Source organism: Oryzias latipes, chromosome 24 (genome assembly GCF_053564925.1).
Source record: "Oryzias latipes strain Hd-rR chromosome 24, Olatipes_Hd-rR_3.1".
In the NCBI taxonomy this organism is placed as follows: Eukaryota; Metazoa; Chordata; class Actinopteri; order Beloniformes; family Adrianichthyidae; genus Oryzias; species Oryzias latipes.
In genome coordinates this window covers 9,497,013-9,569,101 of record NC_136260.1, presented here as the reverse complement: position 1 = coordinate 9,569,101, position 72,089 = coordinate 9,497,013, and the positions used below count along the sequence as shown (strand labels likewise).

The 72,089-nt window shown below is 40.3% G+C and overlaps 2 protein-coding genes across 2 annotated transcripts; one reads left to right on the top strand and one right to left on the bottom strand.

The window, feature by feature from the left end:
- Positions 1–26,366: 26,366 nt before the first annotated feature.
- LOC101168911 (inactive serine protease 35) lies at positions 26,367–28,824 on the bottom strand. Its single transcript, XM_011491851.3, has 2 exons — positions 28,634–28,824; positions 26,367–28,124 (listed from the first exon to the last, which is right to left on the bottom strand). Exon 2 carries the CDS (start codon positions 28,121–28,123, stop codon positions 26,714–26,716), a length of 1,410 nt encoding a protein of 469 aa, XP_011490153.1. The 5' UTR covers position 28,124; positions 28,634–28,824; the 3' UTR covers positions 26,367–26,713.
- Positions 28,825–41,633: 12,809 nt separating this feature from the next.
- LOC101158158 (terminal nucleotidyltransferase 5A-like) lies at positions 41,634–45,719 on the top strand. Its single transcript, XM_004083727.5, has 2 exons — positions 41,634–42,620; positions 43,210–45,719. Exons 1-2 carry the CDS (start codon positions 42,195–42,197, stop codon positions 44,023–44,025), a joined length of 1,242 nt encoding a protein of 413 aa, XP_004083775.1. The 5' UTR covers positions 41,634–42,194; the 3' UTR covers positions 44,026–45,719.
- The last annotated feature ends 26,370 nt before the right edge of the window (positions 45,720–72,089 follow it).

The following is a 72,089-nucleotide window of genomic DNA, read 5'->3' as shown; positions in this document are numbered from 1 at the left end:
TGGTTCGGGGGCCACATTTAACCCGTCTGATCTCAAGTGGGCCGGACCAGTAACATAAAAGCAAAATAACAGCTTAGTTTTTTTACTCAGTTGAAAAAAATGCCTCAATCAACATAGTAGCCTAATCACTTGGGGCCAATGGATCTCAAATAAAATTAATTTTATTTATTATTCAAATTAATACAGACTGAATATTTTACATCTGACACTGAAACAATGCAGAAACTTTTCTTTATGGTAAGTCTCTTAGTGGTGCTGAATGTCATATTCTTTGAGCACTGCGATGTTGATGACATACAAAGCATTTGGGTTTTGCATTCAGCTTTGTGAAAGAAAGAAAAAAACTTTTTTCCTGGAAGGCTCTTCACTCCACTTCACGTTTGACAACATTTTGGTCATTAGGGTGTCGCTAATGATCATCCTTATAGCAAGATAACAGCGGTAAGGCTCATAGGGAACCAAGGTGCATCCTACCCAGACGCAGAGCTGTTGTGTTTCGATTTTGGCACATGCAGATATTTGCTGTTTCAACTGTTTTTCCTTTCGTTTGCTCCCCCTAGTGGCGGAATTGCACATTTCGGTTATTTCTTTAAAAAATCCTAACTCGCCACAGGAATGGACTAGAAACTTGCTTTCTTTTTTAATCATCCTTATGATTTTTACTCTTCATGTGTGGGCCGGACTAAACCACCTGGCGGGCCGGATAAGGCCCGCGGGCCGGATGTTTGACACCCCTGCCCTACAGGGAACCCATGAGGAATGCCATTGCAACCCGTTACAACCAGAACCACTCCAGAACACGCTCTGTCGATTGAGGAATATAACATATTAAACACATCATCTTACGTATTTACAAATAGATTTTACAACAGATACTAGATATTTTTTAACATACTTACACGTTTCAGTGGTTTTCCTTGCGCAACCGGCTCCCATTTTCGAATAATTTAAATGCATTGCATTGTGGCTCATACGCATTACATTCTGGTCAATATTCGCCAATCTTTTTTTTTTTATTTTTATTAAACTTTTCAAAGACATAAATACAAACTCCGGCAGAAATATTCGCCAATCGAGTGTGCATCTATCCACACTGGTTTTTTTTCGTAGAGACTTCTGGGAAATTTCTAGTGCAGGCTGCCGATACACATCACCATAGCAACGCTTTTGACTGCCGTTAAATCTCGCGATAATCACCCAACTTCCGTTTCTACTGAAATGCCTTCCGTTTCTATCGAAATTTACAGTAGTATATGTGTGAGGATTTTGGTAGTGTGTGAGAGCATTTTCGATAGTGTGTGTGAGAGCATTTTCGATAGTGTGTGTGAGAGCATTTTCACATGTGTATGTGAGAGATTTCACATGTGTGTGAATGAATATATTTTCAGTTGTATGTATACAAGCATTTCACTAGTGTGTGAGAGATTTGATATGTGTTTATGAATGCTAATTCTGAATAATGTCCTACACGGCACTTCATATTCTACCACCAAGTTACTTACAACTTACTTACAAAGAATCACATTTGATGCACCGTTAATGTTTCTATGTCTCAAATGTTTTTGAAAAACAAATTTACTTTGATGTCATGTGTTGAGCTTTGTTAAAAATAAGCTTTAGTTGCTTTAATATTCCTTATTTTTTATTATTTATTATATTCCATGAATATTTTTTACTGGGATCATTATTTTTTGCAATGCTTTATTAGTTCACCGTGTATAACTTTATGGTGATGTATTAGCACAACTGCCCTAAACTTTAAAGATGTTGCAAACAAAGCATTGTGGGAAATTATTAATTTTGATTCCATTAGGGGTCACTCTCTTTTCAAAAGATTTACTTTATTGTGAAGTTAAAAATATATATAAGCATGCAAATGGGTTACAGAACATGAAATATGTATATGTTGCAATAAAAGCATTTTCTGTCATATTTAACATCAAACAGCAATACTGTGACTGTATTTTAAGGGAAAAGATACAGTTATATATTTTGTTGATTCACAGAGGATAGAAGATAATCCACCCAAAAATCATTCATGATAACGTTTATATTTTCCTTCTTTCGACTCCTTGGTTTAATTGCTTTGACAGAAACTTGAATCTCCATGAATCCAGAAGCAGACATATTTGGACATATTTTAGAGGTGTAATCCTGACTCCCACATTGTAATCCCTATTCTTACCTTCCTCCACCTGCACCCACTGATGGCCTGAAAACACCCCAATCACCCTCCTCTGCCACTTTGCTTTCCTTCCATTTCCTCCCTCTTCTTGTCTTAGCTATTTCTAATTGAATTTTGCTACACATTTACTAAAGAACTTTTTGAAAATGAAATGTCAAATACCATTTTCTTTATCATTTTATTTAAGTGACAGAGTGAGCGGTGTTTAAGAAAAATAAAAAGCATTTTGTAGGATTGTGTTTTCGTTTTTTCATTTTGGGTCAGCAAAGGCAGCTTCCTTTTGAAAATGAAAAAGCATTTCTGTTATTAACTTTTATTTTTTAATAATGTTACAGAAATGACAAGGACCACAGAATGGCAAGGACTCAGATGCAGAGTTCTTGGGAAAAACTTTTAATCTTGAGAACCTGAGATAGGCATAGGTTTTGGTAAGCAACTACACATGACAATCAGGCACAGGACAGAGGGAGACACCGACCATAAATACATATGAGGAGGGACAGCACAGGTGGGAACGATCAGGGATGATTAGGTAGACAGCTGTGGGGAAAACAGACATGGACAGGAAAGGTGGAAGGAACTTTCAAAAGAAAACAGGAAGCGACACACGAGGACACAAATGTCAGACAGGAACTTGACGAAACATGACAAGAAATGCTTCAATATAGAACACTCTTTTTGTGTATAAGTTATTCATATACACTGTAAACGTAAACAAATTAAAGTATACAGATGTACTTAGCACACATTTATTTTGACCCTCAGTAACCTTTTCTGGTATTTTTACAACTTCAACTTCTGGTGTTTTAATCATCCACTCCAGTAAGCATTCACTTATTTGTAAATGTGAGAGACGGGTGAACCACTGAGGTTAACACCCTTAACTTCCACAAATTCTGTCATTTTTAATTTTAAAACAGTGAGATGAGTCATTTTTCTGGAGAAAACTGAAGAGGATTTTATCTTGGTCCAGCTATTTTTGTTCTGTCAGGAAATGATGTGGTATCTGAGATGAAAGGAGGCTTTGCAAATAAACTATAACATTTAGACTTTTACCCAAAACAAGGCTAGTTAGTTTCATGAACAGGTTTACTTGTGAACATCACAACACATGAATATCTTTTTTCATATGTTCATTAACACAATGAATAAGGAAAACAACCTAACATATTTTATTTTGCTGGTGCGGTTACACGGAACTCACAAAAATGAGACAGGAACAAAGGAAATATTTTTTGGTTTTTAAGTCAGAAACAGGAAGCTGCAAAGTCACACCTGCTGTCTTGACGAGTGACCACTGATCAGAACAAGACTAACACACTGAATCTTAATATTTGCCAAAGGTCGGATCGCAGGACTGCTAAGGATCTGGTAGGTTGTTTCCCTCCATTTAGTGGTTGATATTTATTCAAAGAAGGCAGCATTTTTCTGCAACTCACAGACAACCACACTGTTAATCAGTATTCTTATGTATTTTCTGGGTTCTTTTTCATTTTTCGATGCGCTCAGTGCTGCAGTTGCTTTCTTACAGGACCTTTTAAATTTTTTTTTCATTTTTTAAATTTACACTGTATTTTGCATTTTGGGAACAGCTGCATGAATCCACTCTTGTATGCATTTATCTCTCATTGATTATATTGCAAAAATACTTTACAAAGATCTGAGCTCCAGGTTGTTGCACACTTAACATGACAAGTGGAGAGTCTTATGTCTTAGTCTCAACTGTTTTCACGGGTGGATACACGGTTTCTGTGGGTAAAAAACCTGTAGGCAGGTGACCCACACAATCATTTAAGTTTGCAGACTGTTCAGAGAACCCGTAGTGTGAGAATGTTCCTGCATATCTTAATCTATGGGCATGTTGCCGGTGACAATCTGTTACAAACACAAAGTAAAGGGTACGAGTAAGTAGGGGTGAGACGTAGGCATGTTAAAGGGACTTTTCAGTTTTTTTAAACCCTTCGTAACAGGTACAATTTTTCATGTATATATGCACCTTATGTTGTCCTTACAAATACATCTTAATACATTTACCCCACACAAGACAATGATAGAATCCATTTTTATGATGTCCCTTACGGTGGCTGCACGAACCACAAGGGGAAAAAAAAACATTAAAAAGGAAAAGAAAAATGAGAAATTTGTTTTATCAATTTGAAAGTAAACACTGGTGTCGCTTTTTCATGTTTTAATTGGAAAATTATTAGGTTTTGGAAATCATTTTTAGATATTTGCCATCAATACGTAACTATGCCATGCTTTATGAATGTGTGTATAGATGTATATTTGTTTGACTTCTTTAAAAGCGTTGTTTTTTGATAGCCTGATAAACCAATTTCAAGTCAACTATGTTGATACTGAAACAGACGAGAAATTAAAAGAGCTTTTATATCAGTTCCATTCATGAAAGGTAATAAAATGTAGTAATCCAGACTGTAAATATTTTAATCTCTCTTATGAAAATGATTTTTTTTAAATTCCCTTTGACATCAATTGCTTGATTTTTTTTCTTCTTTTCTGTATACTTTGATGTGAAATTTATATATTCATGTCAAAAATAGTATCAGTTTTTTATGATTTAATGCCATCAGAATGGACAAAAATCTCCTTTTTTTAGGTCTAAAGAACCTGTAGCTTAAAAGGTAATCAGATTACAAGAATTCAAAACGCTTTTCCTTCTTTTGCTTCAATTTTAATGCTGATGATTCTTTATTTTGGGATAAATGCCTGTAGCACAAAATATAGTGGACACTGTTTCCAGCCAATCCTAAATTTAAAGTCATTCCTTTATTTCCGGGCAACTTTGTTCTTGTAACTGTAAACAGACTTCTGTCCATCAGGCATGTTTGTGGTCAAATCTTTTTTTGGTTTGTCCCACTTCAGAAATGATCATTGACTTTAGGTCAGATATATTATCATAGTGTGAAACTTCTAAATTCCTGATTATTTTGTGTCTCTTAGGTCCATCATTTGTTTAGTGTTGGGCGTCATGGAGCAACTCAACTTGACTGCAGTAACTTCAAACATCTCCTCCTCTTCTGAACTTCTCCCTTCTCCTTCCATGGACTCCAGAGGTGTGCGGGGTGCAGTGATTCTGTCTCTCTTCTTTCTCCTGGGAGTCCCTGGAAACATTGCTGTCATCATTCTGAGGCCAAATTTTCAGCAGCTGTCCAGCATGACCCAGAGTTTGATGCTGAATCTGGCCGTGTCAGACCTGCTCTGTCTGCTGACTCTCCCACTGTGGATTTACAGTCTGCTCTACAGCTGGATCTTTGGTCTGCTGGCCTGTAAAATCCTAGCATATCTCTTAAGTTGCAGTCTTTTTGGAAGTGTGCTGATTACAGTTTTGTTGAGCTTTCAGCGTTACATGCTCGTAGTGCACCAGCAGTTTTACAATCAGAAAAAAATAAGATTGCTGTTTGTTTTGTTTTGGCTGGTAGTAATGATTCTCTCCATCCCTGCTTTGGTGGTTCATCAGTTGACCCCTGATCAGGAGTGGGTACGCTGCAGACAACACTTCTCCTCCAGAACCCAGAAGTTAGCTGTGCTGCTGACAGAGACTCTGGTAGGATTTGCTTCATGTTTTATTGTAGCATTTTCATACATTCAGCTTTACAGGAAGGTGAATCGAGCAGCATTTTTTAACAACCCTCAGACATCCAGACTGGTTACCAGTATCATTATAGTGTTTTTTGTTCTGTGGATTCCATACCACGCTGTAAATGTAATGAGAGTTGGAGCTACTGCTTTACACGATGAGAGACTTGAAAAACGTCTCACAAAGTTGCGGGACTTTGCTGTAGGACTGACATTTATAAACAGCTGTCTGAATCCACTCCTGTATGGATTCACTTCTCACATTTGTAAATGTCTGAACCAATGAGGTGGATGTTTCTAACTTCCACTAACTTTGTCACTGCTGATTTGAAAACGGTGAGAAGTACTTTGTCTGGATGCAACTGAAGAGGATTTTTTCCATCAGGTTATATTCACTTTGTCCCAGAAAGCTGGATACGATGTTGTAACTGAGCTTATTCATCTAAACCGTGTCATTCAACCAAAGTTCTAGTAGTTGGTTTAACTGTTTTTTGTTTTGTTTTATTTAAATAGTACTACTTGCAAACATCATTTGCATTTAGCCTGCAACAAAAGATTAATGAGGTACAAAGGTAAAGGAAATAATCCTAACATATTTTACATTCATGGCATTATTAGATTTGACACACAAATATGATTCAAGAATAAAGAAAATGTTATTCCTAGAATTAAGTATTGAGCAGAATGTTCCACAGTCAGACTTTCTCACATGAACAGTCACTGAGAGTTGGAAACGTTTTTTAATATAATTTTTTAGTCACATTGTGTAAATAAAAAATAAAAAAAGTGAATGTTCACTGTATGTCTGTTCTGTTTATAAGTGTGTATTTGGTTATAAATCTTCATTAAATGAATCCATCAGTGTAGGATGAAGCTTAAAGTGTTTGGATGATGCAAAAGGTAAGGCTGTATGTTCTTTATGACAAAATTGTTAGGAGTCTTTTTTGCTTTTTGAATAAATCATTGAATTTCTTTTGTTGTTCCTTTTTTTTGTTCTTATTTTATTGCACACTAATAATATTTACCCACTTTTTTTTTGATCAATCAGAAGACAGTCAGGACCAGCACCTTAATATGCATTTCGAATTTAATCTTTTTCGTTTTTATCTCAGTTTTGGGCCCTGACAGCTTTTTCTGATATGGGTAAAAACAGTCTAGGCTCAAAGATAAATGTAGTTTTCTGGAGTTTTTTTTGAACAAGTCGTCGGCGGTGATTGGCCGAGGATGTTCGTGAGGGCCATATGATGGGCCCTTTTCCAGGGCTCCGTTTCCCATTTTTGGGTCAGCCCCCAGGGGTGGCCTCTCAGAAGTGTTAATGTTTGAAGCGTCTTATAGTAGACCTGTCTATGCCTCGCCATTCCTGCATTCAGCAGCCTAATTCCTCGTGACCCTTTCTCTGTTTTTCTGTTTTGCACTTTTTTAACTTGTTCTGTCAAACAGCCGGGCAAACAGATGAGAGCTGAAGGCCTCTTGTGTTGGACATATTTTACTTTAACAACAGAGGTTATGAATGTTCTGACAAACCAGAGGTATGTCTGAATAAACCCCTTTTGTAATCGAGGTCAAACTTTATTAATTTTAATCATATTTTAAAATCTTGTGTGTTGGACCGTACGGAAAAGGAAAGGAGGGAAGAAGAGAGAGGGATGTTAGAAAAGGGGGGATAGAAGGGTGATTATAGAAGGGAGGGGGGGGGGTAAAACCATGAAGCAGCATAAAGCAACAAGTTTCTGGATGGGTATAATCATTACGGTGAGGTTCAGATGCAATACATGTCCATAAGAGCGGGCCTGTCCACACACACACTCAAATGCCACAAACATACCTGTTGGCTCCAAAAACGTACACAATACAAATAATGTTCCCACATGCATACCTATGCATTTGAACCAACTAGTGTGAAATATTTCATTCAATCATGCAAAGTATTTGTGCAAAGGTGATCTAACATCTGTGCTTGAATAATTGTTCATGTTCTTCTAAAATGGATGATGGCATGTAAAAAGAAGGAGGGACAGTGCCCAGTCATCCCCGCACCAAGACCCCCACCACAGCAGCAGCTAGAATCCCCCCAACGGCCCGCACGGCAGCGAATAGAGAAAAACCGCGATCACATCCTCCACCCAGACCAGGGCAGGACTGCCGTGTGTGTGCATGTATGTGTGTTTGAATTGGAGTGTATATTTTGAGGGTTAAAGGGTGTGTGTACTAAGGGGGTGCAGTTAAATTGGTGGGTGGGACACTGAGAGGACATCTCCTGCTTGCTGGCAGTGATGTTCAAGCACCCCCCCTACCAAGGGTCCTACATGTCTAAGGTGCAATTAAAACCATACGGCAACCATGGGAGGGGGTGTCACCTAGAGCGACCCCTTTATACTATGAGCAACTTTTATCCCTGGCCGTAGAAATAATATTGCTGACGCTCTCTAGCTTCAAATTCCTAGAGTTAATTTTGTGTCTGCAAGCCAATCCTCACAGTCTGCCCTTCTTTTCAAGTAGATCACACTCGACTAAAAGCATCTCCCAGAGACTTGTTGTTGTCCGCCTCTAGATACATGAGGCTCAACCCAGCTAAAATACTATTTAAAATTATGATCCCTCATGGATCGCCTATGGTTTTATCTTTGCAAGTATCCAGTCATCCCTTTTGCCAGCGCTTTTGTTGTTCACCTATTTGAGAACCGCCGATATCAAATCCAGCTGAGCTGCAGTCCAGTTCTGCTTGAGATGTCGAACTTCCTCATTTGAGAATCTCCTTGGACACCCTTTTATTCGCCTGCTCCTCAATGACCTTCTAAAGGTTCGTCCCTCCGGGAATGACAAAAGGTTACCGCTGCTCCACTAGATTATGTGTTCCCTACGTGGCTCTGTATTCAAACCGAAGTGGCCCTATGGTCAATGGTGCTGGGTCACACATAGCAGTTCTGCTAAGTAAGTGTAACAGGATGAGTTAATTGGGCTCCCAGGTGTAGGCACTCCAGTCCTGGTGCTGCTAATTAGCACCAGGCCACCTATATGCCGGGACTGAGCTGGCTTCTGCTCATTCCTGCCTGAGACTGCCTCCCTGGGTTCCTGCACCTGGAAGTGCAGTGCTGTGGATGTCACCACTCTAGGTCATACAGCTGGTGGGCGTGTGACTGGGCTGGAGGCGAAATGGGAACGGAGCGCATTGCTCCGGTTCCTTGTGATATCCCCCACTGACTGGTATGTGTGTGATGTGTGCCTCTTCACCCTGCATGTCCTCTGGTTGCAGAGGTAATGCCCTGCTGCCTGTTTTTTGGTTTGCCTCCACAGGGTGTTTGGTGGAACCCGCTGCTGCTGTACAGAGTTTTGGTCCTTTTGGTGGAAGTGTCCGTAGGTGTTCTCTACACGGCCTCCTCCCCCCCCCCATCCGCTTGGGTGGTCCAACGAGGGAGACGCTAACGGCGGCGTCTGCTCCCCCCTCCCACTTCGTCTACGGCCAACCACGTGGCTCCTGGGAGTTGGAGGCCGGTAGTGACGTGTGTGTGTGTACACCTGCCGCTTCCTGACCACCTGTAACAAAAGGACTCGGGTACACAAACTGGGACTTCACTGGTTTGCTGTGTTTTGCTTGTTTACACCTATACCCCTGCATGTTACTGTTGTTTGTTCTGTTCCAGTGTTGATGGTGTACCTGTGCTGTCAACAGGTGGGCTTGAGGCCCTTAATGTTATTTGTTTTACTCTGTTTTAATTATTTATATGAGGCTCTTACTCTTATCTGGTTTTACCCTGTTTTTTAATTATTGATATTAAAACTATTTTTTAAGCCAGAACCACGTCTCCACCTGGTTGAGTCCTCAGTTTTGTTTGGTGTGCCTAACCGTTCGTGTTGCCACAATTGCTTGAATTAAACCACTTCAAATCAAAAAAATGTGTGAAACTACTAAACCTGTGATGCTTTCACAAACTCTCTTACTGCTGAGTCACTTTTTCGTAGAAAACAGTAGAGGCTCTTCTTGGTCAGGGTATCTTTGCTCTGAAACAGAAAGCTGCAGATGATGTGGTAGCTGATGTTTTTCAAATAAACTCTGACATTTAGTTAGTTCAACATGCTTTTTTTAATTGTTCTACCTGCTAACATCTTTGTTCATCTGTACAGCAACAGGGTAAATAAGGTAAACAACCCTTACATCTATTACTGCATATCACTGCTTTTGTTACACTCGATTCACAGAAATAGGAAGAATTGAAATGTTCCTGTTAGAATGTGGTCAGAAACAGGAAACTGCACAGTGAGAACTGCCGACCACTGAACAGAACAAAACTAAGAAACTGAGTCTTAATACTTGACAAAAGCTCAGTGGATGAGCTAATAAACCTGCTGCATTTGGAACCAGCCGTCTGCCTGTTCTTGTGACAGAATAGTTTGCCTAACATGGATGCAGGATCAGGAGTTCCTGGTTTGACTGACCCCGTGGGGTTTGCTACTTTTTGCTGAAGCACGGTCGCTAGCTCTAATGTCTGAACTCCGGGACTGAAGCTATTATACCCGTTAAGCACCCTGCCTGTCAGCATCACATCCACTACGACGTCCCCTATCGCAGCGCGCCTAGCGCAGCTCCCCCCATGCACAGGGACTGAGAATGGCCCTTTCGGACAAATGCAATGGTGCAGTGTAATCTATTACTGCACCAACAATTAAGCCTCTATCCCCTGAAAGATGCTAAAGTGTTGGGCTTCTCTTTACCTTATGTGGGTGGTATCATACACAAGTTTGGGTCCTCTACCAGAGGCCTGGCGCTTGAGGGTCCTGCGCAGTCTCTTAGCTGTTCCTAGCTCTGCGCTTTTCTGGACTAGGATGTCTTTGGTCTTTTCAGGGATCTGCTATAGCCACTCCTCCAGCTTGGGGGTTACTGCCCTGAGTGCTCCAATTACCACCGGCACCACTGTTACCTTTACCTTCCAGGCTTTCTCCGGTTCTTCTATGAGTCCCTTGTGTTTTTCCAGTTTCTCATGTTCCTTCTTCCTCATGTTCCCATTGCTTGGCACTGCCACATCCACCACAATGGCTTTCCTCGGTTCTTTATCACCATACAATACTTGCTAGTGTCGTAAGTAGTTTTTGTCATGAACTACTGCTATCAGGCATTATTTTTAAAAATAACTAATGTTTTAAATAATGTTTAAAATAATGTTTTAAGAATGATACAATTATTTTAAAGCCTAAACATATTCATATTTTAAATCTGTATCATAATCTGGGTTGATATATTCCATGAATTATACATTTTAGTCTTTAAAGATTATTATTTTTAGCCAATGCAGACACTTGTGGCTTGTACATTTTCATGAGATGATGCACAAAATAATGCAAGATTCGTTTAAAAAGACGTACAGTCTACTGTTGGATCAGTGACATTTATAAACAGCTGTCTGAATCCACTCCAGTATGCAATCACTTCTCATAAATGTGAGAATTAAATGCATACTGAAGTGGGTTCAGACAGCTGTTTATAAATGTCACAATTTGTCACCTTCTTAAAATAATTGCCTAAGTCATTTTTTTGACAAAAATGTATAAATTCTTTAGCATAAATCTTCTCCTCATGATGCTGGCCATCTCTGGTAAAATCGCCTACATCCTCAGTGAAACAGAAACTGTCATTCTACTCATAAGTATAATTGCCCATGTCAAGAGTGTGATTCAGGCAATTTTATTTTTTTATGATTTGGCTGGGGGAATGGTATGTTGTTCTGCCATATCTAAAGGCAACTTGCAAAACTGGGAATCCTAAATGTAGCTTTATGAAATAGACCGCAAAATAATGTATCTCAGGGTAACCACACATTTTTGAAAAGTCACATGGCCAGTCGTACGTCACCACTTTGGTCACAATAATTAACATAAAACAAACAAAGTTGCAGAGGGATCCTGCTGCAATTCAGTTTTTTTTACCAACTGAAGCTCAAAGATGGAAAAAAGTGTTAAAGTGTGCAAAGTGAGCTTCTCTTGGTCATCCTGAAAAAAACTTTTGGAAAAGGACTATTAATAGGGATTTATTTGACTCATGTGTCTCCAAGAAGATGAAGCGAGGCAAGGGAAGTCTCAGGACAAGAATTCTACCAATGAAGAGAACTCTCTTTGGACAATGGACTTGCAAGCTGTGCTACTCTGTCCAAAAACCCAAGCCAGCAGTCCATATTGCAAAACTAAACTGCAGGTCTAAACCTTTACCCTTTTCAACTTGGGTTCAAAGAAAGCTACTGCTGCATTTGGGACAAATCGGAAGGTGACGTGTGTAGTGAGGTGTTTGCTCATCTTTAGTATTGTCGTTTTGAATGTCTGATCCATGGCTATCCAGAACTTAAGGAGATCATAGTGTGAAGTGATGATTGCCGTTATCAGAATCCGAATGCAAACTCTGACCTTGCAAGGAAATATGGGGTACTAATAGCTCAGAAATACCTTGTTGCAGGTCTTAATGAAATGTAACAGCATTCATTCTACTATTAAACAAATAATAGTTAGCAGATATTTTCACCCCAAGAGACTGTGTCATAATACTTCAGATTGCAAGTATAAGGCCCTTAACATGTGAAAATGCTTAAGCACTATGGGTTCCTGAAACTTCATAGATTTTTCTTCTTCAGCATCAGACCAGGCAAAAAAGCTTGATATCCAACTGTGCATTATTTGCAGGCTCTTCAGATAAGCAGTGGTTCAAGGTCCATTCAGACTGTCCCTCTCAAGAAGAAAGTTCCAGAACCTCCAGTCCAGAAGTCCATCACTCCTTTTACAATATCCCACACTGATAGGCATTAGACATGAACCCTACAAAGAAGAGCTGAAAAGATAAGTGAAGACATGCACATTCCTCCTGAGCATTATGCTTTGTTAGTGTGTTAGTAATGTTTTATTCCTAATAGAATAGAACATACCAAAATCACAGACATGTTCAAAAATTTGCCTAAGTCATTAAATTCTCCCATGTTCCATGTTTGAGTGACTTTGTTTTTAGTATGTCAACAGGCATCTGTTGTCAAAGCTATTTCAATTAAAATTGTTAGTAACTATGGTATATTCAAAAAACTGTTAAGTTTTTTGCATTTCTTGAAAAATCTAAAAAAAAAATGACTTAGGCAATTATTTAAAGAAGGTGTTAATTTGTAATTGTGAGAAACCACTGATGTCAATGCTCTTAACTACCACAAACACGGACACTGCTGCTTTTAAAACAGTGAGATGAGTCATTTATCTAGAGAAAACTGAGGAGGATTTTATCTTGGTCCAGTTATATTTGTCCTGTGAGGAAATTATGTGGTTTCTGAGATGATGTAGTTAAGGAGGTGTTGCACATAAAATTTAACATTTAGACTTTTAACCAAAACAAGGTTAGTGGTTCCATGGATAAATTTACCTGTGAACATCTTTTTTCAAATGTGCATCAACAAGATATTAAAAAAAAAAGAAAATAACCGTATCATCTTTTATTTTGCTGGCATTGTTACACAGAACTCACAAGAATTGTCACGGTGCCTGTGTCAGCCACCTCCCCCTCCCAGCGCTCCTACTCCTTCTCTGCTGATTGGAACCAGCTGTCCTGCATCTCCTCATCTCCTGCCTGCCTTCTTAAGGGTTCTCCTCTCCAGTATCCAGCGCCAGTTTGTTATACCCTCTCCGGTGCTTATGTCTGGCCTTTTAGTATCTGCTAATCAAGTTAAGTTACTTTACTTACCTCGCCTTGTGCTCACCTTCAGGTTCTTCCACCACTGGTCACGCTGGTTCCTCTGTTCAGAGCCTCTCTCCACACTCCAAGCTGATTCCGCCGTCCTCGGCGCCCACGCCTCATCTCAAGCTGGTCCCACTGTCCTCGGCGTCCATGCTTCGCCTCAAGCAACTCCGCCGCGTTCTGCGTCCACGCCTCACGTCACTCCACCATCCTTGGCGTCCACGCCTCGCCTCAAGCCGCTCCGTCGTCCTCTGCGTCCACGCCTCAAGCCGCTCCGTCGTCCTCTGCGTCCACGCCACGCTCCTCAGGATCCACGGTTCACCGTGCTCCTAGAACTTCAGATCTTCCCCCCGAAGATTACTCCAACTCAGTTCTCCAAGAAACTCTGCAAAATCCCCCTGGAGAAAATAAATCTCTTGCAAACTATTCTTGGTCGTGAGTTTTTTCTGGGTTTCAGCAACTGGATTTGTCTCGTCTATGACGATCACGACAAGAATGAGACAAAAACAAAGGAAATGTTGTTTTCTTAAGTCAGGAACAGCAAGCTTTTGATGAGTGACCACTGATCAGAACAAAACAAGTCTTAATATTTGACAGACGTTCAGTGGATCACAGTGCTGCTAAGGACCTGATAGGTTTTTTTACTATTTTTGGTGGTAGCATTTTGATTCACTTGCCTCCAGAAGAAGGTAAAGCATGCAGGCAGCATTTTTCCACAACTCACAGACAACCACGCTGTAAATCAATATTCTTTTGTACTTTCTGGGTTCTTTTTCATTTTTCGGTGCGGTCAGTGTTGCTGTGCTGTCTTACACATCGAGTAGCTTTTAAATTTTTCATTTAAATGTAATTAACATTGCATTTTGTGAACAGCTGCATGAATCCAGTCTTGTATGCATATATCTCTTATTGATTATGTTGCAAAAATACTTTACAAAGATCTGAGCTCCAGGTTGTTGCACACTTAACATGACAAGTGAAGAGTCTTATGCCTTATTCTCAACTATTTTACAGGTGGAAACAAGGTTTCTGTGGGTAAAAAACCTGTACGCAAGTGACCCACACAATCATTTAAGTTTGCAGACTGTTCAAAAACCCATAGTGCGAGAATGTTCCTGCACATTTTAATCTATGGGCATTTTGCCGGTGACAACCTGTTACAAACACAAAGTTAAGGGTGAGACGCAGGCATGTCAAAGGGATTTTTCAGTTTTTTAAACCCCTCGTAACAGGTACAATATTTCATGAATATTTGCAACTTATACTGTCCTTACAAATACATCTTAATACATTTATTTTACAAAGACTATTTACAAATCTGCTGTGTTCTGATAATGGAAAACGTGGCTGATTTATAAATACTTAAATTACAAACACTTTGGTGTTGATTTAATGTATTTGTTCATAAATAAACCCCCAAGTTATTTGTTCTTGCCAATATTTATTTTTTGTTTTTGTGCCGCTGAACGATTAACGGGCTCTTGCGAGGAGGCATTTTTTTCTGTAGTTTTCTTACAGCTTACTGTAAATGGCTTTGAATATGAATCTGTCCGTGGTTCTGGCAATAATTCAACCGTTTTTCGTGAGATCATTTTATATCGTCTCCCGTCCCGCAGGAAAAAAAACACGCATTGGTATTGATATTATTAAAGAGATTCATGTCCCTCCTCCAGCCTCATCTTGTCATGCATTCCTCTTTAGTGTAATGTGCAACTTAATTATTAAATATATTCTCACAAATCCTGTTCGGTTAAAAGTGTGCGTGTTCGCGTGCAGACAGACGGCCTGAAGCGCGCTGAACCAGCTGGTAAAGATGCAGGTCAAAGTCATTTGAATTTATGGAGGAAAAGTAACATTAATGGTTCAATAGAGCTGAAAATCTATAAATTAATTTTTCCCTGACGGAAGAATACTTTTTTTTTTAGCTTCAGCCTTTTCCCGTTTTTGCTGTTTTGCACCTCAGTGGGGCATCGGCACGCAGATCTGAACACCATGCGTGTCTCACGATGAACTTCGTTTGAGGTTCTTTTCTGCTTCATCAATTGACATCATGTCCCTGCCAGGAAACCTGCTCCTTCCTTCCTCATCCAGCGCAGTGTTGCCAGATAGAGTCACAGATCTTTCATCCTTCTGCTGCCCCGACTATCGTGTCAACCTACGATGACCGTAGCACTGGGAGTGCAGGGAAAAACAACTCTCAGCTACAGAGGATATGAACAGGTGAACAGGTAGAGAGGAAAAGCAGGTAAAGAGGCGGAGGAGGGGCTTTGGCTTTAAACTCTGTTAGAGAGATGAAAACACGGGCGTCAGATTCAGACGCAGCTTTCACTGCAGGAGTTGAAGCAGAGACTTTCTCTGTGATGATTTTATGAACTCACAGATGGAAACATGATTACTAAGTAGAACTTTTCAAAATAATAAACCTGATCTCACCACATTCTTCGCGTCTAGCATGCATTAATGCACACATCGCTCCATGTAGCGATCAGACCATAACCTCTAGCTGGTAGCTCCGCCCACACGTGACCGCAGTATCAGGCTTTAAAGAACACAATTTCTAAGAGGCGGGGCGTTGCACACCCCCAACAACAGGTTAGATGACAGTGGCCATTAGGCGCCTCTACCTGGTGCCTTCACGGAGCCTCAGTACCTAAGACTCCAACAGCCGCACAGCCTAACGTAGTCCGCTAATATATATTCATGAGATATTCATGGCAACACTAATCCCGCGGGTTTTCTTTCTGCCGCCCGCCCGCAGCACAATTCAAACCGCCTAATCCCGCGAGATTTGCAGCCCTCTACATCGATCCACACTGGGTTTTTTGTAGAGACTTCTGGGAAATTTCTAGTTCAGGCTGCCGATACACATCAACATAGCAACGCTTTTGACTCTCGTTAAATCTCGCGATAATCAGCCAACTTCCGTTTCTACTGAAATGCCTTCCGTTTCTATCGAAATTTTCAGTAGTATGTGTGAGAGGATTTTGGTAGTGTGTGTGAGAGCATTTTCAGTAGTGTGTGTGAGAGCATTTTCAGTAGTGTGTGTGAGAGCATTTTCAGTAGTGTGTGTGAGAGCATTTTCAGTGGTGTGTGTGAGAGCATTTTCACATGTGTATGTGAACATTTCACATGTGAGAGATTTCACATGTGTATGTGAATGAATATATTTTCAGTTGTATGTATACAAGCATTTCACTAGTGTGTGTGAGAGATATGTGTTTATGAATGCTAATTCTGAATAATGTCCTACTCGGCAGCTCATAATTTTATCTTGGTCCAGCTATTTTTGTTCTGTCAGGAAATGATGTGGTATCTGAGATGAAAGGAGGCTTTGAAAATAAACTATAACATTTAGAGTTTTACCCAAAAAAAAGCTAGTTGGTTCCATGAATAAGTTTACTTGTGAACATCACAACCCATCAATATATTTTCCATATGTTCATCAACACAATAAATAAGGAAAACAACCCTAACATCTTTTATTTTGCTGGTGGGGTTACACGGAACTCACAAAAATGAGACAGGAACAAAGGAAATGTTTTTTTGTTTTTTTTTGGATTTAAGTCAGAAACAGGAAGCTGCACAGTCACACCTGCTGTCTTGACGAGTGACCACTGATCAGAACGAAACTAACACACTGAGTCTTCATATTTTCCAAAGGTCGGATTGCAGGACTGCTGAGGACCTGGTAGGTTGTTTCCCTCCATTTAGTGGTTGATATTTATTCAAAGAAGGCAGCATTTTTCTGCAACTCACAGACAACCACACTGTTAATCAGTATTCTTTTTACTTTCTGGGTTCTTTATTATTTTTCAATTCGCTCAGTGCTGCAGTTGCTGTCTTACACAGCTAGGACCTTTTAAAGTTTTCATTTAAATGTAATTTACATTGTATTTTGCATTTTTACATTGCATTTTGTGAACAGCTGCATGAATCCATTCTTGTATGCATTTATGTCTTCTTGATTATGTTGCAAAAATACTTCACAATGATCTGAGCTCCAGGTTGTTGCACACTTAACATGACAAGTGAAGAGTCTTATGCCTTAGTCTCAACTGTTTTCACGGGTGGATACAAGGTTTCTGTGGGTAAAAAACCTGTACGCAGGTGACCCACACAATCATTTAAGTTGCAGAATGTTCAGAAAACCCATAGTCCAAAAATGTTCCTGCACATTTTAATCTATGAGACTGTTGCCGCTGACAACCTGTTACAAACACAAAGTAAAGTAAGTAAAGTAAATCTTTATTTATGTAGCATTTTTTTACTGAGAGTGACTCACAAAGTGCTTCACGATTTTAAAACAATATAAAATCAGTAGCGATACCCCATAGAACACACACAGGCATAGAAGTACACAAACAAACAGGCAGAAGTGAACACAAGTAAAAGTCAGCTAAAAGCTCTCCTAAATAAAAGCGTCTTAACTTGAGCTTTATAACACTCGACTGAGTCAATCTGGCGCAGAGACAGGGAGAGGTCGTTCCAAAGTCGGGGAGCGACTGCCTGAAAGGCGAGGTCTCTCCCTAGTTTTAAAATAAGTTTTTGGAACACATAAAAGATTTTTATCAGTGGACCTCAAAGAACGTGTAGGAGCGTAGAAAGTTAAAAGGTCAGAAATTTAGATCAGGGTTTGTCTGTGCAAGGCTCTAAAAGCTAAAATCAAAATCGTAAAATCTATTCTAAATTTAACAGGAAGGCAATGTAGAGATAAAAGCAGAGGGATCGGTATGAGTGAGCTTATTGGTTCCAGTTAAAATCCTTGCAGCAGATTTCTGGACCAGTTGGAGACGTTTAAGAGACTTTTTGTTAACAAACAAAAGGGTAAGAGTAAGTATTGGTGAGACGCAGGCATGTCAAGGGACTTTGCTGTTTTTTGAAACCCTCGTAACAGATGCAATATTTCATGAATATTTGCAACTTATACTCTCCTTACAAATACATCTTAATACATTTACCCCACACAAGACAATTGTAGAATCCATTTTTATAATGTCCCTCACTGTGGCTGCATGAGCCACCACGGAAAAAAAATATTAAAAAGGAAAAGAAAAAGGGAGAAATTTGTTTTCAATCAATTTGAAAGTAAACACTGGTGTTGCTTTTTCATGTTTTGATTGAAAATTATTAGGTATGGAAATTATTTTTAGATTTTTACCATCAATTCGTGACTAATTATGCCATGCTTTACAAATGTCTGTATAGATGTATATTTGTTTGACTTCTTAAAAGTACTGGTTAGCCTGTTAAACTAATTTACTAGTCAACTATGTTGATACTGAAACAGATGAGAAATTAAAAGAGCTTTTATATCAGTTTGCATTCATGAAATAATAAAATGTAGTAACCCGGTGTGTTAAATGTTTGAATCTCTCTAATGAAAATGATTTGACTTTGACTTGATTTTTTCTTTTCTGAATACTTTGATATGAAGTCTATATATCAATGTAAAAAAATCTTAGTTTTATACGGCTTTAGTTACCTTCTGTTTTACATTTTAGCACATTGATGTACAGTAATAAAGAAACAAAAATCAAATAGTATCAGTTTTTTATGATTAAATGCCATCAGAATAGACAAAAATCAACTTTTTTAGGCCTAAAGAACCTGTAGCTAAAAAATAATCAGATCACAAGAATTCAAAAGTCTTTTCCTCCTTTTGCTTCAATATTGATCTTGTTGATTCTTTATTTTGGGATAAATGCTTGTAACACAAAATATAGTGAACACTGTTTACAGTCAATCCTAAATTTAAAGTCATTCCTTTTTTTTATTCCTTGGATTTGTTCTTGTAACTGTAAACAGACTTCTGTCCATCAGGCATGTTTGTGGTCAAATCTTTTCCTGCCTTGTCCCACTTCAGAAATGATCATTGACTTTAGGTCAGATATATTATCATAGTGTGAAACTTCTAAATTCCTGATTATTTTGTGTCTCTTAGGTCCATCATTTGTTTAGTGTTGGGCGTCATGGAGCAACTCAACTTGACTGCAGTAACTTCAAACATCTCCTCCTCTTCTGAACTTCTCCCTTCTCCTTCCATGGACTCCAGAGGTGTGCTGCCTGCAGTGATTCTGTCTCTCTTCTTTCTCCTGGGAGTCCCTGGAAACATTGCTGTCATCATTCTGAAGCCAAATTTTCAGCAGCTGTCCAGCATGAGCCAGAGTTTGATGCTGAATCTGGCCGTGTCAGACCTGCTCTGTCTGCTGACTCTCCCACTGTGGATTTACAGTCTGCTCTACAACTGGATCTTTGGTCTGCTGGCCTGTAAAATCCTAGCATATCTCATGTGTTGTAGTGTTAATGGAAGTGTGCTAACTATAGTTTTGTTGAGCTTCCAGCGTTACATGCTCGTAGTGCACCAGCAGTTTCACAGTCAGAAAAAAATAAGATTGCTGTTTGTTTTGTTTTGGCTGGTAGTAATGATTCTCTCCATCCCTGCTTTGATGGTTCATCAGTTGACCCCTGATCAGGAGTGGGTACGCTGCAGACAACAATTCTCCTCCAGAACCCAGAAGTTAGCTGTGCTGCTGACAGAGACTCTGGTAGGATTTGCTTCATGTTTTATTGTAGCATTTTCATACATTCAGCTTTACAGGAAGGTGAATCGAGCAGCATTTTTTAACAACCCTCAGACATCCAGACTGGTTACCAGTATCATTATAGTGTTTTTTGTCTTGTGGATTCCATACCACACTATGAATGTATTGAGAGTTGGAGCTACTGCTTTACACGATGAAAGACTTGAAAAACATTTTGCAGAGTTGCGGGACATTGTTATACCACTGATATTTATGAACAGTAGTCTGAATCCACTCCTGTATGGATTCACTTCTCACATTTGTAAATGTGTGAACCATCTAAACCAATGAGGTGGATGTTTCTAACTTCCACAAAGTGTCACTGCTGATTTTAAAACAGTGAGATAAGTACTTTGTCTGGATGCAACTGAAGAGGACTCTTTCCATCAGGTTATATTTGCTTTGTCCCAGAAAGCTGGATACGATGTTGTAACTGAGCTTATTCATCTAAACCGTGTCATTCAACCAAAGTTCTAGTAGTTGGATTAACTTTTTTTTTTTAAATTCTATGTAAATAGTACTACTTGCAAACATTATTTGCATTTAGCTTGTAACAATAGATAAATTAGTAACAAATGTAAAAGTAATTAATGCTAACATATTTTATATTCATGGCAGTAATAGATTAAACACACATGTATGATTTGAGATTAAAGAAAAGGTTATTTTTAGAATAAAATTTCAAACAGAATGTTCCACAGCCAGACTTTTCTCACATGAACAGTCACTGAGAGTTGAGTCTCAGTGACTGTTCATGTGAGAAAAGTCACTGAGAGTTGAGTCTTATTTTAATGTAATTTTTTATTCACATTGTGTAAATTAACTGCCTTGCATTTGAAGTGAATGCTCACTGAATGTCCACTGAATGTCTGTTCTCTGTATAAGTGTGGTGATAATTCTTCATCAAATAAATCCATCAGTGTAGGATGAAGCTTAAAGTGTTTGGATGATGCAATAAGAAAAACTGCATGTTATTCATGATAAAAATGTTAACAGTCTTTTTTGCATAAATCATTGAATTTCTTTTGTTTTCCCTTTCTGTGTTCTTCTTTTATTGCACACTAATAATATTTACCCCTTTTTTTGATAAATCAGAAGACAGTTAGGACCGTCACCTTAATATGCATTTTGAACTTAGTCTTTTTCTCAGCTTTGGGCCCTGACAGTTTTTACTGATACAGGTAAAAAACAGTCTAGGCTCAAAGATAAATGTAGTTTTCTGGAGATAGTTATGAACAAGTTGTCAGCGGTAATTGGCTGAGGAGGTTCGTAAGGGCCATATGATGGGCCCTTTTCCAGGGCTCTGTTTCCCATTTTTGGGTCAGCCCCTAGGGGTGGCCACTCGGAAGTGTTAATGTTTGAAGCAGCTCGTTATAGACGACAGAGGAAGGCCTCTTGTGTTGGACATATTTTACTTTAACAACAGGGGTTATGAATCTTCTGACAAACCAAAGGTATTTCTGAATAAACCCATTTTGTAATAGAGGCCAGATTTTATTCATTTTAATCATATTTGAAAATCATTTGTGTTGGACCAGACGGAAAAGGAAAGGAGGGAAGAAGAGAGAGGGATGTTAGAGAGGGGGGGATAGGAGGGTGATTATAGAAGGGGGGGGGGGGGGGTAAAACCATGAAACAGCATTAAGCAACAAGTTTCTGGATGGTTATAATCATTACAGTGAGGTTCAGATGTAATACAAGTCTACATGGGCGGGGCCTCTCCACACACACACTCAAATGTTATAAACATACCTGTTGGCTCCAAAAACGTTCACATGTCAACATGTACACAATACAAATAATGTTCCCACATGCATACCTATGCATTCAAACCAACTACTGTAAAATATTTCATTCAATCATGCAAAGTATTTGTGCAAAGGTGATCTAACACCTAAATGGATGATGGAATGTAAAAAGAAAGAGGGAGAGTGCCCAGTCATCCCCACACCAAGACCCCCACCGCAGTGGCAGCTATAACCCCCCCAACGCCGGCACAGTAGCGGATAGAGAACATCCGCCCCCCATGCCAGCAGGACCGCCGTGTGTGTGTGCATGTATGTGTGTTTGTATTGAAGTGTATATTTTGAGGATTAAAGGGTGTGTGTACTAAGGGGGTGCAGCTAAAATTGGTGGGTGGGGCACTGAGAGGACATCTCCTGATTACACACAGTGATGTCCAAGCAACCCCCCTACCAAGGCTCTGACATGTCTAAGGTGCAATTAAAACAGAGGGGGGGGGGGGGGGGGGGGGCTAATTCACACGGCAACCATGGAAGGGGGTGTCACCTAGAGCGACCGCTGGCACCAAGAGGGTTGCCCTGCCCCATCACAGAGCCACAGACGGAGTGATCCCACCCCAAGGTGCAGATGGGTAGCTCATCTAGTGAAGCTGGACCACCCCCTTAGCAAGGTCCCCCACCAACCCCCCCAGTACTGGCAAGAAGAACCCTCCCCCAAGTCAAGCCAGACCACCACTGTACCCCCCCACACTCGAGCCTGGAAGACCACGCAGCACCCTAGCCATCCCACCCCCTAAGTCCTGGAGTTAGCTATGGGAGACCAGAGAGACTGAATTCAAACAACAGATTTCTTTATTGACTTACATTCATATTTTTCTTGTTTTTCCAGTTTATTAAAATAGTTTTTTTAGCAATACAAAGAGTTATGAAAATGATAGATGCCACTCCTCCTTCTATATCGATGGCACTCATGTCAACAAGCACGCAAATTAACGGTGAAGCCGTGATTGAAACCTTAAGCCTGACTGATAGATCGGCACATACCTGCCGCCAGAGAGCCTGGACAGGCGTGCAGAACCACAGTGCATGCATGTAACTGTCGGGTAGATTACTGTCACAGTGCTGACAAATGTCTGAGTTACTGAGACCCATCTTTAACATCCTCTGTCCAGTACAGTAAATTCTGTGAAGAGTTTTGAAATGGATTAGCTGCAAATTTGGACTTTTTGTCAATCTTTTTTGCACTTCTGCTGACTATCCCCATGATTATTCCCACAGGACGGATATCACAGATGCTTTTGCCGTTCTGCTTCTCCATCCCTCCCAGTGGCATCTTTTTTGGCTTCAGTTGGCACTCAAAGTATTTTTTTCTCTTTGTCCGGTTACCTTTTGGCTGTCGTGGTAGTCCTCGTGTTTTTTGACTTAGTCAGAAGCCCTGTAATGGACTTTGTATGTATCCTGTGGGCTTCCCTTTGTTTTGCATCTTCTTGTTAATATTTGGTGGTCGATTTTCCTTCTTCATCCCCCGGTTGTTGCATCCCTACGGTCACATCTCTGTTTTTGAACCTGGTGTTCCGCTTCATCTAGGAAAGACGTGTGGTCCTTCCACTCACTAGAATTTTCTTTTAGCCATAACTCTTGATGGTTAATTTATGCAAGCCTCTGCCCAATGATAATTTCCCTCGTGTTTGTGCCGCGTGTCATCTTTCCAATCTGTAGGACGTTTGACGAAGGCGATTTTGTCCCTGTTGGGCCACCTGAATTTGCTATGTGCATTATTCCCCATGGTCGTTTGTTCCTTTTTTTGTCTTGTCCTTCTGGCTAGTTCATTCATTGACCTCCGAGATCCTGTTGTTCTGGATGAAGTTGTCCCTCTGTCCTGTGTCTCTCGTTCCCGATGGTTGGAGTGGTGTTAAGTTATTGCAATGACCACTTCAAGTCTTCGTCCTCCTCCACTTGTTTACTGATTCTGTGCCCTGCGTTGGTTGTGCTTATGTGTGTGTGTGTGTGTGTGTGTGTGGGGGGGGGGGGGCTAATGGACCACTAACGGAATATGGTGTACTTCGATAATACAACCACAGTGGTGATTATTAACAAAGATTGTTAAAGAAGTGCGATGATCAATAGTTTAATGCAGCGGTTGACATGGTTTAGTGATTTAAGAACTTTATACTACGAGCAACTTTTATCCCTGGCCGTAGAAATAATATCGCTGACACTCTCTAGCTTCAAATTCCAAGAGTTAATTTTGTGTCCCCCGTCAATCCTCACAGTCTGCCCTGCATTCAGGCAGATCACACTGGACTAAGAGCATCTCCTATTAAAGATTTGTTGTTGTCAGCCTCTAGATACATGAGGTTTGTCCCAGCTAAAATATTATCAAAAATTATGATCCCTCATGGATCTCCTATGGTTTTCCCTTTGCCAGTATCCAGTCACCCCTTTGCCTGCGCTTTTGTTGTCCACCTATTTGAGAACCGCCGATATCAAGTACAAAGCATAAAAATAAAACCCAGCATCCAGTTCTGCTTGAGATGTCGAACTTCCTAATTTGCGAATCTCCTTGGACATCCTTCTATTCACCTGCTCCTCCATGACCTTCTAAAGGTGCGTCCCTCTGGAAATGAGAAAAGTTTACCTCTTTCGCCATTGGTGCATAACATTGGTGCTAATATTACTTGCAGGTTTCAAATCTCACTATGTCGATTCTCTGTTGGAAGCCGTGCTTCTGATGGCTTTCTAAGATGGGGTGAATACACAAATAGAACCCTCTCTTTCAACTTACTACTGGATTTCACTTTCTCCAATTTTTTGTTTAACCCTTGTGCTATCCTAGGCACTTCAACATTGGGAGTTGGGTCATCTAGACCCATTAGTGCGCTGAACCTTTTTTCTTCAATGATTTGTGATCTTCACTGGTGTCCATGGATTACATGAAATCTTTCCACCTTTATCCACCTTTGTCATGGTAGGAATAACTAGTCAATGTAAGGTTGGGGTCATCTGAGTTAGCACAAGGGTTAACAAGCACATTTATTCCCTTGATTTCAAGCATTGTAAAAATAAAAACTGATCAGTGCTTCAAGATATTAGATATTAGATATTCATTAGATATTCATTGCCAAGACTGATACTTCTTTTTGCCTTTTATCCATGCATTGATTCCTGAGCCTGCGACCCCTCCATGGTTAGCACCTCTGTTTCTGTTTCTCCTTGACAGGGGGTTGGCTGGCTTCCAAGTTACAAAGTCTCTGCTTGTCCTGCGGCTTCCCTGCAGATCACGCCCCCTGCACTCCTTGAGAATTGGTGCCGCAACGACGGCTGCACAATTTCTGCACTGACAGTGATGGGGGCAGTGGCCCTCCTCCGCGTTCCAAAGAGGCATCACAATTAAACCGACCAACATGTTAGCAGCACAAAGGAAAATAATTTCTTGCATTATGAATGTTTTAATATTATATTATGCCAGGTGGAAGCCTCAAATTTATGGATGTTAAGCTTTGTGTCATTCTTACAGGTCTTGTTTCATGGCGGTTTTATATATATATTTCCTTTGTGGCGCAGTCTCGAACTGGATCGGCTCTATGTTCAATTATACCTGGCACACATAACTCTTCCATTAGATTATGTGTTCCCTACGTGGCGCTGTGCTCGAACGGGAGCGGCCCTACAGTCAATGGTGCCGGGTCACACATAGCAGTTCTACTGGGTAAGTCTGTCAAATATAGAATGGCTCCAAAAACAAGCAGCTTCAAAACATACTTCATCAGACTTAAACGCACATTAATGATAATCTTAACATTGTCACATTCTCATCAAACTCATGCTAATCTCCATTTGGTTTTGGGGGGGTAGTTTAATACCCAAAGTTTTCTATGGAGATCTTGGTTTTATTGTATCTGAACTGAGCCTTAAAATAATTTGGAAAATAAATATTTTACTGCACGAGTTGTCTGACTGAATTATAAATATATGCAACACTTGAGCTTTTGCTCCCATCTTTTATGAAATGAACTCAAAGATTGAAATATTTTCTACAAAACTAACCCACAATAATTTTGCTCAATTATGTTCACAAATCTGTGGTGTGCAATTGGCATGCTGACAGCAGGAATGTCCACTACAGCTGTTGCTCATGAACTGAATGTTCGTTACTCTACCATAAGCCGTCTCCAAAGGCGTTTCAGAGAATTTTCCAGTATTTTCAGTCAGTCTTAGAACTGTAGGGCACATGCAACCACATCATCCCAGGACCTTCACATCCAGTATGTTCACCTCTAAGATGGTCTGAGAACAGCCACTCTGACAGCTGCTGAAACATTCAGTTTGCATAGCTAAAGAATTTCTGCACATACTGTCAGAAATCGTCTCAGGAGGTCTCATCTGCATACTCATTGTTCTCATCCGGGTCTCAATCTCACTCCAGTTCATCCTTGTGACTGACTTGTGTGGGCAAATGCTCACATATGGTGATGTATCAGCACAACTGCCCTAAACTTTAAAGATGTTTCTAACAAAGGTTCATTGTGGGAAATCATTATTTTTTTATTCCATAAGGGGTCAGACTCTTTTTCAATAGAGAGACTTTATTTTGAAGATATGAAAAGATTTTACAAGCATGCAAATGGCGTACAGAACATGAAATGTATGTGTTGCAATAAAAACATGTTCCATCATATCTAACATCAAACAACATTACTATTATTGTACTTTAAGGGATAATACATACTTTTCTCTTTTGTTGATGAGGATAGAAGATAATCCACCTAAAAAAATCATTCATGATAAAAAAAATGGAAATATAGTTTTACAAAAAATTCCCTTTTTACTAAATGCTCAACGTTGACTCGAGTTTATAAAGAATTACTTAACGTTTCCACAAATGTTTATATTTTCCTTCTTTCATCTCCTTGGTTTAAATATTTTGACAAAAACTTGAATCTCCATGAATCCAGAGGCAGATCTGGGCATATTTGAGAGGTGTAATCCTCACTGCCACATTGTAATCCCTATTCTTACCTTCCTCCACCTGCACCCACCGATGGCCTGAAAACACCCCGATCACCCTCCTCTGCCACTTAGCTTTCCTTCCATTTCCATCCTCTTCTTGTCTCAGGCGGATGTAAATCCCTGCTCCTGTGGCTCCTAGCTGAGCATCACAGTGTTGATATATCAAATCATCCGACTCCTTTGTCACTGAGCAAAAACGATAAACCACGTTCTTCTCTCCGAATCCGTCCAGGAGGCTTTTGTCGATGTCGTGGCTGGAGAAGTGGATTCGTCCCAGAGATGCAGAAGAGGGTGCCACTCCAAGCTCCATGTGCTTCTGCTTGACTGGCCGTTTCAGCTCCAGGAGAGCGTAATCATAGTCAGAGAAGACAAAAACTGGGGAGCTGTTGGTGTGAATCCACCCCTGAGGGATGTGGATTTTTTCTATGGGAGTCCAACGGAAAACAGGCTGCAGTCGTGATCTGGATCCTACACTGCGTGGCACACGGTTAAAACCATTTTGGTTCCCTTTTTCTCTGTTTGCAAAACTATTCCTTGGTCCATCAGCTGCCCTCCTTCCAGCACGTTTTCTTCCTCTGTGGCTTCTGCTTTCATCCCTCCTTCTCTTGATCTTTTCAAAGTGTTTATTCTTCCCATTCAACTCAACTCTCATGCTCTCTACATGTTTCCCATACCTCCGTCGTCCCCCTCTTCTTTTTCTTTTCCCCCTCTTTTTCTTGAGCTTTAACAGCCCAACTTTAAGCTTTCTGGCTCCTTCTAAATAGTCCATACCATCATGGATGCAATGTGCTGCTGTCAACACATGTTTTGGGGAAACCAGGACTCCAGAACAACCTGCAGAGATGCGAACAGCGGTGGAGAAAGGGTAGGTGGTGATAAACTGAGAATCCGAGATAACAAATCGTCCATCCTCCCCGTAAACTTGCCGCTTTTTGCGAGTGTGAGCAGGCAAGGGAGTCATTGGTTGTGCAAAAGTCGTTTTGATCCACTGCAGACTGACATCAGTATGTGTGCAAGTACCACTTTCATGCAGAGTCTCATATCCCAGAATCCTCTCCTGAGTGGTTTGGTCTAATGGTGGTAAGGTGCTCTGACACTCAATTCCACAAAACACCTCAGACCCCCCACTGCTTTCATTTGCCTGCCTCCCTTTAAACAAAGGTGTGCTTAAGTGTTTAGTTTGTGTCAAAAGCAGCTTTGGCAGGTTCTGTCTGCTCCACATGCTGGCTTGGCTGCTCTCGTTCATCATTAAATCTGCAGAAACTGTCATAGCAGCTGCACAGAGCAGCATAATCATCAAATGTTCAAGGTCCATCCTATGGAGACAGAAACATGAGAAGTTAAATTCTCAGGGATGCAGAGACTGACAATGACCAGCAGAGGGCGCACAAGCTCGCCTAACAACCAAAACCAGAACTAAAAAGCAGGAAAAAAATTTTTTTTTAATTCCATAATATTGTTAAAAGTTATAAGGAGAATATCTACTGACAATTAGCAGATTTCTTTGGCCAATTATTTAATAATCCATAGAATACTTAAAACACTTAAATGATGAAACAACAAATTACATATTTTTGATTTTTTAATAATGCCAATTAACGTAAACAAACAAGAAGAATGCTACTTAAATATGATAACAAAAACAATATAATTAATATAATTATTTAAAATATGTGTAATTCTTATTTCTACTTCACAATTGACAAATTCTGAAGAATCCAGAAAGAAATAGAAATGAAAATACTGTTAACTTTATGTTTTTCTAGCCCTGCCTTAAGGAAAAAAAGAATAAATGAATTAAGTTTAAAAAAAAAGAAAAACCTACCTGCACTCAGGGAGACTTTCAAGCCTTTAGTAAATGTTCATCCTCTTAAAAAAACTTGAATGTTACAGTTCCCAGGGTAAACAGACAAACAAACAAAAAAACTAGGTGGAACAAACTCTTACAAGAGGCTGCGTGGATGTTCTTCAGAGAAGCACAGCTGCATCTTCACACAGACAAAAAAAAAAAAAAAATCTGTCCACGAGTTTGAACCAGCCCAAGAAAAAGAGCTTTTGCTCACATGACGAGGAAGCATGCTGTAGCCAGTGCTCTTGTAGTCATGAATTTTACGGTATTTATTTTTTTCACAATTTTATATTTTAAGAAGTAATTTTAAAGCTTTTAAAGCCTAGCTTTTGTTTTTTTTTTGGTAGCCTTACTGAAAGTTCCACTTGCTTTTGTTTATGAGTGTCTGGGTCTGCATAACCAAAGCTTCACATGAAATTCACCAGTTACTATTTATTTATTGGTATATTTGTTTACATTTGCCCTATCCAGCAGCTGTGCAAAGGAATGAAAGCTGAAGGCCTCTTGGGTTGCACAGATGTTACAGTTCCATAAGGTGGTCATGAATCTTTGGACGTACCAGGTATATATTTGTATAAACCTCTTTGGCATTTTAAACTAAACTTTATTTATGCAGTATTACATTTGCATACATCTCTTTTCAGACAAGACTAAAGAGAGAGAGAGAAAGGGATATTAGAGACAGGTGACATGGGTACAAGGGTTTCTCTATACCAAAGTGGAGTTTTGCAACAACTCCACACATTGTTGGAACACTCGTCGTTTTGAAAAGCAGCCTGAATCCACTCTTGTACGTCCTGTAGCTATTGGAAGTGTGCAGAAAAACTAAACTGTTGGGGCGGAAATTTGGTTCTTCCTTAAAAATTGCACTTTCAGAGTCAGGGGAAAGGGAAACATTTGTTTTGACTGCTGGAGCGATGATCATAATAGATAATAAATTAATTAGAAAGCCTAGAAAACCAGTTAAATAGGCCTAAAAGTTCTGAGTTCATCTCTTTTGCAAATTAACATCTTATTGTCTTTAAATACATCTCAGCCTAACCCTAACCACATTTATTAGAGGTCTGTAACTTTATGCATCTCAAACTAGATTCTTAAGTTATTTTTTAAACTTTAGAGTTAAGTTTGACTTGTTTTTCCTTTTAAAAATTTGACTAAATCATTTCCTTTTTGACTTTTTGTACATTCCCTTTTTTTACTTGTTTTATTTAAACTATTTTGTTGCAGTCCTGCCACTTCTGTCTGCAGTTAATTGGCTTGCTAATATACATAAACAAAGATTAGTGATCGCTTCATTTTCTAAAGACTGTCAAGTTGACTGTGCGGAAATAAAAAACTCTCCAGACATGAAGTCAAAAATCCAAAGAGATCAAAATGTTCTGAATGTCAGCAAATCCTCCAAGTTTAAATGCAAATATAATGAGGCCATAGTAGCGTTCAGTAAATTTTGCAGTTACATTTGTTCTTGACCAATTTGCACACAATGCAGTATGACAAAACATAAAATTGAGAAAAACAAAGTCTCTGTCACAATCAATATAAAGGCTTTGGAAGAAATGAGCCCACAAAAAGCTTTTTTGTTCCTTTTCATTTCCGGGCTTCATTATGACCTCCTGGTTCCTTTAGAATTATAAGGAGAATAATACGTAACATAATAAAAATATACTTTTTTGGTCTTTGGAGAGTAGCAGATAACACTGTTACTGCTTCAAGAAGGTTGATCCTTTTCTGTTCAATCCTGGCTTCTCACGAATATTGGATTTCCAAAACACTTTCTGTCCTTTCATCAAATCCTGTTTTTTTTCTTCCTCCTTTGCTATTTTTTCTACAATCAGCAAAAATACAAACAACCATTTCCTTTCTGCTGACAAGAACCTGGCTGCAGCAGCTCTCTGAGGAACCAGATACAGTGTAAAGATGAGGGTGGGAAAAACAGTGGAGGAGGAGGAGAGGGTTTGTCTTGGCTTACCACTTTAAAACATTTTTTAATCGTTATTCCAACATCAATAAAGCATCCTGAGACCCTTCCTTTTGTTTAGAACTTGCGACCTGGTTAGTCACTGTTATAACTACTTTATTAACATGATTTAGTCAAGATTTAAGACATAAAGCTAAAAATAAACAACCTTTAGTATTAACTGACAAATGAAGTTAGATTCAGTGAAATATTGGGCTGGTTTATGAATAATGTATACAACCCAGCTCAAATTTGGAAAAAGGCAGGTTACACTCAGGTATTAGACTATATCAGTGCAAATAGATACATCTGCTGGCTGCAGATGGAGGAAAAACTCTTCCCAAACAGTTTTCCTTCATCTGGATGAAGGAATTGGCAGTAAAAAAGAAACAGTGATGTGAAGAAAATAAATGCTCAAAATGTTTGCTTTTGGCTCAAAAAGTTGACGTTGACCACACAAGTGAAGCATTCCCGTCTTTTTGCTGTACTGAGAAAACCCCTGATAAACAAAGCTGATGTCTGTGAGGTGGCTAACTCGTGTTATCACTCCAGCAGGAGGAAGAGGGGGATTTTGTTTTTCCCTCATTCCAAATCAGAACAGATGTGTGTCTGTGCAGGCTTGTTAATGTGGGAGGTGATACAGACTTGCTTTAGACTTTGTTTCAGTGTGTTTGGCATTCTGGTCCATAAGACCCCTTGTATTCCCTGATAGTCAGCAAATCATATAGAGTTTGTGTCTTCATTTTGTGCAGTAGGCACCTCTAAACTGCATATTATTAAGGTAAGCAAAGACTGCTTCCCCTCCATTTATGCCTAAGGGAGACATTTAAAAACCTTAATTTTGGAGTTATTCATTCATTCATTCATTCATTCATTCATTCATTCATTCATTCATTCATTTTCTTAACCGTTTTATCCCTTTCGGGGTCACGGGGCTGCCGGAGCCTATCCCGGCCACTTGTGGGCGAAGGCAGGGGGGACACCCTGAACAAGTCGCCAGTTTGTTGCAGGGTAGAATGTCCTCACTCACACACCCATTCACTCCCGCACTCACACCTAGGGACAATTTAGAGTTGCCAATTAACCTATGAAGCATGTTTTGGAGTTAAGATGAGAATTTTATAGGATCACTGCACAAATGTATAAAAAAGATCAACTGAAGGAATTTCAACATTCAGTGCAGAAGGAACTTGGGAATTCAGTGTAATCATCCTATTTTTGTTCATTGATGTGATTTTTATCAGACAGGGAAGAGTTGGCGGGCATAGAGGGGAAGTGATCCTGCCGTAACCCTTCTGCTATTCTAGGCACTTTAACATTGGGAGTTGGGTCATCTAGACCCACTAGACAGTGCTCTGAACCTTTTTTCTCCAATGATTTGTGATCTTCACCTTTATCCACCTTTGTCATGGTATAGATAACACATCAATATGTAAGGATGGGGTCATAGGATAGCACAAGGATTAAATTGGTTTGTAGGTTAAGAATAGAAAGTCGTTTTTTTAAAGTTTCTACAATAATTTGTCTTTGTGCACAATGTTGCATGCTGGTCCTTCATTCCACACTTACATTTTTGTGGATTCCCTTTTGTCTGTGCTCCGTGCACTAGACTCAGTGTGTTCTATCGCTACCTTTTTGATAATATATTGTCATTGGATTAAGCTGCAGTTAATTTTTCCATCCATTTTCTATAACACCGGAAGTCTCGGGGTCACTGATTGCTTCAGCCAATTTAGCTACTGGATTCAAAACCAAAACATTCTCACTGTGAGACAAGAGTGCTAACCACTGCGCCAGCATGCTAAAAATAGAAATAAAAAATATCAAAAATGTGGAAAATCAAAATGATTTTATCTAATTTCAACCAGTAATAGTCTAAAATGTAAAGTGAAATGTTATCTGTTCTATGCTTGTAAGAATTTTAAATTGTGGCTTTAAATTGTGTGTGAATTGTGGCTGTGACTGAATCACTTATCAAGTCAACTTGTTTGTTGGATTTTTTGCACATTTACTCTGGTTTTGAATAAAAGTTGCTCCTTGTTTTTTAGTTGCAGTACACAATAAAAGGCTGAGACCAAATAGTATGAGGACACTGTACTTTTAGAAGTAATGCTGTGAGAAAAACTTGAGGACACTGATAGCAGGTAGGACTTTCGCTGGAAAAAATTAAAAGTAACCTAATTTGAAACCACAACCTTGAACATTGCATTTTTAAAAATATGTTCAGTTGAGCCCAAAGCTCAAGTAACTTTGAAAGAATTCAGTCTCTCTGGTCTCCTGTGGTTGACTCCATGACTTAGGGGGTGGAGGGCCTGGTCGTCGCTGCTCCTTGCCCTTCTGCCGTGGTTTGGGGTGGGGGTCGGGGCTTCCGGTGCCTGGCGGGGGCGGTGGGGGGCTCCGTTGGTCGGGGGGTCGGGTCCGGTGCCTGGGTGGGGCGGGCTGGGGCGCTGCGTGGTCCTCTGGGCTTGGGTGTGGGGGTGCGTGGTGGGGGGGTGGGGTGGTGGTCTGGCTTGGCTTGGGGGGGTGGTCCCTTTGCCTGTGCTGGGGGGGGTTGGCGGGGGGCCCTGCTCGGGTGGGGGGGGCCCAGCGGCGCCGGATGGGCTGCCCATCTGCACCTGGGGCTGGGATCGGCCCTTCCCTGGCTCTGGGACGGGACGGGACAACCCTCTCGGGGCCCCCGGTCGCTCTGGGTGTCACCCGCTTCGGCTGCGGGGTCTGGGGTGGGGTGGGGTGGGGGGCTTGTCGGCCCTGTCCTGTGGGGGGGCGTTCTGGGGGGGAGGGGGGGCCCATTATTAGTACGGGTCGGGGGGGCTAGCGGGTCGGGGTCTCCGCTGAGGCAATCAGTGGTTGCCTCGGCCGGTTGGCCTCCTCGGTCCCGTCGAGGCCTGACCAGAGCTCTTCTAGGGCCGGCGTCTGGGGGTGGGGGCCTGGGCTTGCTCCGGGGGGGGGCGACGCTTTCTGGCTCCTCTCTCTCTGTGTGGGGTGGGTGGTGCCGGGCCTGGGGTGTCGGCGCCTCAGGGGGTGGGCCCCTGGGCTGGGTGGCCCTGGCCCCTTTGCTGGGGGTGGGCTGGGGGACGGCTGTTTGACCACCGGGGGACAGTCTACCAGCTGTCCCCAACTTACCCCCTTCCTTATATAACCTCATATTAGGGTGAGGGGGTGGGGGGTTTAGCCTGCGATGCGCCTTGGGGGGGGGCTACTTGGGAGTGGCCCCCCTCCTATGGTTGCCGTATGGAGTGGGCCCCCCCTCTTTCGGTTTTATTTGCACCTTAGACACGTAGGGTCCTTGGTAGGGGGGTGCTTGGACATCACTGCCAGCAAGCAGCAGATGTCCTCCTGGCACCCTTCCCGCCAATTTTAACCGCACCTTAGACATTTAGGGCCCCTTGGTGTGGAGGGTGAGGGGACATCACTGTGAGTAATCAGGAGATGTCCCCTTAGTGCCCTACTCGCCAATTTTAACTGCACCCCCCTTAGTACACACACCCCTCCCCCTTCAATATATACATTCAAACATAAACACACACACATGCACACAAACACCCTCTCAAACACCCATACACGCACACACATTTTACAAGGAAGGTGGGACCTGGGTCCATCTGTCCCCTACCCCGTCCCTGGTGGGGGGTGTGGGCCCCTTGGCGATGGCGGCCGTGTCCCTTGGGTGCCGGCTCCCTGGGCCCGGCGGTGCTCTCTCCGCACGGTGGGGGGGTTCATATTACACCTGAGCCGGGGGTGTTCGTGTCCCTGGGGGGTGGGTCCTGGTCCTTGCCCCTGGACGCTGGGCCCCGCCAAACTTCCAACATGGCCGAGCCTGGTCGGGCCATATTTATAACATCCCTTATGGGCCGCCCTTTTTTCCCCGGGGTTCCCCCCTCCTGGGCGGGGGCGGCGGGCCCCTGCCTTGCTCCTACCTGGACCAACCGTGGGCCGGGTGGGTGGCTGCCTGGAGTGCGGAGCGGGTCTCCCTTGGGGGGTCCTGGCTCGTACCTGGGGTCGGGGCGGGGGGATGCCCGGAACTCCTGGGTGGTGGTGGGGTGCTCGTCTGGGGCTGTGGGCGTCCCTCTCCGGTGGGGCCCTGCGTTGGGCTCTTCCGGCGCGGCGGGGGGCTGCTTTCCTGGCTGGGCTGGGGCGGCGCTCTCTTTCCCTCTGCGCCTCCCTGCTCTCTGGCTCTGGGGGCCTCGCGGCGGTCCTGCTGGCCCTGGCCTGGGTGGCGGTCTTGGTCGCCCGGGGGGCGGTTGTTCCCTGCCTGTTCCCGTGTGGCGCTGGGGGAATTCCGGCTGCCGCTGCTGCTGCGGCGGGGGTATGGGTGTGGGGGTGGCTGGGCGCTCCTCCTCCTTCTTTTCACATTCCACCATCCATTTTAGAAGAACATAAACACTCACCTGAGCACAGGTGTTAGCTCACCTTTGCACTAATAGTTTGCATGATTGAATGAATGAAAGATTTCACACTAGTTGGTTTAAAGGCATAAGTATGCGTTCGTGAACACTATCTGTTTTGTGTGCATGTTGACATGTGGACATTTCTGCGGCTAGCAGGTGTGTTGATAATATTTGAGTGTGTGTGAACAGGCCCCGCCCTTTTTGTACTACATTTGAACCGTACCGTAACGATAAACAACCAGTAAACCTGCCTGCTCTATGCTGCTTCATGGTCTTACCCCCCTTCCCCTCCTATTATCACCCTCCTACCCCCCCCTCTCTCTAACGTCCCTCTCTCTTGTTCCCCTCTTTCCTTTTCCGTCCGGTCCAACACCAAAGATTTTCAAACATGATTGAAATTAATAAAGTTTGGCCTCAATTACAAAAGGGGTTTATTCAGACATACCTTTGGTTTGTCTGAAGATGAATAACCCCTCTTGTTAGAATAAAATATGTCCAACACAAGAGGCCCTCAGCTCTCATCTGTTTGCCTAGCTGTTGGACAGGACAAGTTAAAAAAAAAAAAAAAAAAAAAAAAAAAAAAAAAAAATATGTTCAGTTAGCTTCCTTTAAAGTATTACAATAAAACCCAAGAGTATTGATGTTAGAGGGTTTTATTACATTTTAACACATAAAACATGCATTTTTTTTTACCAATTTCATTTCAGAAGTATGGGAGTAACCATAACTATAAAGGAAAATTAATTAAAAAAAAAAAAGACAGCTTCAATTTTCTCAAAGTTGCCATGTAATTCACATGGATGAGAATTCAAATACAAACGCTGAGAGAGTTTAAATGTGGTGAAAACGTGGATGTGGAAAAACGTGCTGGAAGTTGCACCTGAACCTCTGAGGTGTCATTGTCTATCCACCTTTTGCTCCTAACACTTTGTTCAAAAACAAACATCTTCTCTCTCTTATTGATAATCGTTTTCCCCCACCTTTTTCTCACTTTCCATCCAGACCAGCTTTTACCTCCCACTTTGAACATCCCTCCCCCTCTATTTAGCAAAGAAAGAACTTTTTTATTCCAGATGAATTTAACAAAAATGTTATGTTACAGATCTATAGACCTTTTCATCCAAAAATTCACCTTTAGCTACAGAAGGATAGTGGATTTCCTTCAAGATTTCACCAATTAACCCATGATTTCTCAGAAATCCAATAAAGAAATTTCTTTTTTATACATGTTGAACCTTTCTCTGAAAAGTTTGTTTTACATGCTTTCACATTTTATGGGAGAATTTGGTACGGATCAGGCTGCTTATCTAACTGTCACAAAAGACACATGGAAATAAAAAAAAATAAAAAAGGGGGGTAATCCGTATCTTATAAACATGTTTTCATTAACACACAAATAGGCAGTGGTGACAGATGTGCAGAAAGCATTTGTTTCTACTTTGACCTCATCTGTGCTCATAAATTATTTTGCAGAATGAAGCAGAGCTGAAGAATTTGCCTCTGCAGCACTAAGTCATCTGTTTAACAGAGTGAAGATACACATTGGAAGCTCTTACAGCACAACAATGCTGACATGGGGGACGGAAACGAAGTTCAGGAAACTGCAGAGAAAGAGGATCACTCAGTGAGATGCAGGAGCTGAAAGCAAGAGCAGTTTTCCCACAGCAGACACTGACATGATCTGTAATTTCAGCAGAACTTAAAGCATATTAACTCAAAACATGTGCCAACTACTGAGACTGTGAGAAAACAGATTGATCTCAGACTTTGGCTTTACTTGCATGTCTTTGAGCTTTTTTATTCACTTCTAAAAACAGAATCGTGATACACCAGAAGAAGATAAAATGACCAAACTCTGCTCTAGAATTTCATTGTTTACCCACCCCAGCTGTGCAAATACTTGCTGACATTTTAGTGCATTCTGATGTCTTTGGAAATCCACCAATTTGAAGAGAGCGCCACCTGCAGATTCAAACAGCCTTTTTCTGATATTATTTTTTTTTCCCTGGCATGTTCCCTGAGAGTCAGCAGGTGGCGCTTTAGCTCGTTCATGCTGTGAGAGGAAGAGTTCCTCTGGCACTTGTCTGGGGTTTTCCAGCTTCCCCATGAAAGTAGAAAAAAGGAGATTTGAGGACAGAGCAAACTAATAAAAGTTGAGTGACGTGACCTTTAAAGTGTTTGAAGAAAATAACCAAGGACTAAGAATTAACATGACACGTACATACAAGCTAAAACAGCTCATATAATATAAAACGTGTAATTAATCATAAGAAGTAAATTTATATAATATAAAAAAGACAAGAAACAGACTCAGTGTTTCATAAAAAGATATTAAAAAATTAATATTAATTTTATTCCTTCTATTATTATCACTTTTATTACGGTATTACAAAAAGTGTTTAGTAACCTGCATGAAAGCACAAAGGAAGCCCCCACCCACTACTGTCAAAAATAGATGAATTAGATAGGATTAGAAAATCCCGGTGCACAACTCATGTATGAAATATGCAAACCCCAAAACCTCTAAAGATGGAAAATCTTTTGGATGTGGAAAATCATAATAATCTTTTTTTTAAACTGCCCATAATTTAAAAAAAAAGCAGTAAGAGCATAAAGGAGCAACTGCCCCAAAAAATGTTGGTTTATTTTTTTGTATGTGTACAAGCTTAGGCCTAAAAATCTCTTCTCACTCAGTTATATACAGCAAAGAGTTTAAGAAAAGCACAATTAGTGTCCAAAATTCCTTAGATTTCAAGTCTACTCTCTAGCGTCTTGTCAAAAGTATTGATTGTAAATACAAGATCAAGTTCTGCTCTGCTTTAAAACATGTTGTGAAGAAACGTTTCAGTTCTGCCAAGGCAAATCCCTTCATATGTTTCATTTTACAAAAATGATGCATGGTTTTTCCGTATGTCAAACTGCACAGTCACTTGTGTTTGTCAGACAAAAACTGTCATTAGGGTGATACTGACAAGGCCCACCAAAATACCACACAGGAAACTGACTCACAGATAGAGCGATTGACTTCCTGTTTATTTTTGCTATTGCAGTTTGTTTCTCAGCATCTCAAAAAAGAGTAGTAACAGAACAGTAGTGGAAATGTTTTTCATACATGTATGATGGTGGGCATAGACGTTTTTAAAATTCACTTTTACAACTGATTGTACATCATTTTACAAAAGAAATGAGTTTTGTCTACAAGTGATGCACAAAGTAGCACGCGTAACCAATAGCAAGCATTTAGCTGGTCCTGAAATGTTCTTAGAGCAATTTTTAAGAATGGTATTCCAACTTTATGGTTGACATGTGAATAGCGTACTTCCAGGCACAGGACTTTCCAGGATGGATGCGGCGTGGCTTACGCTGCTCAGCATATTGAGGAATCTCATTAGCGGCACAGTAAGTTGGGGGCTTACAGTGCTGAGCGTGGTCTTCAAGGTTAACGAAGGCAAACGGAAGGTCACCTACTGAGGTTAAAACTGATTGGAATTACTGCTGAGGTCAGTCTTTGCTCCTAACTTTACCCTCCACATTATCTAATGCACACTGGTCAAATACAACTCACAGCCTGGATGCACCAGTGGAATTTGAGAGGCCAAAAAATCCCCAAAACCAATTGTTAGGCTGTTTTCTATTTTCCTTGCCATGGTACTGCCAATATCTATTTGTCAGTTGCTTTATGTCAAGAAAGTATATGCAGTTAGCTTATTTATTGTTGTAAAATGCTAATTTTCATTTTTGTTAACCTAAACTCAAATCAAATACATGTATCCAAGTTCTTAGCTGATTTTATGTCAACGTTAAAAGGCTTATGATAGTTAATGGAAGCTTTATGTCTTTAGATGTAAAATTTGGGTTTAAGGTTAAAGAAACTTGTGCCTGATGATGGATGGCAGGAGATGGTGATCAAATTGATTTGTTTTTATTGGGCAAAAGCAGAAATCAGCTTTCACTCAGGTTTTGAAGGGGAACAGCAACAACGTGTCCAGTTGAGCCGGCCTGAAAAACCATCTGTGCCATTTCCGAGCCAAAACAAACACTTCCTGTCTTGCAAAGCAAACGGTTGTTGCTAAAGTGTTTGTAACAAGCCAGCGGGAACCTGTCGGGTAGAAAAACGTCTGTGAAACTTAAGCTCTGTTTATCAAATCTGGCTCTGGACTTGGTATCAAAATTAACAACACACTCTTCAAAATGATGAAGCATACCTTTACAGCTTTTGTTGTGGTTCTAAATTTCTACATTTCTTGATTTTATTTTTATTCAAAGGATCACGTCACCAAACATTCTGTTGAGTGTTGCTTTCTGTCCACCTAAATGCCATGTTCCCTTTCTTTTTGCAACATTTGTTTAACATTTGTGATCATTTCTTTCACGGTAAACTTGGATTTTCTTTCAATGAGCAGCAGATCCATGTCCTGGTTCTGCATAGCAGTTGGAGTTCTAAATCAAGAAACCTTCTAGATGACTGAAGCTTTGTTTCCAGCTTTAGAATGGGCCACCTTTTAAATGGGCCAGAAGGTGCATCATCTAAATGTCATAATTCATTTTTTAAGATTGGTTGTAGTAGATGCATGGCTGTAGTACTTCCAGTAAAGAAAAACACAAATTTCTCCATTGAGCTACCTAAGTAAAAACATGGAGCTGCTTTTACATCTATCTACAAACCACTATAAACATGAATGATGTACTTAAACCTCTAAGTAAAGCTGTTCTTTACCTTTTCTTGTGATCTGAAATTAGATCAGCCCCACAATTTGAAACCAATTAAATTTGTCTTTCCAGATACAAAAAGTTCGAGAACCGTGTACATAAAAACATGCTGAGCTGACAATGGAAACTGTTTTTCCTATAAAACACTGGATATTAAGTTGCACCTGGCAGTAAAAAGAACCACTTAAATCTGCAGCACTAAGATACCACGTACACTTACGAGTCATGCACCATCATGCTTTAGAAATTAGTTCTGCAAGAAAAGTGCAGCTTCATTGAAGAACAGACAGATCCGTTCTGGGTTAATGCAACTTCATATTGACTAGAATCCAGATTAAAGTAGAGTCCTGAGGAAGTCAGACAAAAAAGGAGGGATGGAAGATATTTCACCTGAGGGGTTTTACAATAATCTCTTAATGAACTTTCATGGCTAGTGATAGTGAAACGGGGTTGGAAAGAGGATGAGCATAAATAGGCAGACAAGTGAAATGAGAAGGAAGGAGGGCTAAAAGCAAAAATGTAAGCACAACTGAACATGGCCACTTTGTAAATCTTGTTTATTTAGAAAGGAAAATACCACATTTGGGCACTAAAACTGCATGTCCACAGGGAAAAAAGCAGGTGGCCAAAAATGGTTAGTTAGAGAGATGTTCAACACAGTAAAAGCAATAATTATATAGAGACATATTCATTTTTAATATAGTTTATCTGGCAACTGCACTGGGGTTTGACAGAAATCTTAATCCCGATGTCCTGAGACATCTAGAACCAAGCTGGTGTCATCCACTTGGCATGTCAAAGGTCAGATAACGAGCTGCTTTGTTGTAAGTCTCCTAGGCAGGAACACTGACACTGAGCCAGTGGATGAATGAGCAGAGAGGCTGACCCGCTGTCCTGTGTAGAGCTTCGCTGTCATCTAACGTGAGTTCGGCTCACTGGAAATTCAGAAAGAAGCAGAACCAAGAGGTGAACCCAGGACTGAACAAATAAATGCTTCTGATATTTAACCAATCCACAGCAAACACAACCTGAATGTTTAAGCTGTATTGAGAAATGACAAGGATTATTAAATGACTTGTGTTATTATAGCTTCTATACTCAATTAATAAGGGTTTTGACAGTTGCATTGAGAAAGTCCTTCAAAAGGAACATAAAAAAAACGTTTTTAGAGAGTCTTTTCCCTGCTCGACATAAAAACTTCAAAAGAATATCAGCTTTAGACAATCACACTTCTAACACTGTGAGGATGCATGTGAGTCTCCATGTAGCAACGCATGTGTGTCAGCGCTCATTGAGGGTAATCTGTGATAAGCTGGTTAATGGGCTCCTCTGCAGTGACGCAGATATGGGCGCCAAGCTTTGAGCTGATAGATTCTCCATGACAACCATGGCCCTTACTCCACATATTGGATGCCAACTTACATCTCGTGTCCAAGAAATGTTAGTTGAAAATATGGAACTTTAATAAATGTACTTTTAAATTGAATTTCAATGTATCTACTAATAATTTATGCAATATATATGACATATTTACTGAATAGAGGAAGATTAGGGCTGTTCTTATGCATTTGATCGTTGTGATGATCAATACAGACTTAAAGAACATCTATTACATCTTTTTTCGTCATTCTAAGCAACTTCTTTTAGAAAAAAGTTATTCCACAGCTGATTAAGCTAAGTAGATGAGAACTGAAGCCAAATAAAATATTAACAAATGATAAAAACGTGCCAAAAGCAGCCTTTTCTTGTAGGTTTTGATAAAGTTCACTGCAGGAGAAAAGAAAAAAACTGTGGGGGGAGAAATGCCTATACTCAGACATTATTTTGATCTTTATTCTTTATTTATTCATCAATTTTCCGACCCGCCTTAATATTCAGGCTTCCAGCCACTCAGAGAAGCTTTAGAAAGCTATTAGCAATTGTGAGCTGTCAGTCAAACTGACCCGCCCCAACCCTTCTCAGACGGGAAGCGCGTTGTTCACAGCCTCCCTGGCAGCTGTGGAGTGGGTCGTCTGCGGTATGACGCAGAACCAGCAATCAAGAATTCGGCCAAAATGTGAAGGCTAAGCGACTATACACCGCTTCCAAAAAGTAGGTGTGCAAAAAAAAGTTCAAGTGGAGCCTTAAAACTATGCTTCGCGTTGTGAATTGCGCGGCGCGGCGCGCACAAGCCTGTGCGTAAAAGTGAGCCAAAGGTTTTTTTTTTAAAGCGGACTGAGGAGCAACAAAGTCCTGGATGCGGTGAGAGACTGGAAAACTGCTGTTTTGGGACAAACGTTTGAGCTGTTTTTTCTGCTGTGCAGACTTTATATAAGAAGTCGAACGCCGCCCTGCTAGATCCTGTCGTCATGCTTGGAGACGTTGGCGTCCTGCATCTCAGCGGCGTGCACCAAAGTGTTACTTTTCGGGGCGCTGCAGCTCTCTGATGCCCCGAAATAATTTCGCTTAATTCTCGTTTACACCCCACTGTCTACCTCTTATCATGGACGAGAGTGTTGAATGCGCTTCGACCGACAGCGGGCCGGACGGGGACAGCATCAGCCTCAGCGTTCTCAACTGGGAGCAAGTGCAGAGATTGGACACCATCCTGACCAGCTCCATTCCCATCCACGGGCGATGGAGCTTCCCGACCCTGGAAGTGAAACCGCGGGATATCGTCAAGGTGGTCCGGAGCCGCATGGAGGAGAAGCGGATCCACGTCCGGGAGGTGCGACTCAACGGATCTGCGGCCAGCTACGTCCTGCACGAGGACAGCGGTCTGGGATGGAAAGATCTGGACCTAATATTCTGCGCTGAGCTCAAAGGAGAGATGGAGTTTCAGATAGTCAAGGAGTTAGTTCTTGACTCACTTCTGGACTTCTTCCCTGAGGGGGTGAATAAAGAAAAGATCACACCAGTGACCTTAAAGGTAATGCAGAAATATGTTACACACAGTCTGAAACTAAACTTCTATGCCTTAAACTTTCAGATGTCATCGGTAAGCCTCCAAATGAATCCAAAAAGGGGAAGTAAAAGATGAAGATAAGATATGAAAAATGTTGAGAAATTAGGTTGATTTTCAGTTCAGAGAGGATTCTGTCTAATCCAATCGAGCTAGATTCTCATTAATCATTTGGCTCTGAGTTACCTGGATACCAAGGCCGATCCAGGCTACAAATGACCCACCAATGACAGATGTGATCAAGAAAACCTAAGAACTAACAGACCTCATGATGATTTTATCTAGAGTGAATGGAAGAATACAGAGCTTCCCTAAACAAAGGTAGGCTGACATTGCAAAAGGGTTCAACCTTGTTTCAGCTTATCTGATGAGTAGAACATATTTGTCATGTTGTTTTTTTTTTTTTTTCAATGCAGACCTTATAGTGCAGCTGTTACAGGAGAGGCGGAGGAGGAGGAGTCTTGTGTGGGACTGATTTTAGGAGGAATGATGGTTTAAAGGCTTCATTGAAGCTTTCTGGATGCACTTATAAATGCTCCCAATCTTTTCTCTACAGGAGGCCTACGTGCAGAAAATGGTGAAGGTGTGCAATGACTCTGACCGCTGGAGTCTCATCTCGCTCTCCAACAATCGTGGCAAGAACGTAGAGCTAAAGTTCGTGGACTCACTTCGGCGGCAGTTTGAGTTCAGCGTCGATTCTTTCCAGATCCGTCTCGACTCCCTTCTACTCTTCTACGAATGCTCTGAGCACTCCATGGCAGCCACGTTCCACCCAACCATTCTCGGAGAAAGCGTCTACGGTGACTTTCCGACCGCCTTAGATCACCTGCGCAAGCGCCTCATCTGTACTCGCAGCCCAGAGGAGATTCGCGGTGGCGGTCTGCTGAAATACTGCCACCTGCTGGTTCGAGGTTTTCGCGCAGCGTCGGACACTGAAATGAAACTTTTGCAGCGCTACATGTGCTCGCGCTTCTTCATAGATTTCCCTGACGTCAACGAGCAGAGGAGAAAGCTGGAGTCATATCTTCACAACCATTTTGTGGACTTGGAGGACAGAAAATACGACTATCTGGCAACGCTGTACGAGGTGGTGCAAGAGAGTACTGTGTGCCTGATGGGACACGAGAGGCGGCAGACGCTTAGCCTCATCTCCTCTTTGGCACTTCGTGTCCTGGCGGAGCAGAATGCCATCCCCAATGCCGCTAATGTCACCTGCTTCTACCAGCCAGCCCCTTTTGTCTCAGATGGCAACTTTAGCAACTATTACATAGCCCAGGTACAGCCTGTCTACTCATGCCCACCTTCACATTTTCAGCACTACCTTTCTACATTGCAGCATCCCATGTATGCCACCTGGTTGCCCTGTAGCTAAATTATCTGTCTGCCCATGCACCTTTGTGGAACTGGTGGAACTCGTGGCCACATGAAGGAATGTTTCCTGAGGAAAAATAGCCAAGACAAAGAATCTGGATCAGGGAGTGTGAGACTGAGGGAAGATCCTTCCTGGATTTTGGTACCACAGCAGGAAGAGCTGAGCACATTGTGCCAGAGAGATACTGACGAGGCGTTTTGGTAGCTCAAACTGCATCCGAGCTGCAGCGCTTTACCATCTCAGATGAGTGTTCTGAATTTTGTATCACAAGAATTTCCATTTGACCAAACAAATCAGAGCAAAATCCAGGATTATTTAAAAAATGCTGACACTCCTGCTAAAGAGTAGCAGAGGATCCTGATAGTATTAATGCTTAAATATGTGTATGTGTGGGTCAGAGACTGAACATAGTCTTTTCACAGAATGCAAAGAAAGGGGAACTGAATACTGTTTACAAGTCCAAACAATTGCTTTTGATACTGAAGTTTTTCTGAACTGAAAGCAGACCAAGAAACAACAAAACAATGCATGATTTATTTCTATACAGGAATAACTTTGAAGTGCCTAGACTAAGCCTAAAGGGAAGAGCTATTTGTGATTCTTTATCCTAGACAAGAGTTAATGTCTCATTGAAAATTTCCAAGATAATAATGAATGTATGAAGCACATAGGAGTCCCTCAGTGCTGAGGAAGGTCTCTTACACCGAGCCAGGAACTGAACCAAGTGGTCTGCTGAATGTTGTTTAGCTGAAGGCTCTGTTTTTATCAGCAACTCTGCTGCACAAGCACATGTTGACCACCAAAGAGGAAGCAATGACTCCATGTCATTACAAGTAGAAGTGGGTTGAGATGGGGGTGGGGAGGGAGAGTTGAAGTCAAAATGCCTGTCAGGGTAAAAATGATTTCAAAATGGATCCAAATAAAGGACAATCAAGAGTTTTTAGAAAAAAAAGCAAAAACATTTTTTTCTTAAATGGACGTCGGTTGCTGACCAGAATCACACAATCTCTGAAGTATCCTTGATTTTATTTTATTTTTTTATAAATCAGATATTTGTCTGTATGCTGTAAAGTAGTAATACGCATACAAAAATTAATTAAATGTATTTGCTGTTTTACCCATAAAAGCTTTAAACATCTGCGTATCTGATTGAGCAGTGCACTAAAGAAGTAAATGGTGTGTGTGTGTGGGGGGGGGGGGATCACAGTTATTGCATCAAACCACAAAGCTTTTGAGGTAATTTCTCAGTGAGAAAATCATTTAGAGTGTGAAATGTTGAACATATTGTGAATACACAAACGGCAATAAGACAGGTTTCTGTTGTAAACTCCCTGATTCTACTCTTTCAAATATCCTATTTTTCTATATTTCAGTCTTTATTTTTGTACAGGTTGTGTCGAGCTCGGCTAGCTGGCAGATTTATAAAGCTGTATGTGGATTTCTTTTTGTGGCATTTGCAAAATAGTTTTTTTTTATTATTAATATTATTAATAATGATGACTGGCAGTGCAAGTGGATGCATCAACTATGTTGAGTGTTTATTGTGTTCACTATCTGTGCTCTGAGCTGTTTCTTGTGGATTTCTGTTGCTCTGATAAGACTGAATGATTGTTCCCTGGTGAGATAAAAAAAAGGTTAGAAAATTGTTTCAAGTGAACTGACTTGATAATAAAAAGCAAAAGATTATCAGTAAAGAGTTTTTGTCATCTTTGGCTGCAAATGATTAGACTAACAGTCACACTGAAAACCAAAATGCCTTTTTTTGTCAGAATTTGTAAGTCCTGACAGAAAGGGAGTCTATACTCGGTCAATGCTCTTGGATGACCGTACAATCCCAGTGGGCAGCCCTTTCTCTGCCAGCAAGTGACAGCTGAACGTGAAGGATTTCCCCTCCATAAGACGTCACAGAAGAGCGTCTGCAGGCGTCACAGTGTCGTTTGCCAACCCTATTAGCTTTGAATGAATCTCAAACAGCAGGTAGATGTCACGGATCCGCGCAGGCCGAACGTCCAGCAGAGCCTTGGTCTCCTGGAAGTATTGGTATTTTGCTGAGTGGATTGGCTCCAGGTCTGCGTGGCTCTAATGCCCTGAAGCCTTGGCCTCCAGATGGCACTTTCCCTGCTGACATTGAGAAAAAGTTTAACCACTAAATCTGTTTCTCTCAATCTTGTCCCTTCATGGAGTCTGTGCCTCCATCATGTTCTTGACTTTGTCCCACCTTATCCCTTGTGCTATTTTAGATGACCCCACCCTTACATTGACGTGTTCTCCCTACCATGACAAAGGTGGATAAAGGTGGAAAGATGTCATGTAATCCATAGACACCAGTGAAGATCACAAATCATTGAAGAAAAAAGGTTCAGAGCACTGTCTAGTGGGTCTAGATGACCCGACCCTCAATGTTAAAGTGCCTAGGATAGCACAAGGGTTACACCACATATTTTAACCAATAATTTACCAATTTTGTTGAGATTGCATCTTTAGTACTAATCAAGATCGTTTGTCTTTGCATGTTCTCGTTACCTCTGCCACTGTGGGTTTCTAGATGAAACGGGAGACAAAGTAGCCTCAGAGGGGAGAACTGTTATCCCTTGTTAAGAGGGAGAGTGTGACGCTAAATATAGGTCCTTCTCTCAGCCAGTGTAAAGACATTAGCCCATCTGCCAAAAGCTGATTAGCTTTTTTCTACTAGCATACACTCAAAGCTCTGGTGTAGTTGCCGTGCAGAGATTTACCAGCTATTGTCCTGTAACACATACCTGTCCAACCTCCCACCATTTTTTATGCCACTCTTGCAGGGATGAAAAAAAGAGGAAGCAATCTGACCACTTCCTTATCAAAGACTTAGAAGGAAATAGGAACAAGGGATTTAGGCCATCAGAGTGGTTGCATAACCAGGAAAAGCACTAACCTATTAACATAGACCCTGTGAAACATGTGAAGTGTGTTACTGAACGTCTTAACAGACTTTACAAACTAATAAAGTGTGTCAGGAAGTTTCAAGAAACCTGCTGATATTTAAAATGTGAGTATTTCACATAGTGTAGACTTTAAAGACAACTAATATCCTTCTCAAGAACAATAACTCTTCATAATTTATCTAAAAGAAGATGCTCATAGCCCGAAGAAAAACTCAGGAGTAAGGCCTGGTGGAAGGATTATCATGTTTGGAAGAACTGTACAGGAGTGATTGGTGCACTTCACCAAATTAAAATACTCAGGAAAAATGTGGTTGTGTAAATATCTACGATTCAACTTCTTCAATTGGAGAGACCATCTTCAAGCAACAGTGACCAAAGGCCACCCTACAACTTTGTTTTATGTTAGTTTTTTGAAAGTAAAGTTAAGGCAGTGGAGTGGCCACCACAAAGCTCTTACTTTTGAGTTAGATCACAATCTATAAACAACCAATAAGCATTACACTGTTTTTTTTTAATAGTTCAGAATTTCCCACAAACATTTAGTCCATAAATGCAACACAGCTAGTGCAACTAAGACTTGCTTTTTGCCAACACAGTTTCATATAAAATATTTTTGTTTAAATGTTTTATTTTTTAACAAACTACGTTGTGATGATTTTTACGTGCCATAAAGTGCATGCCTTTAGTAAAGCCTCTGGGTGACGCATGTGTACAGAAACAACAGTGTAGCATGGATCTACATCAGAAATAAGGATTTATTAGCCTGTGCAAGCATGAAAGTTTATAAACATTCAAAGACTTTAATTTTTTATTTTGCTAAAGTACTATTACTCTCAAAGATGTAAAACAGTAAGAGTCTACTTGGAACATAGCAGCACCTGTTTTGTGGTAAAAAGTGAAAAGTGCAATTTTAATCATTGCAACCCTGCACAGATGGATGGATGGATGGACTAATGCATATATTTATTTTGAGACATGTGATCAGTAATGCAATGATTTTTCATGAACTGATACGAAACAGGAATACAAAAATAAACATTTTTATGCAGAATCTAGACGTTGGCATTCTTTTTTATGTGAGCTTTTGCCAACTTGGATACGAGAACATTAAGGTATCCCATGAATGTGATTTCTTTATCAGGACATATTTAGTAACAGATGTCTTTTAAAAATATTTTATGAATATATGTCGTAGAAGTAATTCCTCATTATTACATTTTCCCCCACCCCCCCTCATGGGGCTATTATTTTGGCAACTCAACATCAAATGTTCCTTTCATTTATCCAGATGCCACTTATCATCCTAAAAACTTAATTCAAAACTTAATTCCAAAGTTTCACCAGTTTTAAACCACTGTTTCATTGATTGCTTTATTATTCAGGTTCAAGAAAATATATAAAAGACAAGAGACACCAGTTAATGTTTGGAGAGGTTTGTGCAAATACTAAAAACAGGTTTTAAAAGTAAGTCCTTGTTTTCCTGGAAAAAAAGAAGCATCACATATATGGCATTCGGACTTAACCCTTGTGCTATCCTATGACCCCACCCTTACATTGACGTGCTATTCCTACCATGACAAAGGTGGATAAAGGTGAAGAGGATTTCATGTAATCCATGGACACCAGTGAAGATCACAAATCATTGAAGAAAAAAGGTTCAGTGCACTGTCTTGTAGGGTCTAGATGACCCGACCCTCAATGTTAAAGTGCCTAGGATAGCACAAGGGATAACTGAGTCCTATGTTATCGTGATGTTTCCAATCAAATATTAGAAATTTTTAATTTGAGGAGATTACCAATGATACAGCAATTGCATTTTACTATGAGGTGAGATGAAAATTCACCACAACAACATAGTGATTGTGATTTATTGTTCTCCTTTAGCTATTTGTAAACCATCTACCCATCTAAATATCCAGGAAGTTAATTTTGTGCCCCGGTTGATTCTGGAGTGACTGTTCAGTGATGAGCCTGGTTTAGAAATCAGATTTAGGGTAACAATGTGAAATAGTTTTAAGTCCAAAGAGTCATGAGAAAAGAAACGTTTTCATATAGATAACCCCATCATGATCTCAATTTTCTGTATTGGCCTGAGAGCTCAAAGGTCAGATGAGGTCATTGCTGTCACAATTAATTAGTCTTAAATCTAATCATACAAACATGCATGTGCAGTGAGCGCTAGTAGGGTTGTGTTGGAGATGAACTAGTTGGAACGGCAATCAGGGCCAAGAGTCCATCCAGCTCAGCCCAAGCGGGGTCAAAGGTCACCGAGTAAATCAAACAACAGCAAGTCGAGACTGTGAGAAACAACTCCTTGTGGGTCTGTGAGAACGAGCATAAAAGAGACAAAAAATACAGAATGTTTTTTTGGCGCACTTGTCTGTATTTGTGTGTTTTTCGCTTTCTGCCTGTTTGTGTTACACAACAGCCTTTTACTCAGTGTCAGACTTCTTGTAGATTTTGGTTCAGAAGAGTGAGAACGGCAACCACAAGCAAAACATGATCCTCTCGATTATTAGGCAACAGGATAACAATAATCTGTACTTGAAGAACAAACCACTGACATATTTTTCCATCCTGTCCGACGCCAAAGAACTGACTGGCTGAAACAATAAATCAAATTCATCCCTAATCTGAGGTCTTTAGGCCTGGTTGTCTAAACTGTTGGGGCCAGATGGATCCACACTAGCACTGAAACATAGACACACTTGTTGAAATGTAAAAATCTATGAGGACAGAGATCCTAAAGTCAGTTATTGAAACACAGCCATATGGATCTGTAAGACCATTAGTTATAAAAACATAACTTAATTTTTTAGGTTTGATATATTTTTCTTCAGATAGCTGCTGTAAACTGGACTCTAAACTTTTTGATCTATTGTCAAAGTGTTCCCAATGGTCTTTTATTTATGATTAGGCCGTTTTTAGCCAAAATAAAACAAAACTTGTTTGCTAGGACAGTTTCTGCAGAGCAGCAGTAGTTCATTAGAAAACCACCTTTGAGTTGTTAACTGAGGGCTCTTTGTTTACACCCTCCTTCCAGCCCCTCAAAACCTCAACCTAACCTTAGCGGTGCAACAAAAATGGCGTGCAATATTGGAGCTATTTCACCAGTTTTTAACCAGATACCAGCTCAGACGATGAAAACAAAAACGTATGGTTCTATTTTTCTACAAGTGGATGCATCACAATGTAGCTAAGCAGGGAGCTTGTGTGTTTTCTACGTCACTGCAATTTTTTTGTCTGCTCCTGATTCACAACAATTTGAATGAAAAAAACCTCAGAAATGCAAATCAGAGCTAATTTTTTTAAAAGTATTTGTCCTCCATTATCAGAAAAATGCCACCAGAACATGTTAAAAACACCAAAAACACAATTTTCATTGGAGTGAGTCTTTAGGAAACCCTTGTGATTTTATTGATAAGATTTCAGTCAAGAAAAAAGGATTTAACCAATTTCTTTGTAAAGCTACTCATCGCTTATTCATAGACTTCTTTTTCATGAGGTATCCTTTTGCTTCTGTTTGTGTGTACAGGCATTTTAAAGTCAGGATAGATTTAATCCAGACGGTAGCGAGCAGATACAGTGTCATCCTGCAGAGAACGGAACAGTTTGTTTTTTCAACCACAGTTACCTGGATCTGTGTGTGTATGCTGGGTGCAGATTGGTCATAACTCATCTTGACTTACAGGGACATGAGCACACTTAAGTGTGTCATAAATCTTACTGGTTTTAAACTCTGCAAATGTCAAGGCTAGAGTAAAACATCTATTTATTTCTTTAATTCTACTGCTATCCATTGTATAAGCTTTTTTAATCCAAAATGCTTCATGAGCAATTCTTAAGGTTGCTTTTGATTCTCTTAACCTTGCTAAATATGCACCGTGTGAAAAATCCCAGTTGTAATGCGGGAAGTTATTTTTTTAGCACAGATATAATCTGAAGGGCTCATTTCGAGCTAAATTTAAAACTCCAAGGTGCCAGTTTGTGTGAATTTTTGTTGCAAGTATCCACCTTCTGCCTATTTTCTCCGTGTGTTTGCATGCCTGTTTAAACTTAGACTATGCCTGCATTTGAGTGTGTGTGTGTGTGTGTTGAACTTGCAGAGAAACCAGTCGTGCCCTCACATCCTGGTAAAAAGCTTAATTGCTTTCCTCTTGACGCCACTTTGGCCTTGTGCACGCCTGCTTCCACCTCACCTGTAATGACAGTCATTACCACAAACACCACAAACACACCTGCCAGCTTCATATTCGTGCCAAAAACACACCTGTATGTGGTTAAGTATAGCTTTGCAGCTATATATGGAAAGGTCAAATTCGCCCCAGAACTTCACTGCGTACCATTTATGCAATATTTGTGCGATATTACTGATGCTGTTTCTACTCTACAAGATCTCAAAACAGTTTCAAGAGCATTTCCAAAGAATTGAGCCTTTAAAGCCTCAACAGGTTGTATAAAAACAGCATTATCAGTTCTGTTGGTCAGACATTTATAAGCAGACAGAGTTTGTTCCACTTAGACAGCTGTGCTTCAGTCCAGAGAAAACCAAAACAAACTGACCTAAGGCTGTGCAGTTCAACACAGCTGCAGATTTTTCCAAGAAGCTCACCATCTGCAGACAGGCGTCTTTTCCAAATTACTTCCTTATAAAAGGGAATTAAGCCACCGTCTCAGAATACAGTCAAAGATACTTTAATGTGAATCTTTAAAAAGGCTGGAGGAGGAAAGTTCAGCTTGGGAAACGGATCCATGGCAGCCAGACAGCCTCCTTTAATAGCATCACACTATGTTAATGTTAACCACCTTGACATGCATTTTTGTCTCATCAAAAGCATTTTTGCAAGATTTGTGTACTTTGGAAGCAAACATATGACCTTTATCAGATAAGTCCTGCTGACTTTTACTCGGCTCAGTTTTCTTCTATCCCAGCTTGGATCCAGCTGTGTGAATAACTGTTCTTAAAGTCACACTCTTCTTACTTTGAACTTTTCTGTCCTGAAACTGCTTGTGTCATCCGTAAGTCAGAGTCAAAATGTTTGTATCAAAATCAAACAGCTAACAACAAAAGGAATGAGATGACAGTGTTTGTGAGGGGCTCCCGCTCCTTCGTCATCGGAAATTTAGCATTTTGTAATCTGCCACTCATGTGGTTTGGGTTCGTATTCAACGCTTTTTGGTTGAAGTTTGGAGAAGAACTGCGGTCCCCTGGCATCAAAGTTATACTCAACCAGCTCTGTTTGATTCAGCTAGAACAAAAACAAAACAAAAAAACTTAACCCCCCCAAGAAAAAAAAAAAAGAAACAGATGCAGATTTAGATAGAAAACAACAAAACAAAATTGCCAACAAGTAAAGATTTCACAATTAAAATGATCTTGAATAGACCTTCCTTAGTTGGTTGTTCAAATAGAAAATTATGGAAAGAAGAGTTGTAAGGATTACCGGTAGTTAAAAAAAAGAACTGCTTGTAGCTCTGCCAATGTAACTCTATTATTATTATTACTACTACATTAAGGCTAAATATAATTTCAGTATTTTATTTCATTGTTTTATTTGTTTGGGGTCATACAAACATTTTCCCCTAAAACTGTATTTAAAAACAATACAATTCCCAAAACAGCACAATGAAGACAAAAAGAAAAAAAACAACTTTATTTCTTACCATACCAAAACAACCAACAGGAATCTAACCGACCACAGAACACTAGTTTGCCAAATTAAAGCTGATAAGGGGCAGCTGTTACAGTTTAAGCTGATCTAAATGAAATCTAGATCTAAAAAGCTAAGATATAAATTAACTGTTTAAAAATGGAAAAAACAGAAAACTTCCCATATCAAATGTTAATATTTTTAGAACTTTATTGCATGGATATTTCATTATATAAACAAAGTTAATGACCAAAAAATTTAGAAAAATATTAAACCATTTAAAATGTTTTTTGAAGAAATTTTGACATTTTCTTTTGCACAAGACAGTAGGTTTTACAACACTATTACACATTTATTTTTGTGACAATAAATCTCTTTTAGTCCTTCAAAAAGCAAAAAGCTGAAACATTGTAGGTGTTGTTGATCTATATATAAAATTACAACTGTTTAAGACGAAAAAAAAACCCAATTGGGATTGTCTTTTTTGTGTCTGGATGGCTCAGTTTGCTGCGTGTGTTCCTGCTCATGGGAAACCAGGGTTTGTTTCCCAGGGGTCTCGATGAGCTTCATCCAGTGTGGGTCCTTGGGCAAGACTCTTCGACAACCACAAGCATTTTTTTCAAATGTCCTGTTTGCAGGACACAAATGTGAACTTGATTTTTTTGGTCATAATGCAAGATTTCAACTCAATTTACAGAAAATTTGTTGGAATTTGTTTTCTTTGCAGTTTTGTCACAAGCAGTTGCAGCAAACTGATAAAACTTAAAATATACTTTTTTTTTCAATATCCAAGAATGCAGACCCCATAGATATTTTTAAAGATTATTTTTTCAAACTACTTAGGAGCATAACAGAAAAGAGTTTCCTCTTTTTTTTAAAAAAAGGCTCTTTGTGCATTTTCTGCTTTTCTCAAGCTGTGGCATGCATGTGGAGTGTGCAGCATGCATGACAGTGACGTGTGTGCATGTTGTTGCTGCTTGTACCGATCTGATGTTTGCAGTGCAAAGTGATTATCTCGAGTCAGCTGCAATCTTCCTGTCCACCGACCTTTTTCCAGTTCAGCTCAGCAGCGCTTGACTTTCAGCAAAGTAAACATGGAGCTTGGCCAATCACTGTGATAGAGGATGCATGCATATAGAATATATGCATCCACAATGGTTAGTCTAAGAGAGTTAGGTTTAACTTTTATGTCTCAGGAGTGGAAAAAGACTTTTTCCATTTTTTTTTTGGTTGGTGCCAATCTAACCATAACCAGATGTGTTAAATTTACTTTCTTTTTGTCCGCTAAAACGTTGCAGACAGAACCATTCCTAACCCCACTTGTAAACTGAAACAGCTTGTGTTCTTTATTTCCTCGCCATTTTTCAATCTTTTACACTCTTTTGATGTTGTCACTTTCTGGCTTTGCATCAAAAGAAGGGAATGCTGTATATCATTTAATAAAAACGTGTGCTTGTCTTATGGGGGTGTCCCACTGTTAGACCTGCTGTGAAAGCTTTGCACAGCCCACTTCTCAGATGAAAAAATGAATCGTGGATCAGCAACTGTCTCATGAGGTAGGTTAGACAGAAATTAGGAGAGATGAGCACTGATCACAGAGACAAAATGCCACTATCTCTTTTTTTCATTTCAAGTCACAGCAGTCACAACTCTCATAAAGTAAGACACCAGAACAAGACTTGAGATGCTTCATGGCCAAAATGTTAAAGCTTTTACATCAATTAAGTTGCAATTCAGAAGAAATAATCCCATCATACATCTAAGAAGATGAATTTTTACTTGAATATTAAGTGATAAATTATGAAACATTTATTTATTTAATTTCCAATTTCAAGTGTTGTTTTTTTTTACATCATTATCTTTTGTCTAACAACATTTTAGTTGACAGCAAACAAAAACTGTATTATTGTGCCTAAATGGGTATTAATTCCAGAAATAGAATGTGCAGAAAACAACTTTTGTGAGTCTTTAAATAAGAAACATCAATAGTAGGGAGTTTAGTTACTGCAAAGAATTTAAACACACCTTTCATACAAAAAGAGGAATGAGAAGCAAATCTGTTCACAGGTGGAGAAAAAAATATTTTTAAAACTAAATTTTCAAAGAAATTAATACAATCCGTAGTTTTACCGATGCCTTCACTGGTGGTAGGCAGGCGCCTGTGTTCGGCAGCAGAGCCGCCACCTGTGAATGTGTGTGTGACTGGGTGAATGGGTCTGTGACTGTAAAGCGCTTTGTCCTTGTAGGAAGAAAGGCGTTATATAACTATACGTCATTTACCATTTACCATTTTACAAACACATTAATAGAATACATTTTGCATGAAGCTCATGCGTATATTTGACAGCTTCTTGAAAAGAAAAGTTTGTATTAAATACATTCCTTGTATTGCTAACTTGTCAAATGCACGTGCTCAACATCTGGCAATCTCAGGTCATTTTAAGACCTTTAAACAATCAATGCTAAACTGAATGTATATGGGTTTACACTTCAAACTTGCTTTCAGGTTTGTTGATAAAGGAGCAGCTCACCAGACCTCAGTGAACGATATCAATCTTGGATTCAGTCATAGTGATTGTGGAGCTTTGCATTTATTGATTAAAACACAAAAAAAAACGGTTTCACCTGGAATGGTGTGATGGAATTGAAAGGAATCCATTACGGATCTGTCTACAAGCGGAGGCATCAGGATAGAGCGAAGTAGGAATATTGAGGCCCGCAAAATTAATTTTCCATGTTATAAATATATTCATTTTTAAACACCATTTTTTTATCTGCCTCGACTCAAAACAATTTGAACAAAAAACACTCAGAAATGCAATTTTGAGCTTAATTTTCTTTATCTATGTCCTCTAGTATGCAAAAACTGCCACAAGATCATGTTAAAACACAAAAAAGTAATTGTTCATTAAAAAAAATCTGAATTGTAATTACTTTGTAATAGCTGACTAACAGTTTTAAAATTGTGGGAATAACTTCTAAAGTAACTGCTAGTTATCTGTTGTATTCGCACGGGGAATTTACAGCCTTGCCACTACTATAGCCTGGATTTTATCAGCTGCTACTCATTTAACATTTTCTGAACTACAGTATAGAAAACTATCTGGTGTTACCACTGTAAGGAAAAGTTTAGTGGGCACTGCTGGGATTGGTGCTCAGAATTAACTGATCCGTCCTTTACAGGAGGCCCATGGCGTTCATTCAAGTCAGCTTTGTCTGTCACCAGCTGGCAGAGGCCACACCCCCCTCGCCTCTCCTCTTGACATGGCTGCTTTCAGCGTCCCCGCTTTATAATTGGTAGATTGTCCTCTTAGGCATCAGCTTGTACCCTAGTGCAATATTCTCTATGAAAGCATACAAACTTTTTCTTTTCAAGCTGTTAATCCATTTTGGCTCTCGGTTGCAGGATGTGATCAAAGCACACACCTTCACAGGATGAATACATCCAAATATTTTGTGCAATATTTTTTGCAATTTTGTGGTATTTTGAAGACCCAGGGTAAATGAGTCACAATCACCATTGTGACTAATTGGTAGTTACAAGATAGTTAGGGGTAATTGAGCTGTAGCCAAAGCTGAGACAGTCACATGGTAACTACTGGTTAAAGCTGAACCATAACAGTTATAACTACAGTTATCACCATTGAAAACATACAATATGCATAAACTCCATTTTCCTTTAGGTTATCTGCCTCTAGTTGCACAGTGCCTAGAACATTTGTATACTTTCAGGTACATCCTTATTAAAAATATGATTATTTATATTGCTTTATAAAACTACACAGATATCAGTGGATAGTGTGTATCCTAAACTATTACTTTCTTTCTAATGTCTGCTTTATTAACTTTATATCACATGATTTAAAGTTTGCAGCCAATGTTTGATGTTTTTTTCATAGAAAATTATATTTAAGGCAAAAGTTTTCCTTAGTACAAATTTTTATTTCTCTTTCTACTTGTTTTGATATTAAATATGATTTTTCCCACAGGTTTATTTTAGTTGTGACTGTCCATGTTGCGTTTGTACAAGTTAATGTAAGATGTAAGAGAGAGCCAACGTCACAGGCTCAGTGCTGGTTCTACTTGTTTTACTTGGCTGAAATCAAAGTACGTATGTACATAAATGAAAAAATATTAATAAAGATTGAGACATTTTCTGAATTTACAATTTAAGCAAGATGATGTCACAGTTAATTATTTTCATCTCAACTTTTTTAATTCTCCGACTTGGACAGGTTTTATTCTATTTCCCACAAGCCAGTGGATGGGTTTCTTTAAGACTTGAAAAATCACATGTCTGTGAGAATAAAGTCTAGCATCCAAACTCACTGACCTTGTCTTTCTAATAGCAGATTTATGGCTTTCTGCTGTGGGCTTTTAAATGAGCCTAGTCATTGCAGAGGTCAAAGGTTAGGGGTGATGCTTGAAAAAAGGGAGTCTGACTGCCAAGACGAAAGTGTGAGGAGGACAGCAAAGTCTACATTGATCTCTAAATCTGTGTAACTTTTGGTTTGTTCAAGCCTTCTATATGCTTTGAATGATCATCAAAGCTATTATTTATAATAATTTAAGATCTAATATTCTTGGTTTTGGATCTTTACAGAAAGCAAACCCATTCATTCACTTGTCCTCCAGAACACACGTTTCACTTCAGAAGCACTCTCCCGTCACACTTAAGCTGTGTTTACACATGAGGCCCATCATTCTTCACATCCTCCGAATCCCTTTCAGACCATCCATCACGCGGATCTTCCACTGCAGTTCTGTAAGCATCTCAGAACCTTTTCTGACGCCTTTACTCACATTCATGTGCTCACATCTTTGCAGCAGGGTGAAGAAAACAAGCCCAGCTGTTGCTTCACCGTCAAAAGTCAGTTAGAAGTGAAACCCTGCAGCGGAGCTGGTCAGGACTTATCAAGCCTGTGACCACAAGTCTGAAGGTCTGGCAACTGGCCATTGTGTCTATTACCATGACAACAACTCAGACTGGATATACTAAATGCAATTGTAACAAATGAATGTGAGAAATGACAGTTTGCTGAATCCTTCTCCCAAAAGATTTTGCTTTGATTGTGTTGCTTAGCAAAGGTGATCAAAGTTGTGTTTTTTGTTTAGCCTGGTTTAATGCAGACCTGCATCATTCATTCTTTTTAACGTACAGTTTTAATGCAAAATTAATTTACAATATCTTACAGAATATAAGTCGCGGGTTTTTTCATATATTGGTCAGAGGTGCGACTTATTGTGATTTTCCTAAACATAAATGGTAAAGGGCGTATAGTTATATAGTGCTTTACAGTTACAGACCCAGTCACACACTGGTGGCAGCTCTGCTGTCGAGCATTGGCGCCAGCCTCCCACCAGGGGCAAGGTGGGATTCAGTGTCTTGCCCAAGGACACTTTAACACATGGGCAGGCAAGGCAGGAATTGAACCTGCAACCTTGGTATTGGAGGTCGACCACCCTTCCACTGCACCACAGCTGCCTGTATTTGTTATTTTCTCACTAACAACCATTTCCCCTTAAGTTAAGTTATTGTTTCCTAAGAACAGTCTATAGAGGGCACTGTAGGTGCGTGTACTGGTACGCAGAAGAAGAAGCGCCATCCAAAGCAAACATGGAGTCGGATTGTTTTCTTCTTGAACTTCATAATATTTGTCTTATTTGAGAAAATATTGTTGCTTTTAGTTTTTCCTTACTTGGACTAATGCAAGACAACAACTCATTAAACTGGATCACACAGAGACAAAAGTACAGCTGAAAGCACCATCATTCAGATACACCTGTTTAGAAGGTAACGACTGCAGTACAAAAAAAAGGACTGAATGCTCTCATGAACTTAGACACAGAGACGTGATTATCAATGCTTTTGTAGAGCTCATCAAAACAAAAAAAAACGTAATATCTCAACATCATCTGTATATTCCATGCATTATAAACAAGATGTACAAAAAAAACTTCAGACAGTAGCTTCTGCACACGCAATGGGAGCTTCTAGTTCATGAAGACATTTTTGGACAAGCATTAAAGCATTACATTTGAAGCATGTCAAATAAATATATGACTGCCTTTTCTCTTGAAAGTGCGACTTATAGTCCAGAGCGTCTTATATATGTTTTTTCTTCTTTATTAGGCTTTTTTTTTTCTTCAACTCCTGCGACTTATACTCCAGAAAATACAGAGGCTCAAAATATGAGTAGAGATCGGAAAATGTCAATGTCATTAAAAGAGCTTTTCACTCTCTTTTTATTTATAAATTTATTTATTTTACTCTAAAGCTAGTTTCAAATCGTCCTCAGCAATCACTTTCAAAGAAAAGTCAATGTACACTGGCGTATATACCCATTTTGGGTGTCCCTGTTCAAAACTCTTGCATTTACCTACCGCTACGCAAGTTTCTACAAACATTTTAAGGCTCTACGTACAAAAAGTGCAGCCATTGAACACACATTGAAAGTTAAACCAGGTTGAATTTTGACCAATCACGGACTTGGATATGGTAGTGATGTAAGGATGAGGTCACTTTTAATTCACAGAAGTGCCAACCGTTTGGAAATTGATCATGGAGTAGAAATGAAAAATTTTGGTTTATGCCTGGCTGGAGTTCTATTACATCAAGTCTTTCACATACTGGAATAAAAAAAATGCCTAAACCAAAATTTGCTTGATTTGCATCGCTTTGACATTTTGCACCTAGCCAGCTGTAGTTGATGACAAACACTAATAAACAGTGGCAAAAGAAAAGTACGAAGAATCTTTTCTCTGCTGATCCCATGGGCTTAACAAGCCCCGTCACATGCCCAGTGTAAACTTAGCAGTTTGGGAATAAGATTTAAGAAAGAACTTAAAAAACTTGAACAACCAAACTTGCAAACTTTGGGAGCAAACTCAGCACAAATGACCCAGATATCGAGTAGTCACGGTTCACTGCAGAAGTGCAAATATTTTTTTCTTGTAAACAGTAGGTCTGCATGTCTCAATGAAGCCTTTCTGTCATCCAGATGGATGTATGTCTTGAAGTTTTCAAAAGAAGAAGTTCTAAAGACCAATCTAAGCTTTTTTTTTTTTTACATTTTGTGCTCTGAGCTTAGTTCTCTTGTAAAATCATTTTACATTAAGCAGAAAGAGAAGAAAAACAATTAAAACACTAATCAAATTTGAAGAAAGAAACAGTCAAATTCTTGCCCTTCTCTGACCAAAACCCACATTTGTTTAAAGATGACTGAGTCACGAGCATCTGTTTTTTATTGTGTCCATTGAAAAAAGAGATATTTAGACTGTGGGACAAAAGTCCTGGATCCCTGCTGCGGCAGGTCACTTCATATCACCGTCCACGTGGGTGCTTGTCAGCATGCACGCTTTATGAAAGCTCGTCCTGTCTGCTCTGCACAGCCCCTTAAGCACAGCTGTCGAGAAGATATCCGAGGAGACAGAAGAGGAAAGGAAAACCAGATGGGAATATGAATTCGGGTTAGGTTGATTACAGGGACAAAGGTAATTTGGTCTGTGAGAAATATTTTTAAAATTGGGAGTCCATTGTCCTACAACCAGAAAGATAATTTACTAGTGGAAAGCATACAGTTGCCTGTGTTCCCGAAAGCAGATGTAGTAAATTTGCCCTAAGGACAAATCGTACACTATTCAAAGTATCTCACAAATGTGCTCTCTGAGCATGCCAAGACAACATGTTCCTGAACGCAAATTTGGAGGAAGACTGGCTTAGTGCGGAGGTCTTAGGAAGAAAACGCCTCCTGAACAACATCTGAACAAACAACAAGCCATCAGGGGCAATGTACTGGACAGAGTTTGGCTTTGTACATTAGATATTTTGTAAATAACATATGGAATTTTTGCAAAAGTGCCAACTGTCAAACATGGAAGAGGAGTGCTATGATTTGAACACTGAAAACATGCATTTTTTGAGATGGCCATTAACTTCTCTGAATTTTAGAGTTACAGCCTCATCATGTGTCCCCAAGGTTAAGTTGAAAAATGTTGAAAGGATTTGCCTTTAGGACTGCATGGTGGGGTACTGGGTAGCACTCTTGCCACACGGTGAAAAGGCACTGGTTCAAATCCCGGCTTGTTTTTTTCTGTGTAGTTTGCATGTTCGCTTCTTACATGTGTGGTTTTGCTCAGACTCACACACCAAAAATATGCTTCAAAAGTTGATTGGTTATTCTAAATTGTCACTGGCTGTGTTTGTGTGGCCCTTAGACAAATGTTGACCTGTCCAGGATGTACCGGCCTTTGCCCAACAGTGGCAGAGATAGGCTGCAGGAGCCCTGTGACCCCAAAAGGGATTAAACTGGTTCCAAAGATGCAGGGCTCGAGGTTTTGCCCTTGTCTTTCTTTTCGTGACATTGCTCTTCCCTTTGTTTTGTTTGCGCCTGTTTATATCAGCTTACACTATCTGGAGTGATGCCTGCAACCTAAACTCCAGCAAAAAACGTGCTGAAAAGAGCCGCAGAATCTCACAAAACCAAAAATGCTTGTATCCAAAGTTCTAACTCTTTCTTAACGATGCCACGAAACATTGCACAGGCACTGATAAACATAGTTTGCACATGAAAAGCTCCAAGCCGTAGTGGTTTGTGCATGTGCAATTTGCAACACTTGCAATGGAACAGTTTTGTTCAAAGAGATGGAAAAAACATGGAAATGAGCTGTGATCTTCTGATTTACCCGATTACTATCCCAGAGCATAGGGTAACAGTGTAAGATTCCAATAACCAAAATAGAAAATCACTAATTTATTTGATATCAAAAGCCTTTTTGCATCAGAGGATTTACAGAGATTTACATCAGAGGATAACAATGATTACAAACTTTCATATCATGCACAAATAAAAAAAAAACAGAAGTATACATGAACGGCAGCCCAACTTAGTATATTTTTACTTCTTCTAAATTTTCAAAACAGTCTAAATTCCTAACTCTTTCAGCGTCTGTCATGGCAAACAATATATTTACAGTTTACTTCTTACTTTAGTTGATTAATATGAAAATTAAGTGCATGGATTAAAGAAAAGACAAATGGTCAAAAAGAGAAGTTTTTTTTCATATTTACTATCCACAAATAACACATCATTTGCTCCAATTAATAAAGTAGAAATTATATGCTTTAAAAAAAATTGACAAAAAAGTAAACTTGTTTTCATGAAAAAAAGTTATGTCACTTCTTTTTTTTTTTTTTTTGATGAAGAGCATGTGATGGGCTAAATATTATAGATCCCCACAAATCCATGAAGGCAGACCACGTTGACCACACAAAAGATTTATCCCAGACTTTTTAACTTGTGTTTCCCCTGGTTTTCATTTGATGTGACTCAAAGTATTTTTGGAGGACTTGTGTTTTTTAGTACCTAAACACTTCAGATTTACAGTGGTGCAAAACTGTAATTGGTCTGCCACCAATTGTCCAAGTTTTCCCACTAAAAAAGGTGAGAGAGGCCTGTAATTTTAATCATAGGTTTACCTCAACTATGAAAGACAAAATGAACAAAAAATTCCAGAAAATCACATTGTATTTTTAAAAACATTTTTTTTGCAAATTATGGTGGAAAATAAGTATTTGGTCACCTACAAACAAGCAAGATTTCTGGCTCTAAAAGATCTGTAACTTCTCGTTACCTGCATAAATGGCACCTGTTTGAACTGAGTATCTATATAAAAGACACCTGTCCACAACCTCAAACAGTCGCACTCCAACTTCCTCCATGGCCAAGACCAAAGAGCTGTCTATGGACACCAGAAACAAAATTGTTGACCCGCACCAGGCTGGGAAGACTGAACCTGCAATAGATAAGCAGCTTGGTGTAATGAAATCAACTATGGGAGCAACTATAAGGAATTGGAAGACAAACAAGACCACTGATTATCTCCCTCAATCTGGCACTCCCCGCAAGATCTCACTCTGTGGGGTTCAAATAATCACAAGAACGCTGAGCAAAAATCCCAGAACCACATGCGGGACCTAGTGAATGAGCTGCAGAGAGCTGGGACCAAAGTAACAAAGGCTACCATCAGTAACACACAACACCGCCAGGGACTCAAATCCTGGAGTGCCAGACGTGTTCCCCTGCTAAAGTCAGTACATGTGCAGGCCCGTCTAAAGTTTGCTAGAGAGCATTTGGAGGATCCAGAAAAGGATTGGGAGAATGTCCTATGTTCAGATGAAACCAAAATAGAACTTTCTGGTAAAACTTTACGTGTCGTCTTTGGAGGAGAAAGAAGGCTGAGTTCCATCCAAAGAACACCACCTACAGTAAAGCATGGGGGTGGAAGCATCATGCTTTGGGGCTGTTTTTCAGCGAAGGGACCAGGACAACTGAGCCGTGTAAAGGAAATAATAAATGGGGCCATGTATCGTCAGATTTTGAGTGAGAATCTCCTTCCATCAGAAGTAGCACTGAAGATAAAATCTGGCTTGGTCTTACAGCATGACAACCATCCCAAACACAAACGCTTGTGTAACGAAGGAGTGGCCTTATAAGAAGTATTTCAAGGTCCTGGAGTTGCCTAGCTAGTCTCCAGATCTCAACCCCATAGAAAATCTTTGGAGGGAGTTGAAAGTCGTGTTGCCCAGCGTCAGCCGCAAAAAATCACTGCTCTAGAGGAGAACTGCATGGAGGAATGGGCCAAAATACCAGCAACAGTTGTGAATACTTACAGAAAACGTTTTACTGCTGTCAATGCCAACAAAGGGTATACAAGAAACTATTGAGTTGAACTTTTGTTATTGACCAAAAACTTATTTTCCACCATCATTTACAAATAAATTCTTTCAAAATCAGACAGTGTGGTTTTCTGGATTTTTCTTTTTTCATTTTGTCTCTCACAGTTGAGCTCTATGAAAATTACAGGCCTCTCTCTCATCTTTTTAAGTGAGAGAATGTGGACAATTAGTGGCTGACTAAATACTTTTCCCTGCACGGTACCATAAAAAAAGCACAAACATTAAAAGGCTTATACTTTAAATATTTTAAATTTGTTTTAATGGGACAGGGAGATGTAGAACTTTGTGTTTAGTGTTGGAGTTACTTTCAACTCAAACATCTGAATCTCCTTTTCCTTTTGGTGTTTGACACACTTTTAGAAAAAAAAAACTAATAGAGCATGAAGGATTTTTATTAGAGTTTAAAATAAATAAATAAGAGGCTTTTTTTCACAGAAGGAATAACATTTGCTGCCTCACCAGCCAAATCCTGGGAATTTATGAAAAGTTATGATGATTCAGCTAAACACATTCCCGAGCCCTATCAAGTCTTTGTGGCTGTGAGAGCAGAATTGGTGCAACCAAAGAAGTGCTGGCCTTTGAAGACCACATCCGACTCCAAATGCATCATTATTGTGGACACTAAAAGAAGATTCTGGATGGTCTGCACATATGTGGGAATATATTTTTGGGTCTTCTTTTTTCATTTAAATATTTGTGTCTTTGATGATTAGAAAGAGCCAATCTGGGAAATGTTTAATCTGAGGAAGCAGTGTTTTGGGGAGCTACAGAAAGAAAAGGGATTTGACAATACGTTTTTAAAAGAAGGCTGCCCACCTTTTATTTAAAATATAGTTTTTCAGTTTTTGATTTATTTAAAAAATCTTGATTTGTTTTGGTCTGAAAAAAACCAAGATTCTCTTCTTTTTATGCATTAAAGCCCATTTGGAAGCAGACCCTCACTAAATAGTTTGGGATTTAAAAGTTTTAATTCTGCCAGTTAAAGACTTTATCACCGGAAGCCAGGCTGGCAAAGGTCAACCTTGCCAACAGTGAGTGGCGTCGGACACTGACCCCAGCAGCGTTGCAGGCAGTGGGTCAGCCACTCTCCGGTGCATCCACCTCAGTTTGAAGTTAACTCAAGCTGACAGCTCTGAGAGACTTTGAGCTCAGTGGGGCAGAGGATTACCTGGAGTCGACTATACCTGCAGTGGATACAACAGGTAGAGATAACGCTGTCCTAATTCCATACTAGATACTAATATAAGTAGGTTTAAAGTGAGTAATGCAGTTAGAATGGTGAAGACATGATTCCAGAACTCTAAAACTGTCAAATAAATTCATACATGTCAAAAGTTAGATGAAACAGCTTTTTTTTCCTGTAATATATATATATATATATATATATATATATATATATATATATATATATATATATATATATATATATATATATATATGTATGTATGTATATGAGATGAGATGAGATATTCTTTATTGATCCCACATTGGGGAAATTCAATTGTTACAGCAGTTCAAAAAGCAGAGAAGAATGGCAGCAATGTGCAAAAGTGAGGGGTGTTCAAAATGTGCAAAAATACAAATACAAAATGTGCAAAAATAGAAAAAGTAAAAAAGTAAGTAATAACTTATGTACACTATTACGACATAACGTATGTTATGGGTAATAATAAAATTAAATGAATAAAGTAAAAACACAGAATATACAGATGGGCTATTGATGTATGATAACCGGTTTGTACATGCATATTTAAACTGTGGCATTGTACAATCTCACAGCTGTTGGGATGAATGACCTGCGGAACCGTTCCTTCCTGCATGGGGGGTGTAGAAGTCTGCAGCTGAAGGAGCTGTTCAGTGCCTCCACTGTCTGATGTAGTGGGTGAGAGGTGTTGTCCATGATGGATGTTAGCTTGGCCAACATCCTTCTTTCACCCACTTCCTCCACAAAGTCCAGTGGACAGCCCAGGACAGAACTGGCCCTCCTGACCAGCTTGTTAAGTCTCTTCCTGTCCCGGTCTGTGCTGCCTGCTCCCCAACAGGCCACGGCGTAGTGGATAACAGAGGCTACCAGAGTCCTAGAAAGTCCTTAAGAGAGGCCTGCACACTCCAAAGGACCTCAGTCTCCTCAGAAGGTGGAGGCGACTTTGGCCCTTCTTATGCAGGGCATCGGTGTTGCAAGTCCAGTCCAGTTTCTTGTTGAGGTGAGCATCCAGGTACTTAAAACTGTCCACTATCTCAATGTCCAAGCCCTGGATGCTCAACGGTGTGTATTGTGGTGTTCTTCTCCGGAAGTCAATCACCATCTTCTTTGTTTTACTGGTGTTCAAGCACAAGTGATTATGCTTACACCAGTCCACAAAGTCCTTGATGACTGACCTGCACTCCAGCTCCTTCCCCCCCGACACACAGCCAACAGTGGCCGAGTCGTCAGAGAACTTCTGGGGGTGGCAACTGCCGGTGTTGTAGGTAAAGTCCGATGTATAAAGGGTGAAGAGAAACGGTGAGAGCACCATCCCCTGACGGTGGACTACATGGACATGTGAGAACAAGGTTCTGTTAGAATGCTACTACTGAAGTAATCCCACCCAGACGGGTTACATGCAGAAAATGTGGAATGAATAGATGCTTCGAAACCCACAATCAAGGCTAACTGCCAAACCTGAACCCAATCCTGAACATCCACAAACGACAACTCCTATCACAACTTGAGATTGAAGCGGTACAATACAATTGCATTACCACGGGAGAGCCAGAACAGCAGGACAGAGAGGAGGCTATACCGCTCTCCCACACTGAGCTTGGGTACACAGCCCCAACAACCACAGATATGCTGAGCAAGGCAGCGACTGACCTGAAATACAAGATCATGTCTAGAATGAACACTGGGCAACCCCGACACCAGCTACAACGGTTAAGTGATGCACTGCCTGAAAGTCTCCTGGAAACTGTGAATGAAGCATTGAGGGCAATTCCTACCACAACAATAACAGAAACCAATGAACTGATTTACACTTCAGCAGCAGTGATTCTTGAAATGCTTGGCTATAAGAGCAACCATGGGAGAAAACAATACCCACCATGGAAGCAACGGTTAGAGGCCAAAATCAAGGCAACTCGGAAGGATGTGAATAAGCTGACAGAGGCTCAAAGAGGTACAATGAGAAAGCAAGTACCTAAGAGATACAGCCAGATGCCCATACCTGAAGCATTGGAAACTGCCAAACAAAGGCTCCTAGCCTTGAGCAGCCGCCTAAAGAGGTACACAAGGGACAATAAAGCCAGACGGATAGACAGGTTGTTTACAACTCAACCTGCAAAAGTCTGCGTTCATTGGCAGGGTCAAAACCGCTGAGCAGACCCACCAAGGCTAGAAACTGAACAGTACTGGAAAAGTATATGTGAGAAAGAGACAGCACATAACAGCAATGCCCAGGGGCTGGTCTCTCTGAGAAAAGAACATAGCAACCTCCCTGAACAGAATCCAGTAACTGTCACAGTGGCAGACATCCAAGAAAGAGTCTCAGGAATGAAGAACTGGAAAGCACCGGGCCCTGACATGGTACATGCCCACTGGCTAAAGTAACTCGACGCACTCCACGAGCGCCTGGCAGCAAAAATGAGCTGCTAAGAGATGAGACTCACCCCGAATGGCTAACGAAAGGTCAAACAATACTGATCAAGAAGGATCCCTCAAAGGGTGTAGTCCCATCCAACTACCAGCCAATAACCTGTCTCTCCACAACATGGAAGCTCATGTCAGGCATCATTGCAACCAAGATAAATAGGCACATGGATCAATACATGAACAACACACAGAAGGGCATTGGTAAAGACTCCAGAGGAGCCAAACACCAACTCCTGGTTGATAGAACAGTCGCTCAAGACTGCAGGTCACGACACACCAACCTGTGCACAGCCTGGATTTATTACAAGAATGCCTATGACTCAATGCCACACACATGGATCACTGAATGCTTGGAGCTGTACAACATCAACAGGACTCTAAGAGCCTTCATAGGAAACTCAATGAAGCTGTGGAAAACCACCCTTGAAGCCAATGGGAAGCCACTTGCACAAGTGTCCATAAAATGTGGGATATACCAAGGTGATGCTCTGTCCCCACTGCTGTTCTGCATAGGTCTGAACCCCCTCAGCCAAATAATCAACAAGACTGGCTATGGATACCGACTCAGAAATGGGGCCAACATCAGTCACCTCCTCTACATGAATGACATCAAGCTATATGCTAAGAGCGAGCGTGACATCGACTCCCTGATCCACACCACCAGGATCTACAGTACTGACGTTGGGATGTCATTCGGGCTCGAGAAATGTAGCCGGATGGTGACAAAGAGAGGCAAGGTAGTCCACACAGGAGGGGTCTCACTCCCAGAAGGAACAATAGCAGACATTGAGGACAGTTACAAGTACCTTGGGATTCCACAGGCAAATGGCAACCTCGAGCAGGCAAAAAGGAAAGCTGCAACAGCTAAATACCTCCAACGAGTAAGGCAAGTCCTGAGAAGCCAGCTCAATGGCAAAAATAAGATCCGGGCAATAAACAGCTACGCACTGCCAGCTATCAGATACCCTGCAGGGATAATAAGATGGCCAAAGGAAGAGCTACAGACCACGGATGTTAAAATACAAAAGATTCTCACCATGCATGGAGAGTTCCATCCCAAATCCAGCAGCCTGAGACTGTATGCTAGCCGCAAGGAAGGAGGCCGAGGACTAGTGAGCGTAGAAGCCACTATCCAGGATGAAACATCCAAGATGCATGAGAACATCAAGCTCAAGGCCCCAACTGACAGTGTGCTCAGTGAATGTCTCAGGCAATGGAGAGCAGAGGATACAGTGCTGGAGGACAGATCCTCATGGGAGGACAAACCCCTGCATGGGATGTACCACCGGACCATAACTGAAGTGGCTGATATCAAAAAGTACTACCAATGGCTGGAAAGGGCTGGCCTACAGGACAGCACTGAAGCGCTCATCCTGGCAGCTCAGGAACAAGCCCCGAGCACCAGAGAGATAGAGGCTAAGATCTACCACACCAGACAAGACCCAAGGTGTAGACTGTGCAAAGAGGCGCCTGAAACAATCCAGCACATAACTGCAGGGTGTAAGATGCTGGCAGGGAAAGCATACATGGAGCGCCACAATCAAGTGGCTGGAATAATATACAGGAACATGTGTGCAGAATATGAACTGGAAACCCCATGGTCAAAATGGGAAACACCTCCGAAGGTGGTAGAGAATGAGAGGGCAAAGATCCTGTGGGACTTCCAGATCCAGACTGATAGGATGGTAATGGCGAACCAACCACACATTGTAGTGGTGGATAAAGAACAGAGGAAAGCCGTTGTGGTGGATGTGGCAGTGCCAAGCGATGGGAACATCAGGAAGAAGGAACATGAGAAACTGGAGAAATACCAGGGACTCAGAGAAGAACTGGAGAAAGCATGGAAAGTGAAGGTGACATTGGTGCCTGTGGTAATTGGAGCACTCGGGGCAGTAACCCCCAAGCTGGACGAGTGGCTACTACAGATACCTGGAAAGACCTCAGATATCTCAGTCCAGAAAAGTGCAGTGCTAGGAACAGCTAAGATACTGCGCAGGACCCTCAAGCTCCCAGGCCTCTGGTAGAGAACCCGAGCTTGGAGGAGAAACCACCCGCGGAGGGTGAGAGGGGCGTTTTTTTTTTTGTTTTTCTTTATATTTATAAAATTACATATAATGTAATTACATATAGAGAACAATATGTCACTTTGTGTGTGGAAATGAAATCCAGAGTTTCTCCCTTTATATGAGCCTGCATACATGCACATTTTTTTTCAATCAATAATTTACATCTGTGATTGTCTAAGTTTACTCCGATGTAAGTTGTGTTTTTAACATGTTATTGTGGCATTCTTGTTGATCATGGAGGACACATAAACAAAATTGCTCTCCATTGCCTGAGACATTCACTGGGCTTTTTGAAAAAAAGTCTATTTAAAAGACCACTGGAGAGCTTTTAAGACAAATCAAAAGATGATCGGAGTGACACTTTAAGGAAGGGGTATTTTATACCTTAGTTTCCAAGTATTCAATTGAGTTTATGTAATATCTGGGAAAAAATAAACCTTTAGCATTACACTTTTAAAAATAGTAAAATTTGGTAGTTTTCAACTTTATGAAAGTGTTTCAAAAGTGGCAAGGATTATAAAACATGTTTTTTTACAAAGAAAAAATAAAATGAATAAAATTAAAATACAGGATAAACTGTAAAATGTTAGTGTTGAGTTTTTTGGGGGGCAGATTCATATTAATATAAAATGGGACTAAAATCTTCACTTCTGGATTAAAGAGCTGTTTCTCTCTGTGTATGAACTCACAAAACATAACATGTTATGCTTTAAAACAGGGTTGCTATTTGTCCTGACTCCACAGTGGATTGTTGGCAATTCTTTTACTGAACCAGCAGTAAATCTAATCAGTGACCACAGCATGTTGGAAGTACCTCGGGTTTACTCCCACTTTCAAAAACAAATTAAGTATTTTCCACCTACTTTATTTTATTTTTAACATCAAGGCTGATGCCATATAGCTCTTACTTTGCATTCTGCTACTTGTTTTTATTACTTTACATAACGCAAGCTAAAATGCACTCACACAGATTTTGCTTAGTGAAGTCAAAATATGGCTGGTATTGGTGCCAGTGAGGAAAGCTCTTGTAAATCGGGTTTCCTTTCCTTTTGCCAAACCTCATCCTGCAAACAGAAGTCCGAAGAGGAAAATATTTTCGCTCAAAATAATGTCAGACTTTCACTGACAACAGCAATAGTTCCACTGTGAAAGCACATTTATGAAGCATGAACATTTGTGTATCAATGCTTAGTGGCTGGGTGGCTCGGTTGGTAAGGTGACAAGCTACAATGCAGGAATCCAGGGTTCGATTCCCGGAGGGGAATAAGCAATGGTACTGGGGGGCAATTACCATATCAATGGCGAGCAGTTAACATCACCCAGTGGGGGTCCTTAGGCAAGGCCCTTAACACTACTGCCTCCCGAGCGCGGTTCAGCTGCAGCTCACCGCTCCCCCAGGGGATGGGTCAAATGCGGAGAAGAATTTCCCCATTGAGGGATGAATACAGTATAAATTTAAATTTATTTATTTTTTTTTTTTTATTAGAAGAGGCAGCAGGTTAGAGCAGAGACTTCAGCGGATGAGCTCCACCCTCACAGCTCACTTTATATTCACCAGGTGGTTTCTTGCTCTGCTCTGACAGACAGGTTTTTCAACAGTTAATAAAAGCATTATTCCTTACTGTGTGTGTTAAAGTCCTGTCTGCTGAAAATGTGTTAAAGCCCACGTCAGTTGGAGAGTATAGTATATTTTTACAGCCAAAAAGCAAACATGTCTCTTTTCTTTAAACATTAATAATTACCTTAACATTTGCACTTCTTTTTATAATCTTTTTGTGCTATCTGGAACATGTTATTGAGCGTTCACAAAACAGTTTCTAAGCATTTTACAAGAGCTCTTTGCACTCTTATCTGTTTCATAGCTGCTCTTTTTATTCATTCTGCAGGATATTTCCAAATATTATAGAAAATATCTGGATTTTGGACAGTTACAATACTTCTTATTGAAAAAAATATGTGATCATTATGTAAGATATTGAGATGCTCCTGCTCTCATTATGTAAATTTGAGAACTTTGGCTTAAATTTATAGACCCACTCTGATCATCTTTTGATCATCTTTTTTCAAAGTGTTCCCAATGGTCTTTTACTTATGATTATGCTGTTTTTAGCCAAAATGTAAAAAAATGTCTATTAAAGTTAGTGCAGAGCAGCAGGAGTTTATTGGAAATTTAAATTTGCTTCTGAGGAAGCCCGCCCCCTTCCCATCATCCCTTTTTGCATCCCTTTTTGTGCACATGCTCTCCCGCTAGCTTAGAGCCCCACTCTGCAAATGCTAATTTGGGCAAAATTCAAAAAAGAAAAAACTGTCATTTTCTACTACATAGTTTTCTGCAGAGTTGCAAAACTTCATGAGAAAACAAATGGCTTGCCGTAGTAGCTTCAACGTCACATCTACAAGTTTTTTTCAACGGCCTTTTTGCGCCTCTCCCTGATTCAAAACCAATTGAATAAAGAATTTAAGCTGTCCTTTATCATTAGAAAAACACAATGACAACACATTAAAACATGATATTCATTAGAGTGGGACTTTAACTAACTTTGTAAAAAAAAAAAGGTTATCCTATCATTTATATACATATATATATATAGTGAAAAAAAAATCTTTAAAGTAAAACCAAAGAACAGAAAAAAAAATAAAAACAATTGGAGATTAATAATGAAAACTTATGAAAACCATTAACATTTGTCAGTACTCAATGTTTTGCAAAAATCAGATTGTGATTAAATATAAACCTTGGTTAGTCCTGCCACGCACTGCAACCCAGGGAAGAGTTTCTCTTCTCACATGAGGTTAATCAAGGACAAGGGAGGGTGTGTGCCCACCTATAAACTGCGTCAATATGTTCAACTCATTTCCTGTTTTTATGGGAAGCAATAAAAGCAAAAAAAAAGCTCTATTGTCAACACAATTGTTCAGTCTGTGACCTAATACTACACTGAATAAGACAATCCATGAAAACTGAATCTTTTGTGCCTGATGGATATGTCCTGAAAAATAAAACCAGCGTGAGATATGGAAAATCACTGTAGGAAATTGTTGCACGATTGCATGGTGCAG

What these genes read in the sequence shown, in the direction of transcription:
- LOC101168911 (XM_011491851.3), bottom strand. Translation starts at nt 28,123, where the DNA reads ATGGACCTTGAACATTTGATGATTATGCTGCTCTGTGCAGCTGCTATG.
- LOC101158158 (XM_004083727.5), top strand. Translation starts at nt 42,195, where the DNA reads ATGGACGAGAGTGTTGAATGCGCTTCGACCGACAGCGGGCCGGACGGG. An exon ending in TCACACCAGTGACCTTAAAG is followed by an intron (nt 42,621 to 43,209) that starts GTAATGCAGAAA and finishes TTTTCTCTACAG; the next exon opens with GAGGCCTACGTGCAGAAAAT.